The 60626-nt window shown below is 34.7% G+C and overlaps 1 protein-coding gene across 1 annotated transcript; it reads right to left on the reverse strand.

Annotated features, from left to right (window-relative positions):
- Positions 1 to 8104: 8104 nt before the first annotated feature.
- LOC118183407 (general transcription factor 3C polypeptide 1) lies at positions 8105 to 42207 on the reverse strand. The gene is made up of 2 exons (XM_085824931.1): positions 42041 to 42207; positions 8105 to 14553 (listed from the first exon to the last, which is right to left on the reverse strand). The coding sequence occupies exon 2, from the start codon at positions 14497 to 14499 to the stop codon at positions 8851 to 8853; it is 5649 nt and encodes a 1882-aa protein (XP_085681057.1). The 5' UTR covers positions 14500 to 14553; positions 42041 to 42207; the 3' UTR covers positions 8105 to 8850.
- Between the last annotated feature and the right edge of the window lie 18419 nt (positions 42208 to 60626).

Genomic DNA, 60626 nt, shown 5'->3' on the forward strand with positions numbered 1-60626 from the left:
TACTACACATTTACTATCTAAATTATACTCCACATTTTTAGGCGATACTTTTTCATTTATATATTCTCTATTAAATGACATGTGTGCATATGTACACATGTAAAAGAAAAAAAAAAAAAAAAAAAAAAACTACGCACCAAGAAGATATAAAGCAAATTGGACACAAACTGATATGCATGTAATGATTTTAAAATGTATAGATGAAGGCACTGGAACTTTAACAGCTTACGATACTGCATAGATGACTGCAGTGGCAGAGTGTAAAAGCTTGATAATGCAACTTAGCACAACGTATCTTGAAAAATCACAATCTTTATTTTTTCCACGCATATCAAATCATCCTTTTTCAGACAAGATGTTTCCTAATTATATTTGAATACGTACATGTTTTGAATTTGAACGTCATCTTAAGTAAGCAGTAGCAGCATGGTTTAAAAGCGTCTTGCCAGCAGGAGAGCTATGCGGAAAAAGGGGGAAAGTTACAGTACTTTCAGAGGAAGAAGGTTGGGAGTGGGAAAGTTTCACTTCAGAGTTGGTTTACAATGAATTTGATTCGACAAGAGGCATCTGCATTAAAACGTTACGTAACATAGAAAAATCTGGAACCTGAGACAAGAGATAAATTTAGGGACAGATCACCAAATTTAGAATGTTACTTTTGAGGTCGCCAATCATTTTTTGAAACAGCTATCATATTTTGTTATATATCTTACATGCATACAAGTTTCGACGAAAAATGCAAAATTTTACATTTTGGCTGCCAATGAACGAACGGTTGTCGCTACAATGCATACAACTGGCAGAATATTTAAGAGAAATTACGATTCCAGGTCATAAATTCTTAACGAATTTCATTCCGTGTACTCTGGTAGACAGTAACTATGCCTCGCATACAGGTACACGAACGATATGCGCAGATGTCAGAATTTGAGAGAGGTCGTGTAGTTGCGCTCAAAGAAGCCGGTTGGTCTTATCAGCGAATAGCTCAACATTTGAGTAGGAGCGATGCCACTATTAAACGATGTTGGAAGGAATGAGTGAACCATGGCCGCAAACAGTGTCAAGAAGGAAGTGGTAGGCCTAGAGAAACGACAGAACGTGAAGACCGAGCAATCGTTAGAGCGGCACTCACAGTCCCAGATTTTGCATCTAATGGTTCTGTGAAACTAAAGGTGCATCCAAGAGATAATAAGAGGTTTTGTTAACAATAACAACATTTATTTACAAGAAAATATACGAAAATTTCAATCAATTAGAGATATATTATTAGGCATCTCTGCCTTCCACGTCTTACATCTTTAGTATCCTGCCTGCCACTGACTATTAGGACGAACGCAGCGCCCTCTAGTCAGAATGACTCCGGAAATACGTAATACCAGATGCATCATTATCATCGATTGCATGTGCAACTAGTGTTTCAGTGACAGCAAGGACCATTCATAGATGGCTCACAGAAAGGGGGCTGAGGTCATGGCGCCCTTTGAGTCAACTATCATTGACCTCTGTACAATGTCAAGTCCGTTTGCAGTGGTGTCGGGCTCATTCACACTGGAATGTCACTGACTGGAGTGGAATAGTCGTCAGTGATGAGTCCCGCTTTAAACTGAGCTCCACTGACCAGCGATGGCGAGTCTGGAGATGCCTCGGACAGCAGTGATACCAATCTGATTGTCTTCCGGCAGACAGGCCGACAACCAGGAGTGATAATCTGGGGTTCTATTTCATTTCATAGTATGACCCCTTTGGTTGTCATCCGTCGCAACCTTAGAGCACAGTGGTACGTCAACGAAGTTCTAAGGCCCGTTGTGTTGCTTTTCATGTCACACCACCCTGGGCTTACATTTCAGCAAGATAATGCCCGCCCCCACACTGCACACATTTCTACTGCTTGCCGAACATTACCCTGGCCAGCAAGGTCACTGGATCTCTGTACTATTGAGCATGTTTGGAGCATTATGGGCAGGGCATGCCAACCAGCTCAGGATGTTTACGATCTAACACGCCAGTTGGACAGAATTTGGCACGATATCCCTCAGAGGACATCCGCAACCTCTATCAATCGATGCCAAGCCAAATAACTGCCTGCATAAGGACCAGAGGTGGACAAACGTGTTACTGACTTTTTCACTTTGTGAAGCTCTATCACTCCAATAAATCATTCATTTTTTCTCAAACTGTAATCATTTGTTTTTCTGTACATGTACATTACTTCTACCAATTTTCGTCCCATTTGGATAACTCCTTCTTGGTGTTTTTTTTTTTTTTTTTTTTAGTCTAAGAGTGTATATATGTTATAAAAGACTGGTTAATTTTTATTAGAGGCATAATAATTTTTGAACAAAAAATTTTCAGCCAAAGTAATTTCATACATATAAATGTTTGTAAAAGAAAATAATAATTGTGAGGAGTATAAAAGAAATCTATTTGGAATATTCTCTTTCCAGGTGATGCACATGATCATGAAAATGGTACCAATTCTGCCGAAAATAATGAGCAGGATGTGGATAAATTCATACATCCAAATAAAGTGAGCAATAAAGCTCCCCCGATTATTATACAAGATGGTAAATACTCCTGGTTAAAATATAAGGAAATGTTTAAAGATGCAGGAATTAAGCTAAAATCAGGTATAATGAAAGCTCAAGACCACTATGAGCTAAAAGTTGACAGTATAGAAACTCATAAGAGTTTAACTGCATTACTTAATACCAAAGGAGTGAAATATCACTCATTTATTTTACCCGAAAACAAGAAGGTTAAAGTTGTTATACGCAGCTTACCGATCGACACGCCAACCTCAGAGATATCTGATGAACTGATAGATAGAGGTTTCCCAGTTGAACGAGTCTCGCTGGAGAAAAATTTAATCTGCCCCTGTTTCTAGTTATTTTGAAGAGGAATGAAAAAGCGAGAGGGATACATAATATAACTAAATTATGTTTGCTGAATGTTAAAGTAGAAGCTTACAAAGGAAGGAAAGGGCCGGTACAATGCTTTCGGTGTCAGGCATTTCATCATGCCCAGGCAGGATGTATGCATGACCCGAAATGTATGAAATGCGCTAGCGATCATTATTCAAGACTGCCCCAAGCCAAGAGAAGATAAACCTAAGTGTATAAATTGCCAATTAGATCATACAAGCAACTACAGGGGTTGCCCGAATTTTCCCAAAATAAATACTCAAAATCCGCCTTTGAAGAATTTCAGTGATAGAGTAATTATCAATAAATCTTATGCTGCCGCTGTTGGCGGGCAAACAACGAATACTCTAGATGAAGCTAGAAGTATTTTTGAAGGGCTTAAAAACCTTGTTGAGGCTATTAAGGCTTCCGGCATTCTACAAGTAAATTTAGCTCCTAGCGCAAATGCTAGTAGTTTCAACGCGGTCAATAATGAACCCAATCATGGATAGGAAAGATAATAATTTTAGGCCAATCAAGATGTTAGTGTGGAATGCTAACAACATGAGAGGAAAGAAAGATGAGTTGGAGGACTTTATGTATGAGAACGACATTGATATTTGCCTGATCTCCGAGACGCACATCACCCCAGGAGACAGAGTTAGCATCAAAAATTATAGAACCTACCGATGTGATAGGTTACATCACAGAGGAGGTGGAGCACTCATCTACGTTCATTGTAAATATTCATCTTGTTTAATTTCGACTGAAAGAGACAAGGGCTATGAAATTGTGATTGCCTCTATTAGTTTGCCTAAGATTGGAGATACCTTATTTGCGTCAATCTACAACCCCCCTACTAATAGGCTAACTGAGGAAATGTTACAAAATATTATTCCGGATTCCTCAATAATGATTGTTGGTGGCGACCTCAATAGTAAGCATAAAGATTGGGGCTGCCGCAGCACCAATCACAATGATAAAGTACTGAGAGAGTATATCAGTGACCACCCAGTTGATATACTTGCGCCTGACGTGCCGACGTTCAGGCCCAGCAACATCAGGTACACTCCTGATATTCTAGATATCATCTTGACTAATACAGGAATTAATATGGTGCTGGAGGTTCGAGACGACTTAAGCTCTGTTCATACTCCTGTGATTGCTACACTAGGGGTCACCAGTATTAATTATACGAATGTTAAGACCCATACCGACTGGAGAATGTACCACAACGTTGTGAAAGTGAGGCTCCCTAAATTAGGTGCTATGAAAAGCCCTTCTGATATTGACAAGGAGACTGATAAGTTTACTACATGTCTTAATGACTCTTACTATGAGGCCACCAAGGTTACTCAAAGGTCTTGTAAAATCGCTAAGATTCCAAGGTACATCAAATCTCTCATAGCCGAAAGAAACAGGCTGCGAAGGAGGTATAATATCACCTGGGACCCAATTATTAAAACGGAGTTAAATAGGATCAGTAAGCATATTAAGCTTGAAATGCATAAATTAAAGTGTGAGGCTTGGAATGATAAAATGGAGGAGTTAAACTTAGACAGTGATGCCTTCTGGCAGTTTACAAAAATGCTAAAGAGGACGCATCAGTGTGATAGGCCAATTATTGCCAACGGCGTGACTGCTTATTCAGATATTGACAAATGTCAGATTTTCGCTTTACATCTTGAAAAGCAGTTTTCTCCCAATCAGACACCTCGTAATATTCACTTTGAGACCCAAGTCAGAATGAAAGTAGAAGAATGGCTAGGTGCTCCCACGGTTCTAAATGCCGATGGTGTAACTGATGCAAGAGAAGTTACGGATATTATCTCCAAATTGAACCCCAAGAAAGCCCCAGGTATTGATGGAGTTACAAATTTAATGATCAGGAACCTCCCGCGCGGTGGAATCACAAGACTTTCCAGCATTTTTAATATATGTATCACGTTATGCTACTTCCCGGACTGCTGGAAGTACGCAAAAGTTTTCCTACTACCGAAGCCTGCAAAAGACATCACTAAGCCGGAGAATCACAGGCCCATAAGCTTGCTCTCTAATATAGGCAAGATCTTTGAACGAATAATTTTAAGGAAATTCCAGCCTTATTTACAGGTACTTCCGGAAGATCAGTACGGATTTAGGAGCGAACTTTGCACATCTAAACAACTGATTAGGCTTGTGGAATTTATCGGCTCTGCTCTGCATCATAAGAGTTGTACTGCAGTGCTCATGCTGGACGTGGCCAAAGCATTTGACCGTGTCTGGCATGAGGGCTTAATATATAAGAATTTGCCTAGAGAACTGATCTTACTCACCAGATCTTATATTGCAAATCGTTATTTTACTGTTAGCTACAAGCAAAGTCATTCTGGATACAAAACTATCGCTGCAGGCGTCCCTCATGGGTCCTGTCTTGGCCCAGTACTCTATCTTTTCTATGCGGCTGATTTCTCGCGGGATAAACTCAACAGAAATACATTGCTGGCCTGCTATGCGGATGACACCGCTGTAGTGGTCAGATCTATTCAGCCTAACAGGGCAATTTCTGTTATGCAGGATATAATTATGGACATTGAGGAGTGGTGCTCCAAGTGGAAGATTTCCATCAATGCGACTAAATCACAGCTACTTCTTGTTAGAAGGAAGAAAATATTGGTCTCAGTTCAGCCACTTTACCTATTCGGCCAACGTGTCCCGATGGTAAACAAGGCCAAGTATTTAGGTGTTTACTTGAATCGAAGACTCACGTGGAGCACGCATGTCAATTACATCAATCAGACACCTCGTAATATTCACTTTGAGACCCAAGTCAGAATGAAAGTAGAAGAATGGCTAGGTGCTCCCACGGTTCTAAATGCCGATGGTGTAACTGATGCAAGAGAAGTTACGGATATTATCTCCAAATTGAACCCCAAGAAAGCCCCAGGTATTGATGGAGTTACAAATTTAATGATCATTGCCAACGGCGTGACTGCTTATTCAAACAAGACCAGAGGAATTGCTCAACAATTACAAGTACTGCTAGGGCGCAGCTCGCAGTTAGATCTGAGAAGGAAAAGACAGATTTATATTTCCATTTTAAGACCAATTATGTGTTATGCGTCCCCTGTCTGGGCGACTGCTACGAGCTCAGATATCAACAAATTGCAGGTGACTCAAAACACAATCTTACGCACCATGACAGGAGCGCATTTTTACATCCGTAACAAACGCCTGCACGATGATTTACAAGTTGAATATATTGACAAATATCTGCTAAATCTTAACAGCAAGTTCTTTGACAAGGGCTTGAATTGCAGTAAAGGAAACTTTAATGCTGTACTGAACTATGTCTGCATTCCTGAGGACTACAATATCAGGCCTTTCACGGCTCACAGAATGAGGGATCACAATTTTGTCACTTAGCCCACTCGTTTTCAAATATGTAAATAACACATTTTTATGCGTACATTACTTCACTTTCATTTGTTTATTACATGTTCAACACTGTATCCTATGCACATTTCATGTATTTTCATTTCTTTTGCATCTTCATAGCTCCATACACGTGATTATTACTCTTGTCTCAGGGGTAAGAGTTAAGTTACTTTGATGATTGGACTTTGTCACTATGGCCGATGGGCCCTCTTTTCCTTACCCGCTCCGATTTCCCGGCTGGGAACTAGCTGATAGTTGACATTCTGATTGTCCTTAGGGGATTAGATCAATATAGCTTATTAAAGCCCAACTGGGCTAATATAAGCATAAGCAATTAGCATTTAAGTGTTATCTTTCCCCATTTGAAATAATTTCATATAATATTTTTTTCCTATAACATATTTTTCTTCTCAATATAACATCTCATTGCTAATAATTAAGACAATGAAATATGACAAAGACCAATTTATTAATGTATAAGGTATATTTGTCGCCTTCTTAGCATGCCTTCATGATGTAATGGTCAGCATGCTCGGAGCGTATTCGCGAGGTCTGAGGTTCGAGTTCCAACGAAGGCATTGCTAATTTTTCCTGTCTCCGCTTCCAAATAACCTAATGTCTCTACAATGGCGCCTAAACTAAAAAAGGTGGTGAATGATTACTCTTCATCACCAGAATTTGGTGATTGGGTCCCTTAATCCTCAGTCGCCCTTTGAAAGGGGGAACATATAAGGTATTTCTCCTGCCTTCTTAGCATGCCTTCATGGTGTAATGGTCAGCACGCTCGCCACCTATTCGAGAGGTCTGAGGTTCGAGTCCTAGCAAAGGCACTGCTAATTTTTCACATCTCCTACTTCTATATAACCTAATGTCTCTACAAATGAAATAATACACATAAAAGAATAAAAGTGACAGATTTTGAAGCTACATTGCTCGCGTGCAAAGTTAAAGTCCTAATGAACATTCATTGTGTCACATGAACCTGTAAAAAGGAAAAAACAAAATTTATATTTGAACGAATCTTATCTCATGTGAGGTACAGTAGGTACTCTGTTTGAAGAATGACTCACGCCATCTGTTACACCACGTATTTTTCTTTTTAGGAATTTTCTATACAATAGTATATTTTATGAAAGAGCAAAATTTTTAGGTAAGAGGGAGGGGGAGAAGCATTAAAAATTATAAAAATGACATACCTCTTTCTTCTCATTTAAAGATTCTGGCGCCAAGTTTGCACAATTCTTTGGTTCTTTTACATAAAAAAAAAAAAAAAAAAAAAAATGCTGCGTACATGGAAAGAATAACAGCACACACACGCACAAAGAGTAGAAATGAAGATACATTATTAGATATGAATATGAAGATTCCTTATTAGATATGAAGTAGAAATGAAGACTTTTTTTTTTTTTTAGATATTGTAGTGTTAATGTCCCTATGTACTTATAGGAAAAGAGGTTTCTTTTTAAAAATTAATATTCTGATAACTACCTATAGTCTATCCCATGAATACTTTTCATTTGTTACATCCTTACTGTAACTGCATTTTCCGGAATTAATTATTTGTGTAAACTTTCTCTTGAATTTTGGACGATAAAATTAGTATAAAAAAATAAATAAATAAAAAAAAGCAGGAAAATATATGAGGAAATATAATATAATACAAAGTATAAATGCATAATATTAAAAAATTATGTTCCCAATTTTTCCTAAATAAATATCTTATAGATTAAAAATAAATGTAATTTTACCAAACAAAATAATAATTTAAAATATATTATGGTCACCAATAAATATTAAACACTGTACGTGTTTAAAAAAATATTTAACCTTTCTTGGAACATGCACTCCTGGAAGCTAAAAACTGAATACTTAATCATTTAAGAATCGAAGCACAGATCTATTTGTTCCTAGAATCTGAACAAGAAAATATGATCACATGACCATGCATAACAATTAACAGGGAAGCACAGAAACCAAAAAACAGCTAATTCAAATTATGTATTAAACAGTTAAAACTAGAAAATCTGAAGAAATACATGTTTACAAAATGACAGAAATAGCAAAGTTTTGCAGAATTAGTAATGGCAGATAACATGAATTATTATAAAAAATAAAAAACATAACAGAATGGAAATGTTTACATGATTTTTAAAAAATTCCCACTTCTTAAGAATCTATTTACATCTAAATACAAATCAATATTCAGAAATTCTAGAAGGCACAAAAGTTTTGTGCTAGTGTTTACAATTTACATAATATATAAAATTTCAATGCATGAATTTATATACATTGCAATAACAACATAATAAAATTGCTACATTTTATTTTATTACCTTAATAATATTTTTGATAAATATTTCGCTCTACATGTAAAGTCAACTTCAAAATGTACAACAGATAAGAAATAACAAAAATAAGTTTGATATATTTATAATGTTACTTCTTAAATATACTTGCTAGTACATTTATGAAAATTTTTTCAAGTAAGAATTTTCATTAGTTTGTACTTAGAAGAAGAATCCATGAAGATTAGTTACTGATTTAGAAAATGTTCTTGTAACCTTGCCATTTTACAAACAGCATCAGGAAGTGGTTCTAAATGGTCTTTATCATCTGGTTCTGGATTTTGAGTTACATAGATTTCACTAACTTTTGAAAACAAACCAGGTTTCTTAACAACCCTGCAATAATATTTATATATACAATATGATTTCTCTAATATTTCAATTAGTTCCAGAGTATGGACTGGTTGCAGAGCTTGAGAAAATTTGTCACAGACACGAGATGTGGGAATCCCTGGTAAGCTGATGATATAACCCAATATTGCTGATAACAGTTCTATCAGTGCAGGTTTATTCAGAGAACCGTCTGGATATCGCCATGTTCTTGGTAAGAAATACACTCTCTTAGTTAAATTTTCATTTTCTAAAAATATTTCATTTTGATTATTTGAATTGGAATGTTCTTCTAATACAAAGTCAGAATCTGATGCACACTGATATTGACTTTTGTCAATTTCAGGATAATTTTCCACACTTTCAGATAAATTAGCAGCATTATTTTTGGCAACCATCTTTAAGCCTTCACTCTCATTAATGGAGTTATCTGGTAATTTGTAAGATGCTACTACCCAGCACTCAGCAAAACTTACGCATACGTAAGTAAATGTGACAGTACCAACACGGAGTATGAGAACTGCCTCTCTAAATAAATGGAGATGTTCAAATAATGAAAGTTCTCCTGAAAGATGCCTGAATTTATACCAAAGTTCTTTTTCTAAAATTCCTGTAACACCAGATTCAAATATAGTGTTAAAAATGCATTTTGCTTCTTCTAATGATTCAACACTATACTTAGAGTACACATTTTCAAGAGACTTTACATAACTCTGATTTTTCACAAAAGCTTCAGGAGGTATATAACTTATCAAAGAGGAAACTATTTCTGAAGCCCTCTCCGCAGATAACATCATGTTATCAGTAGTCATAAACTGTGAAGAGGTTACATTTTCCAGAATAGAATGGTTTTGAGCAATTTCAGGAGGATTCAAGAGAACAACAGATGGTTTAGATGGCTGCAAAGTGCAAAATAAACGGCATGAGTTTAGAACTATATAATCTTGAGAATGTTGAACTCTTTCAATTGGAGGCTGTGATAATTCTTGTCTCAATAAATATAAGGCAAACCTTGATACATTAGTAGAACGCTGTCCCTCATTAATATGGAAGCTGTTGCTTGATTTTTGTTCAAATGACACACCTTCACTTAAATGACATGAATTTCCTAGGTCTTCAGGATTCTTCACTATCTTAGAATTATTCATTGAAATTTCTTCACTATTATGGTCATCATTTTTGCTGTTTAGTAGTCTTGATAATTCAACTGATTCTTTATCACTCAGTGACTGAATCATACGTTCTACAATGTTGGTACGAGCTTCTTTACTCAGAGACATATCAAACAGAATTATTTGGTCTGGTATCTCAGTATAAAGTGACAACTGTTGCATGAAATTGAGAGAAAGGATTGCAGCAGTATATCCAGGAGCTATATCTCCTTTCAATTCAAAACTTGACCCTATACTCATATCTTCTAAATGATTTAACAATTCTTTTGATTCACCAAAAAGTCTTCCAGGAAATTTCGTTATTAAAGTATTTTCATATGTAACAGAAAATCGGTATGGGAAAGTAGATCTTAGGGAACGTTGTAAATCTTTTCTGAAAGATTTTTTCTTGATAGCTATTACTTTTTCACCCCGAAGACGAGCTACTACAGATCTCAAAACATTTTCTGGATATGCACCATATAATCTGCGCAGTAAATAAGACCACCTATCATCCTCTCTTATAGCCATAGCTGAAACAATAAGTGAGTAAAGAGTAAAATACTTTATTTCTTCTGCATTAGTTGGCACTTTATGATGGTTTTTTCTCATAAAAACATGTCGAGATGAAGTAATCTCAAATCTTTCATTGAATTTATCCATGCTATTTGGAAGAATTATATTTTTACATCTATCTGATGCAGGTAAAATGAATTTTTTCTGTAATTTATTTAAAACAGCAGTAAACAATTCAGCCCATGCCTTTTCTTGTGTTTTCAGTGGTTTGGGTTTGTCAAATTCTTTCACCAACTCTATATCTTGCCTAGCTTCTCCCAAGAATACAGACACATTATTGGTGGTAGTAGGATTTAAAAGCATGTATCTTAACCTTCTTTGACAAGCACGAGAGCTTTTGTTAGCAGACAATTCTGGTAAATGTTTATGAAGCAAATCACGCACCACAGTATAAGGAACAACTAAGGCTCTAGATGTTGAATCCAGAAAAGTTGATGCAACTTTACACAGCAAAAGAAAACTATCTTCTTGTGCAGACCATTCACAACGAGCTTTCGACATTTTTTGAAGAGCTGCTTTATCCTTTTCATCATAATATGGTGTGCGTTCCTTCGGCTTTCGCAACCTAACAGTTCTGTATTTAATTCTTTTGCGTTTCTTTGAATCTACAAGAGGTACATCGGCTTTACTTTTCTTAACAGTACTTTGCTTTTCTTTCTTTGCTTTAGAATCTTTTGGTAATGTGAATTTATTTTTTGTAAACCTCTGTAATCTACCACGATTTTCAGGAGCAAGAGTTTCTTTATTTTTCAGCAAAAGCTGAATAGAATAGGAAGAAATGGGACTATTCTCAGAATTTTTCTGCTGCTTTTCAGCCACTTTTGAATGGTTAGTTGACTGCCAATTACGCCTTGCATGTAAAAATAAAGCACTGTCATAACCAGCAGCTCCTAATCCATCACCAGGAATATCCCCTACATCACAAATATCATCAAAATTTTTATTTTTTAATGTTTCTAATAATTCAGGTTTGTGAGTTGCATCAGAAATGGCAATAGTTTTTCCAGCAACAGCACTGTATTTTCCTAAAGGTGTATGAAAGCTGATACTCTCTAAATCAAACCAGAAATTTTCAACATCACTCAGAGAATTTAAAGTGTAAGATTTAATTTCATAATTTAAATCTTTATTTATATGAATATAGCCTGGTGTAGATACAGTAGTATCTTTTAAACTAGCATTTTTATGTATGTAGAGGTACACCTGATCCTTTTCCTTTGCTACTTGAGGACCTATAGATACTAAGCCCATGTTAGTTAAACCTCTTATAACATCATTAGTAGAAAATAAATATTTGCGATTGTTAAGCAAATCATTACGCATGTCTTGTGATAAATGTTTAAGAAGATAGTGTGCTTTTTCTTCATGTTCTAAATATTCATTCAAATTGGATATTTTATGTCTTATATTGACAATTTTCACAAAAACAGAGAGTGGCATACGAGAATAGATGTCAGCTAAGAAGCACCAACCCTCTTTTGCATTATTTGGGAGAGGTGGAATAAATCTTTTCCAACTCAAGCTTTCATGGTACACAATGGGTTCTTCTTTGCTATCAGATGAATTTCCTTCATACTCTCGAACAAGATAAAAAAGAAACTGGTGTAGTGTTCTGATGCGCACAAATTTTGGTTGTATGTTATAAAAATACTTATCAGTTGATGGCTGATGACTAGTTTTCTTTACTGGTTTTTCAGAAACATTATTTTCAGTTAGCAAAGATGGTTCAGATAGCTCTTGCTTGTGTTCAATTTTTCTAGCTTTATCTTTTGATACACTAAAATACTTAAACTTTGCTTGCTCAATAGCACCTTGTATACAAGGATCATTTGGTTCTACAGAAATGTCGCAGATTAATTCTATTTCTGTTTTTTTATTCCCTAATTTTAGGACAGCTTTAAAAATTTTAAGTTTCTGCAGGTTATTTAAGTTGTATACAAGTCGTGCAGTTGATTTTTTATCGACTCTAAAATCATACTTTTCTTCTTTTTCCTTTTCCATTACAAATTTTTGTAAATCTGATATGGTGGATAAACGAACAGATTTTATGTAATCCAGAATTATGTTTGTTCTTTTAAGTTTACGATAGGTCATTTGTGTCGATGTATTAAATGGTGATTTTAGAGGCTGTTTCTCTGAGAAGCTCATCAGTTTAGGACTTTTACCAGTAAAAACCGCATTATGAATTTCATGTATTTCAGCTTCAATATTTGAAAAATTTGATTGTTCAGAGACTTCTGTAATAAAATCAGTCTTTTCTTTATCTCCCTCATAATTAACTTCCTGAATATTATCATTAAATCTCACTTTTTTATGCTGAAAATGTTCATCTGCACTTTCATTTTGTTTTCGTTTAGCAGAGTTTAGATTTCTTTTAGGCATATTATATAAAGATTCTTTAGTAAATTGTTCTTCTTGTTCTTTAACTTTAGAATAAGCTTCATTCTGCATTTCAAAGATCTTTGAAATATATTTTCTCTCTTTTTGTCTCCCTCTGTCTTGAAGAATATCTACAACATAATTTTTCTTCTTTAATACCTTTAATAGTGAACGAATATCCAGTCTTGGTAGAGTCAAAGCTCTGCCCAAATCTCCTGCACTGATACCTTCTGGACCAGCTCTTTTTATCAAAAAATACATTTGAGAAACTAATGGTATATTATGGTACAGTTTTGAACAGTCAAAATAAACATTCTGTTTCAAAACAGGTTCTCTGCCATTCAGATCTTCTTCTTCATCATCATCCTTTTCCTCGTCATCACAATGTCTTAAAAGCTGAACAACCTTTACTATCCGTTCCTGCCCTGCAACTGTAAAGCTTTCTTTCTGAGTTGCATTTGGATAAAATTCTCTGTATGGAAGATGAACAATTTTGACACATTTCTGAAAGGCTCGATAAAATAATTTTTTAAATGTACCCTCCTTCACCCCAAGTTCTTGTCTTAATATTTTACATACTTCTCGATTTCCAGGTTTGCTTTTTAAAAGATCACACATACATTTCATTAAGAACTCCATTTTTGTTTTACGTTGAACATAAAATCTTGTTAAATGAAACAAACTGCCAGTGATTGCTATGCCTTTTCTATTCCTCATATAATGCAGCTGCTTTGTAACTAAGCCTTTCATTGTGAGTTTCTTTCGATGATAATGCAACTGCTTACAAAAACGAGCATTCAGCGCCAAAAGCCCTCCTACACCTTGAGTAACTTCACCAAGATAACGAGATCTTCCTATTCGCTCCAGAAAGCAGTATTCTTCCAGCGACAAATCAACAAGAGGATTTGTTTCTGTTCCAATAAGTGACAATAGTCGAGCTTTAGCAGAAGCAACTAAGACTAATGAATCTTCCCATTTTTCAACAGCTTCATTCAAAGAAATTAACAAGACATCATCATATCTTATATCAGATGTAATACATTTTCTAGATTCATAAGTGGAACAAGATCCTCTAATTTCACCATCACTTATAAATTCTATTGGATACAAATCTTTAATATCTTCTTCTGGCTCCAGGACAATTCCAAGTTCTGGGTCTAAGTGATCATATCTATTGTACACAGGTAAAAATTCTCGTGGCTCTGGAAGCTCATATATTTCAATATCTTTATGAACTGCAATACATTCCCACATAAATATCTTGGAATCATCATCAAGTGCAATTGGAAAATGAGGGCGATTTTCAAGCCTCATCCATAACATAGGCAAAGTAATTCCATCTAATCCTTCAAGAGCTATTTCATCTAAAATACTTGATAAGAAATCCAGAGATGTTTCCATCCTTCATATGTGCACCACTGCCTTAATTTCATTAGATAAAGGTGATACTATTACCTAGGGCGGGGAAAAAAGTATATGAGTAAACAGTTATCATTAAAAGTTTCCACTGTTAGAGACAGACTCGCTAAATTGCCAATACATATTAAAATAAAATATTTAATTGTACACATAAATAACAATTATTTTTACTTAATTTTTTACACATTTTTTTTTAAGCCAAATACACATACACAAACATAAGTACAGTACAAAGTCTAAAATCTAGATGTCCAAATATTCGGAATGAACTAATATCTAGAAAACCAACTAAAAAAATCTGATGTGTATACACCACATGATTTCTTGTACGGAATATTAAATTATACACAATATTCCTGCATTTCATTTAAACATATTGAATTAACATTTAACGAATTTTGAATTAAATCTCCTTCGTCGATAACACATAAACCACAACAGAGTAGTGTATAGTATTGCTGTGGTAAATAAATGCTGTAAAAGAATTTATTTTCTCATTGACCAAAATTACTGCAAGTGGAGAATATCCTCCAAGCCAATGCTCAGTATAAACACAAGATGGGTTTATTTTGGGAAAAAATGCTTAATTGCACATTCTTCTTGAAGGAAGAATCACTTGCTCTTGAACATAAACCTTCGTAAAACTGACTGACATTGCTTCTTGATGGAAACTTAGCTAGTGATTTAAAATTGAAGCAAATGTTAGTTGATCAAGCAGAGAATTCCAGAGTATTGAAAGGAAAAGAAAAGAACTGCTTCCAGTCATTTGGAAATCGCATCAAGATATACCTGAATCACAGAAATCACCTTATATGCGGTCAGATTGTAAATTTAGAACCCCTTTTTTCACGGGGAGGGGGGGACTGAAAAGGAGGGGATAATCTTGCTCGCGGTCAGAAAATGTGGGGGTCGTTTAAACATCTAACTTCTCTACATTTAGTTTTTATACAGAGGAAAATACAAATTGAATTCTTCGAATGAATGCAATTTTGTACAATGAAAATGTATTATTGAACTATAAACTGTAAGGCAAATAACATCTTTTTTTAAAGTAGGAGTAAAAAGACAAATATTTGTTACATCAATGAATTTTTAATAAATATTGAGTTTTTCATTTTGAATGCTATGTTACATGTATGCGAAGTAGCTGAGTATCTGAGAAAGTAGACATAACCCAAATGGCTTTCAACCTTTTCATGTCTAAGGACTGTTTTTCAATTACATTGTGGTCGCTGCTTTTTAGTTAATTTTCTAATGATATATAAACAATAATTGTTTTTATTTGAGACTTATGAATAAAATAACGCAAACTAGACTACAGAAAATTCTTCAGAATGAAGTTAATTAATGCTGAAAAACACATTATTGATGCTCTTTTGTGTTTTATATGTAGTAGTTAATATGGAATCCTTAAATTATATATATCTACATATAGATATATATAAATGGAATCAAATATAGAACAAGGTATAAAATATCAAAGAAAAATATCTTTATTATACAATGCTCATTATCATACATATATTAACGTAATATCAGTATGAATGGTTAGTTAGGTTTCGTACATATATAATTTATTTTTATATTTTGTGTTATATTCACTATTGTATACGTATCTGAAGTTTAATTTTACTTGTTCTCCTTTGGGTTATGACTTTTATGTGCATACCCTAGGGAATTACTTCACTTTGTAGACTTTTTGTAAGCTTCACCATATTTCTTAAAGAGAATCTCTCAGTGCTAGTTCCATTTCCAAGCTGCTTATGTACCTTATTTTTTATGCTTTGAATTATATTTAGAGAATTATTTCACCTGGTTATAGCTGAAAATGCAGTTTTTTTATTGAAGAATTTAAGGGTAAGAAGAGAATTATGTCCTTTTCTAATTATTCTTGAAGCATTTAAATTTTTTTAAAAAAGGGCACATTAATACGGATCACTGAACTAAGGTACTCAATAAAGGACAGATTAATCAGCTACTAAATTTTGATTTTTGTTGAGTAAAAATGAATTCATCTGCATTCTATAAGAAAACAGATATTAAAAAAATGTTTTTTCCATTCTCGCAGTCATAATATTTTTCTTAAATATTTAGCTAATTCATATTCAAATATTCCAATCCATTACAATTAGTAATAAATCGATACAGTAAATAAATAATTAAAATCAATTAAATGGAATTTTAATTGATTTTAATTTCCATTTTCCCTCTGATAAACCCCTCTTTAGAGTTCAATAGCAGTCCATCAGCTTTTGTTGGGGTTCATTTTTCTTTATGGTATGCTTACGTTATATATATGTATGTATTATGCATTGCTCATACTCGTCAATTACAACTTTTAATATCTCTTGGAAAAAAATTAGGATGGGAATCTAGAAAATGATTCTTAGTGATGCTAAAACTATTTTACTAGGCATTGTCATGCCACAGTGTTTAAAAAAATCCCATTGTTTAAAGGTAGAGCCTATGCTCATATCTTGGTCTAAAATTAAAAGCTGCGAGTCAAAATTAAGGAGGTCACTCTTGGGAAGCCTTAATTAGAAGTAGTTATAGGAAATGTTAATCAATACTTATTATCTTATGGATTAAACACTTACTCCCTATTTGATCACGTGTATGGCAAACAGATATTCGTCATTCATAAAGAAAAGAAAGGTGAATCAAAATGAGTTATATTCTTGTTTTTCCAACTGCAAAGCCATCTTAAGCTACTATCAGATTTAATCTTTAAATTATTCCAATAATAATCAGAACAATGAGGGCCATTATTTTTAACTATAATTTACTAATGCAAATCCTATTTTGGTTTCAAATGCCTTTCATTAATTACATTAATGATATGGATATTTACTAATTATTACTATTACTAGAATAGTTGTAAATACTTTATTACTGATATGTTTATGTACTATTTTATTAAAAAAGGGTATTTATTAATTTATTAATATTAATTATTTATTTATTAATAAACCAAAAAAGTGCATACTAATATAATTAAGCTGTTTAATAAATACATAAAAGAGCACTTCAAAACTTTTCGTATCCTATGTAATTTGTCTCCATTCCGGTACCGTGTGCATCCTTGTACGCGTTACTGACTTACAGTGAAGAACAGAGGAGAGCTCCATTCAAGATTTTATTCCTGATCTACTGATATTGAATGAGACTTAAAAACACTTTTCTTTTAAAATATATGTTGCCTTAGGATCCCCGACACAGCCGTTTACTTTCCCCTTCCGTAATTAACGTCAGTCTCTTGCTCTTGACCGCATTTGCAAAGCCATCGTATCACAGCGTTAATATTTAAAGATAGGTTCACTTTTGATTCCGTACCAATGGTAAAGCAATAGTTTAAAACAATAATTTACAATTGAAAGCATTATTAATCTCAGACAATGCTCCACAACACCCAAAATCTCTGCAAAATATATACCTGGAAATCAATGTTTTGTTTCTTCCTCCCAATACTAGCTACCTCATACAACTAGTAGATCAAACAGTGATAGCTATGCTTAAGCGAAAACACATCACTGTGTACTCGAGAATAACACAAAAAATTACAGAATGATTTGGAGACAAAAGTAATTGCTTTATTTTTTAATATATCACATAATCCTAATTTTAAAATTAAAACTTTTATTTAAATTCTTAAAATATAGTATAACCCAACTGCATGAATGAAGGGATCCCCTTATGCCTGCGTGGGCAATTTAATGACCTTATTTATGCAAAAGAAGTTTTTCTCTTCCCTAAGACACTACAGGGAGTCTTCACTCTTTCTGAACAGGAAGGTGTTCAATCATTAGGACAGTTTAGCTTTAAAATTACATAATTTTTTCTTTTCTTGGTGCATTCTATGGTGTAGATGGTCTTTACAGCAACCCTGTAACACTCACTCAGTTTTTGTTGTCAGATAAGTAAGTTATCGCTTGAAAAGATGGCACGCATGCGATTAAGGGTTGTAAAATAAAATATTAATTAGTGCAGTCCACATTTCATTAACTTTGAATTGTTTGTATAACAATACATGCATCGCATGAACGTTTATGGCTCACTGAGCCATAGGTAAAAGATATAATCGCTAAAGTTAACTTTTTAGAAAATTTGGAATACTTTTGTTTTATTTGTATTAAGCATAACTTTATACAGAATGTTTGGAATGCTTTTGTTTTTGTTTGGGTTACGAAATTAAGGTTGGATACTGCGTCACTGTTTGCTTTTCGGCGTTGCTGTCGAGAAGTCTGCAATCACGGTAACTGAAAAATTATTTATTTTTTCATGATGAGTGAACTGAAATTAATTAAAGCTAACAAAAGAAGCTTAAAAGGTAGTATCACAAAGTTTGAAAATAAAGTAAACTTAACAGTGGATGAAGCAGATATTTCCTTATTGGAGTTATACGAATCAAAAATATTAGAATTAAAAAAGGAATTAAGTAGCATTTTCGATTCTTTATTTGCACATTGTGAGGAAAAGGAAACTGATGAGTTCATTAAGGAAAAGGAAAATATAGTAGATAGTTTCGATGAAATTTACTTGAAAATTAAAAGAAAAATTTTTGAGATCAGTTCTCAAAGGAATAGTTGTTCAAATGAAAACGGTTTAAGGAGAGACATAATTGTTTCACATATAAAATTGCCTCGTCCTATATTTAGTGGAAAAATCAAAAAATGGATTGAATTTGAGGATTTATTTTCTGGAGCTGTGCATAAAAAAATAGCATATTAACTAATGCGCAAAAATTGCAATATTTACAGAGTTTGTGTAAAGTAGATGCATTAAATATTATTCATTCCATTCCAATTTCGTATTCAAATTATGACATAGCATGGAATCTATTGGTTGAGCGCTATTGCAACAAAAAAGATTTGATCACTTCTATCATAAAAAAGTTAATTTTTATACCTCAAATGAGTGATTCTACTTTGTCGCTTTTAAAATTTATTGATAAGGTGCATGAATGTTTACGATCCTTGGAAGCATTAGAGCAAAAGTTGGAAGACTTGTCTGACATGTTAATTGTTTATTTATTAGTTGAAGTGTTGGATAGAAATACTTGGTGTTCGTGGGAAAGATCACTTAAAAAAGACTAAATAGGAACAGTTAAACAACTAACATGTTTTTTGAAAGAACATGCTCACACTCTACCACATTACAAATCTTTGCAAGGGGAACCGAAACGTTCAGTTAATACCAAAGCTCTTACATCACTTTCAGAAAATTCAAAAAATTGTCTTTATTGTAAAGGTGATCATTTGTTGTTGAAAAGTGTGCAATTCTTACATTTACCAGTCAAGAAACGATTTGAATTTGTAAAGACAAAAAAAACTGTGTTCAATTGTTTGTCTTCGGTTCACACAATCAAGGACTGTAAAAGTTCTAATACATGCAGAAAAATGTCAGAAATTCAACAATTTGCTCTTGCATTTTGATTGGAGCGAAGAAAATTTCGATAGAGCAAATGGCACATCGAAACAAAACACAAACAAGACTAATAAATTTAGCAGTAATCTTTCTCCAAATGCTGATACATTTACTTCATTGGCAAGCAGCCAAATGGTTAGTGGCACTAGTGAAACCAACCAAGCAAATTCTATTAAGAGTACTGCACTGAATATTTCCAGTTCTTTTAATAAGTTCTACTTTCAACTGAAATTATTTTCGTTAAAGGTGATGATGGAAAATTTACTTTGCTGAGAGCCTTGCTTCTCAAAATAATTTCATTACTAAGGAATGTGCTGAATTATTGAATCTGAAGGAAAGAAAAATAAACGCTTCTATTTCAGGTATCAATGGTACAGTTATGGATGTTAAGGAAAACACTATAGCAACCATCACTAATGCTACTAGATTTTATTTGTATCTTACAAACTTCTGTTGTTCCCAAAATAACTCGCGTAATGCCTGCTGGATATCTAAACATTCCTGATCTTAAGCAGTTGCAACTCATTGTTTTAGCTGATCCAGAGTTTTATAAACCTGGTCAAATGCATGTTTTATTAGCTATTTAATTAATGTTTATAAATTGTTATTTAATCAATAATTATTATATAATTAATTAATTATAACTTAATTGATAATCATTAGACAGTTAATTATCATTTATTGAAGTAATTAAATTATTAAAATTATATAAAATGAAAAGAGAAATTGAAATTTAATAAATGATTTTTAATATAATTTTATTATTAAAATAAAATTTCAGATGAAATTATTATTCAGTTACATAAAAGAAGTGCCGCAGACTTCTTATTCAGGGCTCCAGTGCATTCCGGCTAGAATTATGAACTATTACAAAAAGTAAGAAGCACCAGAGCCGAAATCCGGAGAGCTGCAGCCCAATTTAAGCTCTGATTGTAGGGGAGGGGGAGTTCTTTTATTATCACAAAAATCAAATATATTTAAAATATATAGCTGATGAAAATTCCGGGGCAAAACAGAATGAGGGTATGAGCAGGTGGAAACAAAAAATGAGGGGAATCTTGGTAAGAGAGAACGTTGTCTTTGACTGCATCTCTCTGCTGATATAATTATAGCCATCAAGCAGATCTGTGTCAGGATAAAATTAGTCCTGAGTCTGATTCCTAAGGATGAATGTAAAGTTGCAGGTTACGCTTCCCCCCCATTAGTGGATACTGTGGGAATATGATGTATAGGATGTGCTTGAGCAGTTTATCTCAGTATTTCACTCTTATTGTACTTGCTGTCACTTAACGCACATTTAAGAATCCAAATTTTCCTTCCTGCGAGGATAACCAACTGTAAGCATCGATAACAATACACTAGATATGATGGCATGGCAAGAAATTTACGCGTTCCTAAACAAACTCCTCCAAATTTATTGTCCTTCTTAAAGTGAAAGGTTTTCACATGTGAGTAAGGGGACTTTACTTGAACGTCTCATGCACGTATTTCTAGGGAAATAGAATATCGCAAAGTCTGCTTATTGTTAAACTAAAATGTCAGGAATTCTAAATTTTCTTCCCTTTAAATTATGGTTCAGTTTTATAAAAAGAAGTATTGGAGCTCATCTAATTTAGGGCTCCGGTGCGCTCCGCCTAAAATTGTAATTTAACTTACAAATTGAGAAGTACAGGAGCGGGGCTCCGGCGCAATTTAAGCATTGATGCCACAGCAAGGCAGTGTTGATAATTATTATGGGGTTGTTGAAACTGCGGATCATTTATCTGACAATACGAGAAGGTTTTGGGAGATTGAAGGACTTGATGAAGCAAAAAAGTGAAGAGTCAGGAAAAGGAATTTTGTGAACAGCATGTAGTGGAAATGCAATTAAGGAGGAAGGGCTTAGCCTTTTAGGCAAATCAAGAGAAAATGCTAGTAAAAGACTGAATTCTTTACTTAAATGCTTCACTTGCAATCCTACAATGAAACCCTTATACAAAGATTTCATTAAGTAATATAATAAATTAGGCTATTCTGAAGAAATTGCTGAAGGGAATAGCTCTAGTTTTTCATATTACCTTCCTCATCATGGGGTTTTCAGGCCCGATAAACCTAGCACTAAACTTAGGGTAGTGTTCGATGCCACTGCTCCTACGACTACTGGAATTTCGTTAAACGATATTCTACTGAATGGAGGGTTAGTTCAAGATGAACTTATTGATATTATTTGCAGATTTCATATGCAAAAAATTGCCTTCACAGCAGACATCGTAAAAATGTATCGTCAGATTTTGATTGAAGAGCATAAAAGAGATTTATTACCCATCTTATGGAAGAGTAGTGAAGAAGAACCAATTAAAGTTTATAGACTGAAGACTATAACTTACAGTACTTCCAATGCACTATATCTGGCAACACGCACACTTAACCAATTAGCAGAGGATGACAGAAACAGTTTTTCATTAGCAGCACAAATAGTACAAAGGGATTTTTATATCAATGACATACTTACAGGAGCCCATACTCTAATAGAGGCTAAATAATAACAGTCGCATTTGACTGACCTATTATCACATGGAGGAATGCGTCTGCACAGATGATGTGCTAATCACTCTGATCTTCTGCAGTTTCCGGATGGACAAGAGGAATATTCTTTCAGTAATTTCGATGACAATCACAGCATCAAAACTTTAGGATTATTATGGAATCCAAAGGTAGATTGTTTTTTTGTATAAATCAACAATCAAGAAACCAGCTACTTACACAATAAGAATAGTTTTGTTTGACATTGCCCGCATTTATGATCCATTAGGACTAAACAAACAGAACAGGGACCAGGGATAACAAAAGCAAAAATCTTCATCCAAAGACTTTGGTTATTGAAGCTTGATTAGAACGATCCACTACCCGAGAAGATAATTAAGGAGTGGCAACTTTTTATTGATTCCATGCAATCTATCAACAATTTACAAGTGAGCAGATATGTTTTACAGGACAGTTTTTCTGAAATATAAATTCATGGATTTTCAGATGCATCAGAACACGCATATGGAGCAGCCATCTACTTACGCTGTAGAATAGACTATAATTTATCTTCACATTTGCTTAGCAGCAAGTCCAGAGTAGCTCCACTAAAGCCGTTGACAGTACGGCGACTGGAACTCTGTGCAGCTATACTGCTATCACAGCTTGTTACAAAGGCGGTGCCTTTATTGAAATTGGACATCAGTAAAATATGTCTGTGGTGTGACTAAACCATAGTGTTAGCGTGACTTCAGAATCCTCCAAATGTACTAAAAACTTTTGTTGCTAACCGAGTGTTGAAGATCCTATAGCTAACACAGATGTGCTAGTGGAATTATGTATATTCAGTGGAGAACCCAGCAGACCTTTTTTCTCGAGGACTGAATTCTGACAAGTTGCACGTTGCTGATCTCTGGTGGAAAAGTTCTCCATTCTTGAGGGAAGGTGTCATACCTAGCAAGAACATTAAACAATTGTGAAAAACAGAGACATTCTAGTGAACTGAGAAAAAGATCTGACGTTGCTTGTTTATGCACTTCGCCTTCAAAATTTACTGATAGCGTCCTAAATATCACTAATAATTACTTAAAATTATTATGTATTGCACAGACAGGAACAGAAGGGGTAAGTACAAAGGAGTTAAATGAGGCAGAATCCTTTTTAGTAAGGGCCCACCAGCGGCCGAGCGGTAAAAACGCCGAACACTGGTAGTTCGGTCTAAGGTTCAAATCCCGTGAACGGGCTGGCTGCATGGGCGTTTTCGTGGTTTTTCCCATGTGTATACAAGCCAGTTTCCCTTAGAAAGTCCTCCACGAAGGCATCCCTCCCTTTAGGCAGATAGCCCTCACGTGCTTTGCCATAATTGAATAATCCAATCCTTTTTAGTAAGAGAGGTTCAAAAATGTAGTTTTTATTTAGATTACATCTCCCTTGCACAAGGTCAACCCATTAATCATAAAAGTCATTTAATTATTTGAAACCTTTTTTGGATGCAAATAATGTAATGAGAGTCGAAGGCCGATTACAAGGGTATATATAAGGTTTTCACAAAAACATCAAATAATTTTGCGTGCTAAATGCAAACTAACTAAACTGATTGCTGAGCATTATCATTGGAAATATTTGCACGCAGGATCACATTGTATTTTATGAGACAGAAATTTTGGGCATTACAAGGTAGGAATTTAACTAGGAAGATTACCTATGAATGTATAATGTATAATTGTTAAGTTTAACAAAACAACTTTGCTCATAGTATATAAAGAGAATTACTTAATCTTTCAAAAGAGGGGTTTTCAAAGAGGGAGGAAGGTCTTTTTTATGTGAAATAACTTTGATATTTTATACAATTATAAATTACTTAAAATACTGAGTTTTTTTTTTTTTTTTTTTTTTTTTTTTTTACAGTTAGGGCATTTAGCAATCCTTACATTTTCATTTGTGAGTTATGTTTTAAAATCGCTCGTATCTATTCCACGTCAATCATTTTCGTAATCGGCCACAAAATGAATTTTCTTTTAACTTAATTCGTGTAGTCTTTCAAAAGCACTCTGCATTAGTTTCCTTTTCTCTTGTCTCCAATTTATTGTATTTATTTCTTTTACTGCACACGGTATATTTACTTTTGGCGTAGCATTGCATTTCAACAGTTTCTGTTGTGGCAATCAAAGCAAGTAATTTTCCATGGCATCTTCCAAATCATTGCTTAGAAAATGTTCACTGCAAATTCTTGCACTCCTCACATTAATAGAAACCTGTCTTCAACATTTATGTACCCATTCTTTCTTCAAAAGTAAATTGCCCTTTGGGAAAGCAATAAATACAATATCTCTTCCTTTCGTATTTCTATAGGTTTTACGGCACATTGCTACACCGCAAAAGCCATTTTACATAAGCAATACTTTACAATATAAAATTTAAAAGGAAAACTGCTAAAACTATATATATAAATATAAATTATCTTATGCAGTACAAAATCCCAAATCCGGGTGTCCATTATTTGGAATGATCTAAAATCACCAACAATGGCTTTTTTCAAAGGCTTTACGCATGCGCATTTGATCCCCCCCTCTGCACATAATAAAATATCTGGAGAGTCCCGATTCTTAATTTCACTTCAATACTAAATAAAATAAATTGTTTTGAAGAAATAATCATTTTAGCATACTTTTATATGATCAGTAGTTTGGCTCCATTGCTGCATATCTGCTTTGGGCACACATCTCAAGCCCCAAAACATTCCACATAGATACATCGTTGATCTGACGCCATCTTGGCGAATCGTTATTTATTATACTTTCCTTTCATCACCGCATGTTTCTCAAAACATTACAACTTGAGTAATGACTCATGTAGGGATGCCTAAAGAATTTTTGGTACTATTCCGTTTTGAGGACAGTAAAAAAATTGCAGCGAAAATGTATGCGCAAAAGCACCAAATCTAGCAAACGCGTCCATTTAACAGCGCCGATTTCAGATTGCATAAGTTTATATAATTCTATATTTCTTAAGACGCCATTGAAATACTACTTTAATTTTTAAATCCTTATTTTGATATCCTATGGATTTAATAATTTGGGAATTGTGCGTAATGAAAAGTCTGCAATAGAATTTTGAGGTAAGTGCAGAATCACCCACTGCTTGACGTATTTTTAAGAATTGCACATACTCGGTATCCATGTACACATCGACCTATTTTCACTTTAAAAAAAAATCCCAGAATTGCACAAAAATGGCACTGCGCACACCCTTGACTTTATGTACACATCGACCTATTTTCACTTAAAAAGTAAAAGAATAACAAAATCCCAATTCTTTTTACCCTTGTAAAACGCGGCAAACAGATAAGTAGGCGATTCTGCACTTTACCGAGAAATTTTCATAGAAAAGGCATCATTCATTACAGAAAATTATGTTTAAACAACCAACGAGATGAAATTATGCTTTAGTGATAACTCGGTAGCAAAATAGCGATGCAGGCATCCATTCAGTTATGTTTAGCAATTTTTATATAAATTATAAAAATGATCTGAAATAGTTATTTACTCTTCTGCTTCCATTCAGTCATGTTTAGCCTTTTTTTATATAAATTATAATAATAAAAAAGTATCATACGAAATTAACATTTCATCTAAATTAAAACATCAATTTTAGATAGCTATTTACTATTATACTTCCTTTCTTGCCGCAATTATTAGGGTTGCAGCAATTATTTTTGGCAGCACTGGCATCAACAATAGTTTGGCAATTTTTTTGCGGCCCTCAAAACAGAATAGTACTGAATTTTTTTATGTTAGTATTTGAATAATAAATGAGTATGGTAACCTTTTAGATTGACATTACGCTTGACGATGATTACAAACTTAAGTTAAATGCACTAAAAAATGTTGACAAGGAAAAATTTACCAAAAATTTCTTTCCACATGCTAAAAATTGATTCTGTTGATGATACTCATAAACCCAAATATTAAACTTAGTATATGTGGGTTTAATTTATTCAGAAATCTGATAAACCTTAAGCACGTGCAAGAAATAGACATAAGAATAATAAATAAATAAACTAATACAATTCATGCTTAATTGTCTAAGTGTGTGATTGAAGCAAGATAAAATTTAACGGAACATCTTGTCGTTAGTCGCCACACTCGTGATGCATAGCCAAATATGTATACTGAAGGATAGCTAAATTTGATGCTGACAGCCACTAATTTTAAAAGTTTTCGGATATCCCAAAACAAAGGTAAAATTTTCCAATTAATGTATTTTGTGGTTGGATCCTAGCACAGTCCTCACCCCTGGTGCGCATAATTATATGGCATATATCGATGTGTACATGGAAAAAGTCAAGGGAGTGTGCAATGTGCAATTCTCTGATATTTTCAAAGTGAAAATATGTCGATATGTACATGGATAGTGAGTTTTTGCAATTCTTTGTCTTGTTATTTTCAAGTTGGCGATTTTGAGAAACGCGCAAAGCAGTGGGTGATTCTGCACTTTCTTGGTTTGTTGCCAAGGGTTGTAGGCTCTCCTAGGATTTTACGTATTTTGCAAAGAAATGTGGAGAAGCGGTAATGAATGAAGATAATATAAAAGGAAGTTTTTCATTGTGATGACAATGCTTCTCAATCATAAATCATTAATGAAAGTCATGTTTGAGAGCAAGCCCACATATTTCACTGTGACAGTGACATCAGAAATCTGAGATAGCCAATTCGTAACATTGACCTTCAGGCATCATTTGCCTGCAGAACTGCGATGGAGAGCCATTGGGAGACTAGAGGCAAGACAAAGTCAAACAGAAGTGGCCAGTTGGCTAAATGTGAGTCCTTCTGTGGTTCATAGACATGTGAACGCAGGAATAGAACCGCTACTCCAACTCTTCTTAGATCCTCCCTTGCTGCAGCCACCGGAAGGTTGGTATCAACGTCAACTGTGCGTAGAAGGCTTCAATAAAGTGGTCTGTATGCAAGACGACCAACCATTTGCATGCCGCTCACATCACGCCATAGGAGGGACCATTTGTAGTAGGCACGACAACATGTCCACTGGACGCCTGATCAGTGGAGAGCTATTCTCTTTACGGATGAGTCCAGGTTTAGTCTAGAAAGCGATAGTAGTCGTTATTTGATATGGAACCCGTTATCATCTGTCAAACATCCGTTAAAGAGATGAATACGGAAGAGGCAGTGTCTGTGTTTCGGGTGGCATCTCTTTGGGTGGACGCACAGACCTCCATGTCTTTCCAACAGAAACCGTGAATGCTCCGATTTATAGATGGCATCCTTGATGCTTATGTGTGCCCATGTGCCAGGGCAATAGGTGATGCTTTCCTGTTACAGGACGATAACGCAAGACCACACAGGGTTTGCATCATAGATAATTATCTTCAACAGGAAACAATTATGTGCATGGAGTGGCCAGCTCGATCCCCGGACTTGCATCCTATCGAGCACGTTTGGGATCCTTTAGAGAGATGTCTAGCTGCTCTCAATCCGCCCCCTCAGACCCTTGCAACTGCTTTGCAAGAGCAATGACTCTCGCTTCCTACGGAACTGATAGACTGCATAATTGAAAGCATCACGCATCGCTGTATTGCTTCTAGAGGCGACCATATTCCATATTGAAGGTACTTTTCCTATAGCAAACTGACACCTTTGATTTGTTCATTTTATACACGTGCTAATTTCTATACTACCATAATTGTCTGGTAATTTATTTTTATGTTATTTGATACCTTACTATATGTTGTATATTGTGCGTAAGTTTCATAAAAATCTACATGTAATTTTTTCAGTAATCGTGAATTTTCCTTAATTTATGATAACCAGTGTATAATAGGTGTTATAAGAACATTTTATTTTTGCTTATAGCAGTTTGATACACTGAATTAAGTTCTAAAATTCATTACAATGAAATTAAATTTCAAAAGAATATCAGCATAACTCTTTTAGAAGATAACACTTAAAATTTTTTTAAGAAAGCTGAAAGTACAAGTTCAGAATGAATAGTTTGATGAAATATTGATTTGGCAATAATTATAAAAGCAATATACAATAAAATACACAGTCAAAAGTCGTTAATTCGGACACCCATAATCTGGACCTCAAAGCTACAAACTTTCTACAAACTCTTCTTGACGCATGCGCGTAAGACCTTTACGGCTGCGAATATGCGTGCGCATGCGCATAATACGTTTACGCATGTGCGTTTAATGTATAACGGATGGTATAAGCTAAAATTATCTAATTTAGTTAATGTTGCAGATTGTGTTGTTCCTTAATCTTTGAATTGGATCCGGCTTATTATTTTTTGCAGACTGTTAGAGCAATTTTATAAAAGTAAGCTTGAACTTTCGATTAGGTCAAATAGAATTTCCGATATATATTTACTAATATGTAAAGGATCTACAAAGCGAAAGTATGTTTCGAAGTCCATTAAACAAAAAGTGGAATTGCTGCAAAAAATGAATAAAGGCATATCCTTCGTTTCTCTAGCCATTCTGAAATCTGTTTATCAATTTCACACTGCTCTGCGGTGGTGGTGGGAAATGCTGCGGCGCGCAATGAATTGGAAGTTGTTCTGTCAGCACTATCCTTATCTTCAGGGCAGATGTTTTTATTTTATTCGGCTTATAATTCCATACTAAATGTAGTATTTCATCTCGATGTACTCCGTCTTTGATATGATTTAAATCAAATTTACAAAGAATCGTCATTATAGTTCGCTTCTGATAGTGAAGAAAGTGACACAGAGGTTATTGAAAACGAAAAAATTTTGATTGACAAAACAGTCGGTATTCTCGACACAGCAATTATAGGACTTGAACAGCGGAACTTTGTAACTGAAGAAGAAATTATGTCTGTTTATAGAATTAAAGAGAAAGTATTATCACATAAAACGAAGCAACTTAAACAACTTACATTGAAAGAAATGTTTAATAAAGTAAACAAATAAATATTAAGCCTTTTTCTTTGTAAATTTTGATACCCTTTAGATCATAATTTTTCTTTATTTCATAAATTACGGTTTCATATTTTTAATTTTATAATTTCTGCATACCATCTTACCAGATTTAAACTGATGATCTATAATCCGGAATCGCTGAAGTCCCCACGAGTCCGGATTAACGACTTTTGACTGTAGTAAGCTGTTTAAAAAAGTTGAAAATCAAAATTGTTGCATATAATGCCACCTAGGACTGTATTACAAACTTACTGAAAAATTGCAGATTTTACCAACTAAATACAGTCCATATATTTTTAGCACATCTGAATAAGCCCATGGTATGCATAAGCTAAAAACTAGTAATAAGTCTACTCGAAAACTATATGCTAATAATTCTATGCGGTTTATGTGCAATGTTGCAGATGAAACAAACTGAGAAGAATGCTGAATAGAAGCTGAAAAAAAGGTTTGTGAAATTTCCAACAAGACACCATTGTACTACCTTCATAGTCTTTAAATTTTGCAGGTTCTCAGTGAAAATGAAACTTCACCTGATTTTTAATGTACAATTTCTTATTACAACATGCACAACTGATAAATTTCAAGAAATAATATTCTATTTCTCATAAATGACAAGTCTTCTGCATACATTCAAATTTCACAAAACTTCTAGCCAAAAAAGGAAAAAAGATGCCTCAAATCGTGGCCTTCGAGAAACAAGGCCCTACAGCTTAGTGACGTTGAGCATGTGACGTCATTCCAGAGAGTGCATCCCTTCTTGGGGTGAAGAGTGCACCCCTTCTTGGGGTGAGGGGAACACTGGGTCAAAGGTTGTCAGTCGCCATTGCTTCGAAAGAAGAGGTTGAACTGAAATTCTTGACCTAAAATCTTGAGATATTATCTGCATTCCGGATTTTTCTGCAGCTGGATATATTAAATTTGAGGTTTTTGGCAATTTGTGAGTGGTTCCAGAAACAATATAATGCCTTACATGTGCTCAGTGCCGCAATGTAACGGCAATTACAAATCTGGACCTAAAGTGCACATTTTCGCTTTTCCTAATGATGCCGATCTGAAAGAAAAGTGGATACATGCAATAAAGCAAAAGGACTTAATTCCAACTAAAAATAGCAGGGTGAGCTTCTATTCTTATGATTTCATTGATATTCAAAGAAAAATTAAATAAATTAAACATTCAATATGTTTAATATGTCTGTTTTTAAAGCCAAAATCATTTCCAATGAAAAACTAGTGTATAATATAATAGTAAACAATAACTAGTGTAAAATGTAAAAGTATACAATAAATCATTGCTAATGTAAATAAGCAATACAATAAGCTTTTGTTTCCTGCAATTTGTCTTAAAGTGAATTCTATAATTTTGTTAATAAATGCATGTTGCTTCATAAATTGCATGTGAATATTTTAATTGTTAATTAAGTTTGTAATACTATAGTATTATTTAATGTATAATAAATTTTACTTCATATACTGCAGATTAAATATTCAGTAGAAAATTCAGTGCTTAATATAAAGCAATAATCAGGAAAATATACAAAATCTGGAACTTAAAATACCATTTTTAATATCTAATTTATCTCGACTTTTATTTTAAAACCACTTGTCATTGTAAGTTTTACAGATATGAAAGTAATAATGATTTTTATTTAAAAATTCAAATTCGTGTGCTTATAATATTTTAAGGGAACACATTACCCTTTCAACTCTTTTTTGTCACATTTTCAAGTTTATTCTGAAAATTGTAATTAACATTATATCTAAAAAAAATTATAAAAAAAACTTGGAAAAAAATATTGTTAAACCAGTTGCTAATAAAACATAGAACTATTTTTTAAAAAAATTCATTTTTATAAATTTGTTATTATGTTTTTTATATTAATATTTTTGCTTTAAATAGCGTTTTTTTTTTTGTGTATTCCTTGTAAATCTAAACAAAACTGTGCTTGGAATAATGTATGCTTCTGTTACAAGATTTAATGAAACATTTTGTTGTCATGATTAGAAAAAAAATAGGAAAAAAGGGGTACTATTCGGTTTCGAGGGCCGTAAAAAATCGCCAAACTGTTTTTTATGCAAATGCTGCCAAAAATAATTGCGGCAAGAAAGGAAGTATAATAGTAAATAACTATTTAAGATTGATCTTTTAATTTAGATGAAAAGTTAATTTCATATAATATTTTTTTATTATTATAATTTATATGAAAAAGGCTAAACATGACTGAATGGAAGCATAAGAGTCAATAACTATTTCAGATCATTATTATAATTTATATAAAAATTGTCAAACATAACTGAATGGATGCCTGCACCGCTATTTCGCTAAAGCATAATTTCATCTCGTTGGTTGTTCAAACGTAATTTTCTATAATGAATGATGCCTTTTCTTTGAAACTATTCTCCATAAAGTGCAGAATCGCTCACTTATTTGTTTGCCGCTTTTTACAAGGGTAAAAACAATTGGATTTTTGTGAATTTTCTTTTACTTTTAAAGTGAAAATAGGTCGATGTGTACACAGATAAAGTCAAGGGTGTGCGCAGTGCCAATTTTGTGCAATTCTAGGATTTTTTTTTAAAGTGAAAATAGGTCGATGTGCACATGGATACCGAGTATGTGCAATTCTTAAAAACGCGTCAAGCAGTGGGTGATTCTGCACTTTACCCAAAATTCTATTGCCTACTTTTCATCATGGGCAATTCCCAAATTGTTAAATCCATAGGATATCAAAAAAGAATTTAAAATCAAAAAAAGGATTAAAAAATTAAACTAGTATTTCAATGGCGTCTTAAGAAATACAGAACTATATAAACTTACGCAATCTGAAATCAGCGGGTACGCTAGATTTGGCGCACTGTTTAAATGGGCGTGTTTGCTAGATTTGGCACTTTTGCGCATACATTTTCGCTGCAATTTTTTACGCCGCTCGAAACCGAATAGTACCAAAAAAGGAAATCTTATTAATTTACATAATTTTTCAAAAATAACTACTGAAGGTGCAGTTTTGAGATTTTCCATATGTATTTTAAAAAGTTGCAGTTTAACCTATAAAAAAATTCGACAGTTTGACGATATTGTTCAGTACTGTGTCCCCTTAAAGAGCTGTTTGAATGAAATGATATTAGAATTCACTGTATAATGACGTGTTTAAAAAGAATTCTTCTTAAATGCGTTTCAATTGTTTCATTTTCAGGATATGTAGGTATGCAAGAGCCAGCTGACATCATACGTGAGGCAAGGGCTTTCGATGAAAAAACTGGGAAAGATATATCAGTATGCTTGAAGGTTCCGAGATTAGTAAAAGGTGCAGTGCCATCGATTATGATTAATTGCCCATCATATTTGACTACTTCGAAAGCAATCCGTAAACATCCTGTGACAAAAAAGATAGAGCTAGAAAATAAAAATCTTGCTGCCGCTATTCAAAGAAGCATGAAGGAAAAGCAAAAATTTGATGAAGACAGAGAACTGCTAAGTTTGAACGATTTACGCAATAAGAAAAATATGCTACAGCTTTCGGATTTCTGGAAATTTTTGAAAATTGAAGATTGTCTTGATTTTTAATATTCAAGATGAACCTGTACCTCAAATACAGTATTCCATAAAGATTAATCATGAAATGTTGGTACAAGCATTTTCTAATAATGCTTCTTTGAAAAGTATTGGTAAATTAAAATTTCCCATGAGAATTACTAACATAAATATGCTAAATGAAGTCTTAAATGAAATTAAACATGCTAGCAGTAATGAAGATGAAGTCATAAGATTATAACTCCTTGCTGCATTAAATACACTCTCTGATATTAACTGCATTGATAATGAAAAAGAAAATGTTATTAAATTTATAATTGAACAAATCTCAATTCTTCTCCAAACTTCGAAAAGGTATAATCCAGATATACTAATTTTTGCCTCTATATGTTTCTACATATCACCTCATTTGTACAAATTTTTGAGACAGAGGATACATTTTACTTCCACATCCAAATACCATTCGTAATATTAATTTAAAGCACAATGTTGATCCTAAACAAGAACAAATGGATTGTAATTTCTTATTGTACATAAAACAGAAATTCAGATTTTTAAATGAAAGTGATAAAAAGGTAGTTTTACTAATAGATGGAAATTCATGTAAAATCTTATTTTGATTATAAAGGGGGTAATTTATCGGGAATGGCTTATAATAATTCAGGAGCTGCTTCAAGTGTATATGCATTCATGATTTCAAGTATATTATCATCATATAAAGATATTGTTCACATGCTTCCAGTGCTCTGCATTCATTTATTGAACAGGTTATCATAGGACTCGAGAGGATAGGGTTTTTTGGTTGATCTTTACATTACGGTAACTGGTAGTTTGGCGACATTTTGGAGGCGATAAAGGTTACTACCTGGGACTTTGGTAATAATGTGAGCAGTACTGAGTTCCAATTACGCATTATTTTGTGTGGGGGAAATGAGAGATCATGGGATATGTCATGTGATATTAATGGACGAATTACGGTTCTTTAATCGGGAAAAAATCTGGAAATTTTGTATTTGGCTTTATTCTGTGTTGTGTGAAATAGTGTTTGTGAATTTTTGGATCCCATGGCCGTAAGTAAAGTGAATTCGAAATGGGTATTTAGTGGTATTGACAAGGATAGTAAGAAATGTTGTTTAAGATTGTGTGAGAGAGAAATAAACATGTTTTATTATGTTATTTATTTTACCTGGTATCTTGCTTTGAAAGATAAGTATGATTTTAAAGATTCTGAAAGAGAATGAAGAAAAGTGTATCCGCCACGTAATGAAGATTCTGAAGGAGATTAGGTAAGTTAGTATTTTTAATTATTTTTATGCATTGTTGGAAATGTAAGGTGGAAAGGAATTTGGTATTATTGGGAAAATTGTTATTAGCAATGATTTAGTTTAAAGAAATTAGGATTGTAAGGTAATTTTTATTAATTGAATGTATGTGCTCATGTATATTTTAAGTGGTGTTTTTGAATTTAATTATATTTTAATGAAATGATAGTTATTTTGTGAATTTTATACTTGTAGGAATTTGGTGTATGTTTAAGTTGAAATAAATGTGCATGGAAATAATTTAAATATTTGATAATAAATATTTGTAATGCTTCATGTATGAATTCGTTGGTGACGTGTATAATGTAATAGATGATTTAGAGGTAAAAGTTTTTGGATATTTTATTTATTTTATATGTGGAAATGTTCATATTTGTAAAGGATAAATACTTTTTCGCGATCATGTAATTTCATATATGTTCTTTTTACCGGGTTTAAAGATTGAGAAAATTGTCATGTATTTTCGTGAAATTTTTTTAATTTATGAGATAAAAGCAGTGTACATGGATATAGTGAAGAGTGTGCGCAATGCCATTTTTGTGCAATTCTGGGATGTTTTTTTAAGTAAAAATAAGTCGACGTGTACATGGTTCAGTGATATTTTAATGAAATGATAGTTATTTTGTGAATTTTATGCTTTTAGGAATTTGGTTTACGTTTAAGTTGAAATAAACGTGCATGGAAATAATTTAAATATTTGTAATGCTTCATGTATGAATTCGTTGGTGATGTGTATAATGTAATAGATGATTTAGAGGTAAAAGTTTTTGGATATTTTATTTATTTTATATGTGGAAATGTTCATATTTGTAAAGGGTAAATACTTTTTCGCGATCAGGTAATTTCATATATGTTCTTTTTACCGGGTTTAAAGATTGAGAAAATTGTCGTGTATTTTCGTGAAATTTTTCGAATTTATGAGAAAAAAAGCAGTGTACATGGATATAGTGAAGAGTGTGCGCAATGCCATTTTTGTGCAATTCTGGGATGTTTTCTTAAGTAAAAATAAGTCGGCGTGTACATGGTTTATGTGTATGTGTTATTTTGAAAAACGCGTAAGGTGTATGGTATTGTGCACTTTTTCCGAATTTTGCAGTGAATATTTGTCATGATTAAGCAGTTTTGTTTGATAAAATTTCTAGCATAAGTGTAATTCGGCTAGTAGATTGTTGGAAGAAGTGTTCAGTAGATAAGAAGAAAAGAAACATGTCTTTACTTCGTGAAGACAAAATGGCGGCGGGGAAAAAAAAAATAGAGGGTTGCTGTAGGGGAGTTGGTCGCCAAATTTTCGCCAAGTTACCGTAATGTAAAGATCAACCGGTTTTTTTTTTTTGTCATAGGAATCCTTACAGATAATAATGCAATAAACAGCAAAGCTGTATCTTTATTTTCCAGTTCTAAAAAAATACAAATAGTTTATCCTCATCCTGTTGATAAAAAAGACCATTATTTTTCTTGATAGATTCAGTGCATATCATTAACTGTGTTCGAAACAATTAGATTGCACAAAAAATGCTGAAAAGTGTATGTACTGTCCAAAATTTAAGCATGATGATAAATCATCTAAAATCTTGTCCGCTTCGTTTTATGCTCTAAATGAATGATCTGCATTCTCTTGAAATGCACAGTCTTCTCAAGTATGGCCATAATTTATCTCTAAAAGCATTAACGCCAACTACTTTTGAAAAACAAAATGTAAAGCTAGTTCTTCAGGTTTTCAGTAACTTTGTTGTCAAAGCGTTATTAGAAACCCATAATAAAGAAAAAATAAAACACGCAGAAGATACAGCGGAGTATATCGAAATATTTTCCACATGGTTTAGCATCATGAACGTCAAATGTCCATACGAAGGTCAGCACTTGAACGACAAATTTAAAACACCCCTCACGAACAGTGAGAGTGATGACAAATACATATTCTTAAATAAATTTTTGAATTCGCTAGATAATTGGAAGCTAATGAAGAATGATACAGGGACATTAACCAAGGAAACTCATCAAGCAGTAGCTTTGACAATGCATGCAATGACCGAAATCACTTCATATTGCATTTCCGAACTCGGACTGAAATATATTCTTCCTGGGAAGTTCCAAACAGACAATCTTGAAGCTAGATTTAGTTAGTATAGACAATATGCTGGTGGACAATATCACGTATCTACTCACTAAATATTTCAGATTGAAAATAAAATTCAACTTATGTCTTTGATGAAAATAAAGTTAAGTAAAAAACTTGGAAATGTAGAAAATGATGATTTAAGTCTTGCAGAAACCTTTATAGAACACGAAAAAAATGATAATGAAATGTCTTTAAATATATTTATAACTGATGAAGACATAGCAGCAGCTGAAAGTTATTTGCCTGTGTCCGTATATTTAGGAGGATACTGTGTTAGGAGTTTTCTTAAAAAATTACAATGCTCATTTTGTGAAGACTACCTTTCTTTAAAAAAAGAATTAGCATTTGATGAAAGTTTCAGTTTTTGCAAAATGTTAGATCATGGTAAACTCTTTTATCCATCAAAGTATGTAATAAATGTTGTTTTCTATAATTATATCATAATTCAAAAACTGTGTTCAGATTTCGAAAAAGAATTTTGGAAAGTTCAAGATCAACGGAAAGCAGCATTTAATGTAACATCAGAATATCTAATGAAGGAACAGTTTTTAGAAAAACAAGATTTTTGTGAAAATGGGCATATGTTTGAAAAAGCTCTAAAAATGATAATTTGGTCATCAACAAATGCAATGCTCAATAACTATTGTAAGAAAAGAAATGATTTATTGCAACAACAGTCAGTTAAAAAAAAGATGACAAAAATTCTGAAGATAGCAAGCCACTAACAAAAAAAAAAAAAAAAAAAAAAAAAAAAAAAAAAAAAAAGAAAAGAAAAGAAAAAGAAAACTTCACACATTAGCGCAATGATTAAATTTTGAAGAGCTATAAAGTATATGGTGTTTCAAATAGATGCAACAGAATAAATAATTAAAAAGATAAAATATACTGGAAGGGGGATGAAGTGCTTGTGCAAGGGACGTCCGGTATCCTATACTGTCATTGCACTTCCCCTGATATGATATAGGCTCTACCATGTGCATTTCGGTAACGAGATGTGGGTACCTCGGCTAACTACCTTGCAAATTTAAAATTTAATTTATAATTTTGTAGTGTGTCCGTTTCAAAAAAGTTATATCAAAACTCGCACATAGTTACAGGCACAACTTTCAATCTAGAGAGCTCGAAAATTAATTATTATTTTTATAAATTTTAATGTGGATATATCAAGATTTTGCTAAAGAGTAATTCAGATAATAGTAAGAACTCATATCTTAATCAAAATATTTTTTAATAAAGACAGCCGACAAAACTAAAGCAAAATGATTTTCTGTGAAAGTTTAAAATAGATTTTTGGTTTTGATTCTATAAGAATTCTATTTGATTCTATTCTATAAGAATATTGCTCACTGTAAGTTTAATAATTATTTTTATGAACAGGATTTTTTCAGTAACACCATTTTAAAATAAAGCTGACATTAAAAATTATCATAAAAAAATTACATTTTAAATTATTTATACCAATAAATAAATGATGAACTATGGCTTTTTTAATATTTAGTTTATTGTAAAAGAACTTTTCTACACTAGATTTTGTTTTTAAAAAAATAAATGTAATAACCGAAAATGCTCGTTCTTTTATCTTATCGCCATACTGAAAATTATGTACTACTTAGAAAAGGCTGTAAAGAAAAATCGGGTTCGGCTGATCTTTGGAATATGGTAACTGGTAGTTTGGTGACATTTTGGAGGCGATAAAGGTTACTACCTAGGACTTTGGTAATAATGTGAGAAGTACAGTTCCGATTACACATTATTTTGTGTGAGGGAAATGAGAGATCATGAGATATGTCATGCGACATTAATGGACGAATTACAGTTCTTTAATCAGAAAAGGGAGGAAATCAGGAAAAAATCTGGAAATTTTGTATTTAGCTTTATCCTGTGTTGTGTGAAACAGTGTTGTTTAATTTTTGGATCCCATGGCTCTAACTAAAGTGAATTCGAAATGGGTATTTAGTGAGATTGAAAGGGGTAGTAATAAGTGTTTTTTTAAGGTTGTGCGAGATAGAAGTAAAGATGTTTTATTAAGTTTTACCTGGTACCTTGCTGTGAACTATAAGTATGATTTTAAAGATCCTGAAACAGGTGCACATACGCTTGCTTTTGATTCAGCGGAGGAAATAAGAAAAGTTTATCGGCCACGTAATCAAGATTCTGAAGAAGATTAGGTAAGTTAGTATTTTTAATTATTTGAGGATATTATTTTTATGCATTGTTCTAAATGTAAGGAGTAAATAAAATAATATGGTATTATTGGAAAATTGTTATTAGCAATGATTTTTATATTTTAAGCACAGTCAAAAGTCGTTAACTCGGACACCCATAATTCGGAATGATCTATAATCCGGACATCAAAACTAAAAACTTTCTGCGCATGCGCCGCGTTGACACATGCGCAGAGGCGTTCACGCGTGCGCGTAAGACCTTTTACGACTGCGCATATGAGTGTGCGCAAGTGCAGAATACGTTTTAGCGTGCGCATTTTATGTATAATGGACGTATAAGCTAAAATTATCTAATTATCTATTTCAGTTAATGTTGATGATTGCGTTGTTCCTTAATTTTCGAATTGCATCCGGCTTATTATTTTTTGCAGACTGTAAGAGCAATTTTATAAAGGTAAGCTTAAACTTTCGATTATATCAAATAGAATTTCCGATATATATTTGTTAATATGTAAAGGATCTAAAGTGAAAGTATGTTTTGAAATCCGAAATCTGTTTATCAATTTCACGCTGCTCGGCAGCGGGCGCGTAATGAATTGGAAGTTGATTTGTCAGCACTATCTTTATCTTCAGCGCAGATGTTTTTATTTTATTTGGCTTATAATTCTTTACCAAATGTAGTATTTCATCTCGATATGCTCCGTCTTTGATATGATTTAAAACAAGTTCCTCGTCATTATAATTCGCTTCCGATAGCGAAGAAACGTGACAGAGGTTATTGAAAACAAAAAAATTTCGATTGACAAATTAGTCGGTGTTCTTGACACAGCAATTATAGGTCTTGAACGGCGGAACTTTGTAACTGAACAAGGAATTATGTCTGTTTAATAGAATTAAAGAGAAAGTATTATCACATGAAACGAAGCAAAAACAACTTACATTGAAAGAAATGTTTAATAAAGTAAACAAATAAATATTAAGCTTTTTCTTTTTGCAAATTTTGATACCCTTTAGATCATAATTGTTCTTTATTTCATAAATTACGGTTTCATATTTTTAATTTTAGAATTTCTGCATGCCATCTTACGAGATTTAAACTGATGATCTATAATCCGGAAAAATCGATAATCCGGAATCGCCGAAGTCCCGACGAGTCCGGATTAACGACTTTTGACTGTAGTGTTTTTGAATTTAATTATATTTTAATTAAATGATAGTTATTTTGTGAATTATATGTTTGTAGGAATTTGGTATACGTTTCAGTGGAAGTAAACGTGCATGGAAATAATTTAAATATTTGACACTAAGTATTTGTAACCATTTGCAATGTTTGAGGTACGAATTCGTTGGTGACGTTTATAATATAATAGATAATTTAGAGGTAAAAGTTTTTGGATATTTTATTTATTTTATACATGGAAATGTTAATCTTTGGAAAGGGTATATACTTTTTCGCGATCAGGTAATTTCGTATATGTTCTTTTTACCGGATTTAAAGATTCACAAAATTTTCATGCATTTTCGTGAAATTTTTCTAATTTATGAGAAAAAAGCAGTGTACATGGATATAGTGAAGAGGTTGCGAAATGCCATTTTTGTGCAATTCTGGGATGTTTTTTTAAGTAAAAACAAGTCGACGTGTACATGGTTTAGTGATATTTTAATTAAATGATAGTTATTTTGTGAATTTTATGTTTGTAAGAATTTGGTATACGTTTCAGTTGAAGTAAACGTGCATGGAAATAATTTAACTTTTTGACACTAAGTATTTGTAACCATTTGTAATGTTTGCGGTATGAATTCGTTGGTGACGTTTATAATATAATAGATAATTTAGAGGTGAAAGTTTTTGGATATTTTATTTATTTTATATGTGGAAATGTTCATCTTTGGAAAGGGTATATACTTTTTCGCAATCAGGTAATTTCATATATGTGCTATTTACCGAGTTTAAAGATTCACAGAATTTTTTTGCATTTTCGTGCAAATTTTTGTAATTTATGAGAAAATAGCAGTGTAGATGGATAAAGTTAAAAGTGTGTGCAAAGTCATTTTTGTGCAATTCTGGGATGTTTTTTTAAGTAAAAATAAGTCGACGTGTAAATGGTTTATGTGTATGTGCTATTCTGAAAAACGCGCAAGGAGTTTGCGATTGTGCACTTTTTCCCAATTTTGGAGTTAATATTTGTCATGATTAAGCAGTTTTGTTACATAAAATTTCTAGCATAAGTGTAATTTGGCTAGTAGATTGTTGGAAAAAGTGTTCAGTAAATAAAAAGAAAAGAAACATGTCTTTACTTTGTGAAGACAAAATGGCGGCGAAAAAAAAAAGAGGGTTGCTGTAGCAGAGTTGGTCGCCAAAAAATCGCCAAGTTACCATAATCCAAAGATCAACCTCGGGTTTCTTGTAAAATGCTCTTTTTATTCAGTTTTCATTTTTATCTATAAATGAAAAATAATGTGCAGTATTTTCAGTTCAAAAGCATAACATTTTTGCATTATAGCGTTTATCCAAACAATCATATAGAAAGTACAATGGGATTGAAATAAATAATTATTGATCACCCAGGTGAAAATTTTTATCAAGCGTTAAGAAAAATAAGCTCAGATACCTGAAGTCTTAAAGCATGATATTTAATTAAATGTTAAGATAGTATCACTTATTTAATAATTTCCTGTTTACTTTACAACGGAATAACATAAAATTAGCTTTTACTGATAAATAAGCGCGCTGTGGGTTCGCTCGCTTTCAGTGGAGGAGAAATGTTTCTTCACACTCCATACGGTGACGTCACGAGAGAGCTGGACAGCCTTGTTTCTTGAAAGCGACGCTCAAATACTTACCATACTCTACAATTATAAGAATTAATACATACATTTCCATTCACAAACTTTCATTAATCAGCACATTACCTTAATTTCTGAATAAAATCATCAGAACATGCAGACTTTAAAAAAAGGGGGGGCACAGAATTACATTCAATGCTCACTTTCTTGATTTCATGAAAAAAAATATGGTTGTGAAAATGGAGCACCCCAATATCTGCTACCCTAAGCGGTAAACCAGCTTTGAAAGGGTCAAAAACCACGCAATGTTGTTGCACCATAATTGAAAGTTATCAAAAATTTATAATTTACGATTACGATGTTAATCTGCATTACCAGGACTACTTCCCGAAAGCCGTATTACATTTTGAAGAAAGTTTGTTGAGAACATTAAGAACAGACAGCATGTATAGTACATCTTAGTCGTTATCTAATTGAAAATGATATATATATATTTAACGAAATTACTAAAAGAGTAGGTTATAATCTTTAGAAAATATTTTTTTTATGGGAACATTTTAATGGTACAGCAAAATATATAAGTAACAACAATTTTAACATTTTTAAACAGAACACGAATATCTCTTGACAAGCATCTTTGTTCTCTATTACATTATTACAAGATAAAAAAAAAAAAAAAAAAAAAAAAAAAAAAAACTATGTGCGCACGTACTTCATGATAGCAGAGACAATTACTTTCGGCCAATGCAACACTTTTGAAGCAATACACATCGTCTACATTCTATTCCAAACTTAACTTAGCGTCAATAAGAACGACACGTGACGTTAAATACAGACTTGATCCGTGCTTTTTTCCCACGATAAAGCACGCGACGTTAAATACAGACTTATTCCGTGCTTTTTCCCATGATAATAGTGCGCAAAAATATGAGGTTATGTGTCATATTTAGCGCTTTATCTCAAAGCAAATTGCCCCTGTACGAAATTTCGCCATATCTTGGGCCAAAAGAGTCTCATTTTCCCGCCAGTTTCGTATTACGTCGTGATGTTAAACGTGATTAATATGAGAAATTAGGTGCAAGTAAACCGTATTTTTGCGTTTGCAAAGCTAGAAATTACAATGAATCGGCTATTATTCATCTAAATGAAATGAATATGGAATTTGAAAACAGATTGTCTGAGAAATCTTCCAGTAGTATTTCAAGACTATCTGAAAACGTTTCATTTAAAATGACAGTGCTTTCACGTGTGAACCTTCTTCATTATTCATAAATAAAGTCTTGATAAATGAACTTCCTCATTGTATTTAAGATTTTAAAAGTGTTTACTGCTGCTTTTTGATAAATTTATGCTTTTCCTTTCAATTTCTTTTTATTGATACCGGTTCGACCCGTGGTTCTCTCTGAAAATTTCCGTCCGAGAAAAGATAATAAAAAATAGACAGAGGATTTTCGTTTAGAAAATTTAGAGGATAAGGTTCGGAGAACAGCCTTGGTTGCGCCAACTTGGCTCCTTTAAGGATATGGGCGACATTTCATTATGCCAACGGAAGTAAATATCATGTGGGGAATAGGTACTAGGGAGAAAAGGAAAATACATGGGGAAAAACGGGATGTGTTTCTATTTGTTTGGTATCTCATTGCTAATTTTGTACAGTTATGTTGCTAAATTAGCATTAAAAGTCGAGTAATGTGTGTCTATTGCGAAAACGCAGGGCAATTATTTTTTGATCCGATTTTATATGTGTATTAATATATCACATTCCTGCTCATATGATCTACAGTCGGTCACAAAAGTATTCGAACACCGGTACCCTATCAGAAAATGACAAAATGGCGTTTTTTCTCTCTTTCCTTCGTGTCATTCCATCCTAGGTGTTTCTTCTTTCCCCATCTTGGAAGAACGGGACATGACCGCTTACCCCGCTTCTCTCACTCTGTTTGAAACGGGAAACCATTTTTGGGGGACTTTGAAAGTCTGTATCCCGCTGTTTTTTCTGAATTCGGAAAACCATTTTGGGGTGGGAAAAAAACGGACTCTCTGATCTTGGAGGATTGGGGGGAAATGAACGCTCTACGCGATCTCTCTCTCTTTGAATTTAAAAGGTATTTCGGGACCTTCTAACCTTGGAGAATGGAAATGAACACTCTATATACCCTCTCTCTCTTTGAATTGGATTACCATTTTGGAGGATTCCCTAACCTTGGAAAACTGGAAATGAATGCTCTACACGATCTCTCTCTCTCATTGAAATGGATCACCATTTTTTTAGACTCCCTAACATTGGAAAAAAAATTAAAATGAACGCTCTACACCGATTTCTCTCTCTCTTTGAAATGGGTCGCCATTTTGCGACTCCTTCTTCCCCAAACATGGAACAAAAAACTGAAATGAACGCTCTACACAATCTCTCTTTTGAAATGGGTAAGTCATATTTTTAGGATTCTTCCTCCCTCCTTCTAACATTGGAGAATGGAAATGAACGCTCTACACCCTCTTTCTTTGAATTAGGTAACCATTTTGAGACTCTCCCATCTTGGAAAAAACTGAAAAATGAACGCTCTACACGCTCTCTCTTTGAATTGGGTAGTCATTTTTTGGGATCCTTCCCATTTTGGAAAATGGAAAAGGAACGCTTTACACCTTCTCTCTCTCTCTCTGAATTGGGAAACCACCAAGATTGGTATGTATAATTTTTTTAATTGTTATCATGACCCTCTTACAAAAAAAAATTTTTTTTTGGTTACAACATTTCCGATGTGATTTCAGAAATGCAACCCCATAACAGTTCAATTTCATCCGAAGATAATTGATCTAAACAATTTTTGACCCACCCATCCGCAATATTATTTCCTTCTTCTTCTTGTTCTTCTTCAGGATTCATCCAACTTTGTGAGTCCATATAATCTTTCCATACGGAAAAAGCTGGTTCCTCCCCAGATTGTCTTGAAACTCTTGAAGTCTCTTTTGGATGAGTGGGAGGAACCACGATGTCTGAACCCGGCTGAGTTTCTATTTCCATGACCTCTGGACACGTTGGAACTTCTAGACCCGACTGAGAATTTATCTCCATGACTTTTCGACACGTTGGAGCTTCTGGAGCCGGCTGAGATTCTATTTCCATGACCTTTGGACACGTTGGAACTTCTGGAGCCGGCTGAAGTTGGACGACCTCCATGATCTGTGGACACGTTGGAGAAGAAGAAGAAGAAGAAGATGCTGGAAAAGGTTCTGGACACGTCTGAGAGAAGTCCGAAAGAGGCTGCTTGTCTGAACCCGTCTGCGAAGAAGAAGAAGAAGAAGATTCCAGGTTCTTGGATGAATCTTCCCCGTCAGGCATGTTACGATAAGTCGACCGTTTTTTAATCGGTAATTTTTTCTCTTCTTCTTCTTCCACTTCCTCCTCCTCCTCTTTCTCCTCCTCATCTTCAATGGTGATGATTTCGATTACTTTTCGTTGACTCGTTCCGGGCCAGGACGGTTTGATCCATCTGCACTTATCATCTAAAGGAGGGATGGGAGAAAGTGGCCGTGGGTCCTCTCGAAACATCATCGGCGTTTGAAAAGGAATCTGTTTTTTTATTTGTTTCCAAAGCGTCCACGGGCATTGATCCACGAGAAAGAGGCTCTTCTGGATCGTGAGGATGAGGTAGCACGTTTTCGGAGGAATGACATAGTTTTGGAAAGGCCTTAAAACATCTTTCTTAAATTTCGTCCTGTCGGCGAGGTTAAAACTTCTTTCCTGGAGATGGAGCGACGAGGATTCGTAATAGACGAGGGGGAAAGCTGTGGTCTGAACAATATGCACTTCGTCCTCGGCCGTCGTTCTGACTCCAAACGTAAAATATCCTTTCGTGAGAAAAATATTCCTCCATCGAAAACTCATGCGGGGATCCGTATACCTCAGATCTGTTTGAATAGGCCGTCTCAAAGCTCGATTCACCCGGTTTTTTAGAGATGGAAGATTCCTCTTTCCTTTGTTGAGATTCGAATAAATTCATATATAGGTTTTGAACGAGCAGGTCAGAGGAGCCGACATCCTGCTTGAAAGAGACGATGGCTCGATAAGTGGGTAGATGTGGAATAAATTTCGCAGAATGACATGCCAGAAAGATTTTCAGGTTTGTGATTTGCTTGAGCGTTTTCAAATCCTCTTCACCCGAAATGGGTTGAGTCGGAACAGCGACATGGCTCCTAATGGGAAAAAAATTCATCTCGCTCAGTGCTCTCCGCCTTCTTATACACACACACACACACACACACACACACGTAGAATCTCTATGACGTCATAGTTTCATTCATTTCTTTTTGGTTTGAGTGGGTCGGAATGCGGAAGTGAAAGTCATCATGAACCAACCATGAAATTTCCCAATTTTATTTTTTTCAGTTACCCTTTCTCTATCCCAAGGACGTCCAGAGATATATATAGAGAGAGACGAAGAAGGGGGGAGAGAACTCTCTCTTTCTCTCTCTATATATCTATCTCTATATATATAAAATAGAAAAAGGAGAGTCAAACAGTTGTTATGTTTTTTTCTTTGGAGGAGAAGTCGATCATCATGAAGAATCCCCAGCTCACCACATGTATCCCTTTCAAATATAAAAATTTTGAACTTTCTTTTTATATCATCCAAGGAGTTCTTTACTTGAAAGCCTCCGATTTTTAAAAATGTGCGGAGTATCATATCGTGGGGAGCTACCACAAGATGCGGCATTACTTTCTGGCCGACGAAAACATTTTCACGGCTCGTGAAATTTCAACTTTGGATTCACAAATTTTGTCGATGAGAGGAGCCAAATATCATTACACGTCTACCTTTCTAACCCTCCCGCAAATAAACCATATCATGAATTGTCTTCAGAAGTAAAAGGGCATTCTCGTTCATTTTAGCGATTGGTTGCACAAATTTCTGCACGAAACTCTCTCGATCGTGAGGACTGGGAAGAATCCATATTATATTCTCGAGAACAATCATCTGAACGAGACCACGACTTTTCAAAAAATTATCGAGCAAGAAAATATAGAATGGCTGAAAAGCTACCCCATCTCTTTCACTGATGATGAGGATGAGAAAGCGGGGGAGCCTGTTCAGAAGAAGAAAAAGTCTATCCTCATCCATGAAGACGAGGACACGAAGGAGTCTGTTCGGATTCATCTCCTTCCTTTGTCAAACACCATCGAGAACGAAAAATCAATCCCTTTGTCAAGACCCCTCAAGAATGAGGAAGGACCTGCCCTCCCTTTGTCAAGATCTCTCCAAGAGGAAAAAGCCTCTCGATTTGTCAAAACTCTCCGAGGATAAGGGAACCGAAACTTTTCTTCCTTTGTCAAGACCCCTCGAGGAGGAGGAGGGACCGCTCAATATCTCAAAAAAAGATTCTCCTATATCTCTTGAGGATCCGAGAGAAATCATTCCTACTGAAAAACAATGTAGTGACGATCCTCAGAAAAGACCCTCTGATGAAACTAGGCTTCTCTTCCAAAAACGACTCTGCAATAATAATAATATGACATCTTCTTCTTCTCAACAGGATCCTAGAGAATTTTCAGATAAATGCATTCAAACCAATCCCTTTATAGTAACCCTTTTGATTGGAGAAACTCTGTATTGGCTTTGAGAGGGAAAAAAATGAGATTCTACAATGTTTCTATGACAGTTTAGGAAAAAGGGAGGAGATGGGAAGTAAAAAGAAAAAAACTTGTGAAAATCAATGGGTATGTCTGGCTCAGAATGAAAAAAAAAGTAATAAATAGATCAGGAAGGGCTCATTATTAAAAAAATAGCGCTGTCTTGCCAATCGAAAAATCGACTCGGCTGGCAAAATTTTCTGACAGCCAGAAAAAAAATTTCTCTGGCTCAGATTTAAAAAATAATAATAAAAAAAAACTTTTTGTTAATTTTTATGATGTCTTTAGATATCATAAAAATTAACTTGACCTCCCCTATTTTGGATCGAATCAGGTCTCAACATGTTTCAACATGCTTCTAAAGCAGATTTCCAAGAAAAAAGATGACTCAATCTTTTCTTAGAAATCTATTTTTAGAAAGGAGGAGACATCATTCCCAGACAAAAAGGATATGTAGTCAATTTTATGATGTCTAAAGACATCATAATCATATAACAAAAAAAAATTTTTTTTGTTTTTAAATCTGAGTCAGAGAAATTTTTTCCCAGCTCTCAGAAATTTTTTCCCAGCCGACTCGATTTTCGATTTTCAAGACAGCGCCATTTTTTTAAGAATGAGCTCTTCCTGATCTATTTTTTTTAAAAAGAGTTCCAAATTTCGCTTCCAAACCATCCATGCTGTTAAAGAGATCATGTTTTATATATATATATATATTTTTAGGAGTTCTGTCAAAATTGAATTGTGCCGGATCCATCTTGCGAATTTCTTCTCTGTGTCTTTAAATAATAATGATACCGAACCACTTTTTGTAGAGCGCAATGGAAAAAAAACTTTTGTGTGGTTAGGACAATTCATGCGTTCGATCCCATTGTATTTGAGAATCTCTTGCGTCGATCCCGAAATGCGACTTAGAGATCTTTGCAAAAATTTCTCTAAAAGCCGCCGTTTCGTTTCCCCTCGCACCCAAATCACGGAAAAGGGTTCCGTCAACATCGTTAACACCCATGGAAAATAACTGTACGGAATTTCTCCTTCGTACCACAGCAAGCCGTGATAATAATCACTCGCCTACACAGCGGTTCGTTTTTCTTTTTCGGTGAGCATTTTCCATGGAAACGAGGGTTTAAAAACTAATACTCCTCGAGAAGTGCCGTCTAACGTGACGTAAGCCAATTCTTTTACAATAAAGGATCCTTGAGAATCGTAGAAACCTTCAAAGTCGAGCACGAGTTCCATATTGTCTTTTTTCTTTCCAAGGTGACCTTTATTATTTATATATTTATTTATTAAGATTCGCACGATAATATATTGGGGGGACCTTTTCAAAGAATTCATAGGACCTGTCACGTGCTCCCTTGCCTATCTCTCTCTATACATAAAAGAGGAGATCGCAGAGAGAACGCTATCCTTTTTCCTTCAGGACACATACAGAGAAAGAGAGAGAGAATTTTTTTTGTTTCATTGAATATGGAAAACCTGAGTGCCAAACCTCTTAAAGGTTCCTACGTTGTTTTGGATATGGAGTCCTTTCTCTGCCATGATCAAAAGACTGGAGATATATGTTTCATCTTGAAAGAGCTGGGCTACCTCACTTATGATTTAACTTTATGCGGATCTATGATTTTTCTCCCTCCTGTTCCTTACGATGACTTATCGTACCGCAATCGAGCTGTCGTCAACCAAACCAAGGGGACCCGACACAGCCTGGAATGGAACGAGGGTCGTCTTTCCTACGAGCATCTTCCTACGATCCTAAAAATGCTGACGGAAAATGGGGAGGCGATTTACGTCAATGGATATGATAAAGCCGAATTCTTCAGCAAGCTGTGTCAGGCCCGTTTACGAGTTTTACGTCCCGGGGAAAACCGAGTGGCGATACAAGACGAAATGCACGCGACACCAATTTTTCCCCAAGCAGCAGTTGATTCATTGTGCCGAGAACAAGGTAAAGAATTTTCGAATTCATTTGAAGGAGGGCAGTTACGTTCTCCGAAAACTACACTCTTACACCCTGAGAACAAAACCGTCGAAAAAAAGAAGAGGAGGAGCCAGCGGTGGAGGAAGAAGAAGTGTACGAAGTCGAGGCTCCCCAGGAGAAAAATCCATGTGATGATGATGAGGACGAGGAGGAGAAGGAGCAGGAGAAGGATGAACTTTTTATGAAACGTTTAAATTGGGACGTTTTAGAAACCCAAGAATATTGGTCTCAACCTCTATCCCACTTAGATGTGAAAGAGAATCCTCAAGAGTACTCTTTGTGGTCTTCTAAAATTTGGTCTTGGAAAGATCCCCTGAATGTTCATTAATGGAAGAGTAGGGGGCATTTTTTTAAAAATTTTATCTCTAGAAAAAATAATAATAAAAAAGAGTTCCTTTTACATGATGTGTTGATTTCGTTTCTTTTTTTTTTTCAATAACTCCACCAAAGTCTATATACGAGAAGAAGAAGAGGAATCTTCCAAGTTACACAAAACATATATATATAGAAAGAGAGAGAGAAGATTTCATAACCATTCATGAATCCCAATCTCTCACACACACTCTGTTCTCTCTAGCTAATCCCTTTTTTCCTTAAACTAAGAGAGACGATGAGTACCGAGGAAACCTTAGCAGAACAAGTGGAAAGGCTTTCAAAGAGATTAGAAGAATTAAGACAGGACTGGTTGACAATTCCACCGGCTAAAGAGGAAACGGTTATCGATTTAAACAAACCGCTGTTCTTTCACCCTCTACCCCAAAGAACGAGACAAGTGGACTCGCCATGGAAAAGTTCCAATGAAGAAACAGAATGCAACTCATTTGAGTAGTTCATTTCAACACATGAATATTTCCTAAGTATTATTTATCCTTAAAGTGTAGGGAAATGGGATCAGTCTTTTTGTTTTTTTCTCCCTTTCCATCGTCGGGGAAGAATGGAAAGCAATCTTCCCTGGGAGGAGATAGAAAGAAAACCTATCTCAGAGGTCGACACAATTTGTAGATTCCTAAAAACATTTCTATCCCAAGTGACAGGATGTTTGTTCTAGAACGGCATATATTCATCTAAAGCCAAACTGACAATGTTTAAATAGTTAAGGGAAAAACTTTTTTTAAAAAAAATGGTGCTGTCTAGCCAATCGAAAATCGAGTTGGCTGGGAAAAAATTTCTGAGAGCTGGGAAAAACATTTCTCTGGCTCAGATTTAGAAAAAAAAAACTTTTTGTTAATTTTATGATGTCTTTAGACATCATAAAATTAACTGCATATCCTTTTTGTCTGGGAATGATGTCTCCCCCTTTCTAAAAATTGATCATGACTCATTCTTTCTAAGAAATTGAATTCCAAAAAAATGGGGTTTAAATCTATTTTTTAGAAAGAGGGAAACTTTATTCCCAGAAAAAAAGGAGAAAGATCATTCATTAAGTTCTTGGAATTATATTCTTAGAGAAATTGGAATGATTCCAATGAGTCATGGAATGATTCCAAGAATGGATCATAGTCTATTTTTAGAAAGAGGGAGACTTCTTTCCCAGAGAAAAGAAGAGAACAGAGTTAAAAAGTTCTTGGAATTTTATTCTTAGAAATTGCAATGATTCCAAGAATGGATGATATCAGTATTTTTCATCTCTTTCCATCGTCGGAAATGAATGGAAATCTGTTTTTAGAAACATGTTGAGACCTGATTTGGAACAAATAAGGAGATGTAGAGTTAATTTTTATGATGTCTAAAAACATCATAAAAATTGACAAAATTTTTTTTTCTTTCTTTCTTTTTTTCTTTTTCTTTTTTTTATCTGAGCTAGAGAAATTTTTTTTCTCGGCTCTCAGAAATTTTTCCCAGCCGACTCGAGACCAACAAGACCTCACCATTTTTTTAAGAAATGAGCTCTCCCTGATTTCTTTCAGTATTTAAAGTTTCGCTTCAGTTCAGTCTGTGCTAAATACAAATTACTACATTGTGTATGGAAACGAATTCTATCCATCGATCCCCATTTTGTGAAAAGTGGATTTTATGTTCTGCTAACGTATTTTTCGCTGTGTAGAACCCATTTCTCTCTATTGCTCTTCATGAAAAATATGTATCCATTGACTTTCCATGATCATCTTTTCATAGCCAAGATTGGATTCAAAATGTTATCGAAAAAAACTGGGCTGAGTAAAGGAAAAAGTAGATTGGATAAGACCATTTTTTTTTCTTTTCCAATGTACCATTTCCTTCATTCAACGCTGTTTTTTTCGCCTCCTCCTTGACAGAACGGAAAAAAAAAGAATAGGAGGAGATCCCGTATATCATCTAAAAAATATCATCCCTTTTATATAGATCGCGTGATGCCACCTCTCTTCATCATGATTTCTTTTTTAGGTAGGGAGGGAAAAGAGTTTGATGATGAAACTCCAATACAGAGGAGAGTTCATGATGAGCTTTAAAAAAAAAAGGTTTTTTCTCTTGGTGTAAAAAATATCTCTGCTCCGAAAAATTTCAAATAAAAATATAAAATAAAGTGAAAAAAGGTTAACGAATGAGTCCTTTTTCAATATTTCTCTCGTTTTGGGAAAACGTTCCAAGCCAACCCGTTTTTTTTTCTTTCGAAACGTCCAACCAGATTAGGATTTTTTTTTTTTTTGCACCTCCGAGGTGATCTTTAGAGGACAATTCAAACGGTGATAACGTTCTTACGACCCTTCCATATCATATCATCTTCATAAACATATTTTTTAATATCAAAGTGTTTCTATCATCACGTTCCTTTTTTAAGAAAAAAAAAAGGTTGGAATGACCCTGACATTTGGATCGGGTAGCGATGACGATTAGATGTCGCACGAGTATAAAAGTGTGTGTCCTCCGCGAGATTTCTTCAGAACAGAAGAAGACGTGAACTGAGCTGGTAAGTCTATTTTTTTTTGTCCCATGCATATATAAAACCGATTTTATTCTTTTTTTAAAATCATCATCAAAATTCATTTAAAAAAGAACGATATGAATTAATAAAAGTTTTATTTTGTTTTCTTTTTTCTAGATCTTCCCTGCTATATATATATATATTTTTGGGGATTGTATTTTTTTCCTCATTGTGGGAGAAATAAAACCGTATTCATTTTTTTTGTTGTTCATCGTCATGGAGTGTTCAGATAACTTTATCGTGCTCGATCTCGAGGGTTTCCAGTCCTACAACCACAAGACGGGCAAATATACCTACATTTTAAAAGAATTGGGTTATGCGACAAAATATCTTTTGACCGTGGGATCGTTGACGTTCGGACCTCCTCAACCCTTCAACCAATTCAGTGTCCAAAACCAAAAGACGAATGACTGGCTGACCCGAAACCGACACGGACTTCTTTGGAAAAAGGGCCATATTCCCTACAACCATTTAGCGCCGATTCTTGAATCGCTCACTCACACCTTCTCTACGATTTATGTGGTAGGATGCCAGAAAGCTAAATTTTTTGCTAAAGTTTTGGACTACCAGAAACCCGTGACAGAAATTTATGTTCCAGGTGGAATCATTTGGAGGTACCGAGGAAAATGTGCCCGACCTCATTGAATGCGGAGATCGTTGCATTGTGCCGAAAACAAAGTACGCAATTATCGGTGGCACATTCTAGAAGGGGATTTCTATACCAATCACATCCATCCAGAAAGAATGGAGGAGGAGGAGGAGGAAGAAAAAGAGAAGAAGAAGCCGGAAGAGGAGGAAGATCCTCTGCAAGTTTTTGACAAGGCCTACGATGAGTTGGAGAAGAATCCACCTCTGGAAACGTACAACAATCTCCTCCAGAAATGGGAAAATCTGACAGGTTCTCATGAGCCTCCGGAGACGAACGTTCCTCCTTCCTCCTCTTCTTCTTCTCCACCTATTTCTACCGAGACGGGGGCATGGGGAGACTTACCTGAAAATATTCCTCATTACGATCCAGCAGCCTGTTGGGACGACGAACCTCCCAAAGGATCATTTTTATTAGAGGATCCAAAAGCTACGCAAGTCAAGACCACTAAGACTTTATCAGAGTGTTGGGAGGACGACCGAACGATCCAGCAAAATGTTCCGAAATCCGCTGCGACTTTGTCAGAATGCTGGGATGACAAAATAGAAGAAACGACTCAACCCAATGGCCCGATATCCACTGTGACTCTGTCAGTGTGTTGGGATGACGAAATAGAAGAGACGACAGAGAATTGGGATGACCGTTGTCCAAAATATTTAAATTCGTAAAACTCAGGACGGGAAAAAAATAAAAACAAAACTAGTAAGGTGGGGAAAGGTTCTCTGCTTTCGCTAATTTTTTTATGGAATGGACTAAGAGAGACGAATCAGGAGACCAAAAAAATGGGTCTTGGAAGGAATGAGTGCTAATGCATTCTATTCCTTCCAAGACCCATTTTTTGGGGGTCCCTCTCTCATCCAATCTTGGAAAAAAAGAACTTTGTCATATATTTTTGGTCCCCCTATATAAATCCATTCATTTCAAAATTGGGAGGGAAATCTTGAAAATGTCCTCCACGTTTTAGACAAATTCAAATCGCTCTCCAGAAAAAAATCTTGTATGCGGATCTGCATTCTTGAACAGCTCGCAGTCATCTGATGAGAAAAACTGGGAATGTTGAAAAATGTAAAGAGTCCATTCTTAAAAAATGGTGCTGTCTTGCCAATTGAAAAATCGAGTCGGCTGGGAAAAAATTTCTGACAGCCGGAAAAAAAATTTCTCTGGCTCAGATTTAAAAAAAAAAAAAAACTTTTTGTTAATTTTATGATGTCTTTAGACATTAATAAATTAACGACATATCCTTTTTGCCTCGGAATGATGTCTCCCCCTTTCTAATAATAGATATCTAAGAAAAGAATGAGTCATCTCTTTCTTGGAAATCTGCTTTAGAAGCATGTTGAGACTTGATTCAAACCAAAATAGGGAAGGTCAAGTTAGTTTTTATGATGTCTAAAGACATCATAAAAATTAACAAAAAGGTTTTTTTTTTTCAGCCAGAGAAATTTTTTTCCCGGCTCTCATAAATTTTCCCAGCCGACTCGGATTCATCAGACGCGACATGATTCGACTCTTTCTAGAATAAGCTCTCATTTACCTATTTAATCCATTCAAGTTTCTCTTCAAATCACTCTGTGTTGTGGAAACAGTTGGTAAGTTATCTATTTCGCAAGTCATTCCAAACATGATTGTTTTTAATAAAAAAAAATCCAATCTTGGGAGAGAGAAATGGACTTTACGCAAAATATATTGTGTTCACCTTCCAAGATTGGCTTAAAGAAGTGATAAAAAAATGGGTATGGAAGGAAAAGAGTGCATTAAGAAAAAAAAAAGACCATCTTTTTTTTTCTCAATGCACCCGTTTCCTTCCAGACCCATTTTTTTGCCTCCTCAGAACACTCTTTCTTTTTCTCCTCCTTCTCTTGAGAGGGATTGAAGAAAGAGGCTAGATGTTAAAATGTTCTTTTCTTTTTTTTTTCTGGGAAAATATAAAAAAAAATTTGGAGGAAGAACAATTTTTTTTGTTGTTGTTGTTGTTGCGGATGCTTTTTTTTAGAAAGTAATGACTTTCGAGATATTCAATGACACCACCAAAGGATCCGTTTGAGTCTCGGCGACCTTTTCTTCACGAGGGTGAGTTTGCGATTAAGCCGTTGCATATTGTTTCGGATAAGTAGAAGGTTCCGTCATGCGTGGATGCGGCGGTATATAGCGAACTCCCAGTTTCAACAGCGTGACGAAGGGAAAATTCTCCCCGGGATAGAACAGTCGATTAGACGGGCATGTTCATAACGACTCGAACCAGCGGCTGAGTCAACACACTGTACACTCAGGCCAGAAGTTGATTGTTCTTAGTATTCTTTTCGGCCAGGTAAAGTATCTCTTCGCTGGAGAGGACATATCCTTCTTGAGAACTGCCAAGACTTTCGAGATCTTTGATTTTTCGGAAGACGTGGTGCTCATCGAAGAATACAGAGAGAATGTCCCAGGTTCTTTTACTAGAAGTATGAATGAGCGGCAAAATATCTGTTGCGTTCCAAAACAATCTTCCATCATCCACATAACAGCGAACACACACAAATTCATTATATAAGACACGGATCATCATCTTGAATAGAGAGAAAAATACGAATAATAGCTACGCACAGCAGTCTCTCTCGGGAAAAATAGAGTATGAAGCGCTGTCTTCCACTCGCCTCTATATATACGAGAAGACCACGTGATGTGGAACGTGACTGTTGACTAGAAAAAAATTGATCAACTTTGTCTACCTCTCTCTCTATGACCTTCTAAATTTTTGCTTGTTTAAAATGACTCCCCTTTTCAAAGGTCATGAGATATAACGATTGAGAGGAACGAAAAAAAAACAACCATCCTTTGTATACATATGACCTTCTCCTAGGGACCCCTGTCATCTTCTCGAAAGCTACGTGATAACTTTTTTTGTTGCTGTTGTTGTTCTAGAGTTTATAAACTTTGTAAACACTTGAAAATTATATATTCACCTCCCTATGACCTTCACAAATACTCATGTTTTTTTTTTTTTTTCAATTCTATTTTTTTAGGATTCATCAACCTTGTTATTCTTCCTCCTGTTCTACGCTCCGCCCACTCTCTCTCTGAGGAGTCTATATAAAAGGATCGCCAGCGAGCTCTTGTTCATATTAGACAAGTTTTATTTCTTTGTCTTGAGAACGAGAGAAAAAAAAAGAAAAAAGCCATGCTGATTAAACTGGAATATAATGATGACTATTACGTGCATGTGCATGTGGATCTGGGATTCCTGTACTGGAGTGCCAAAGATATTTTGACTCTCTTGCCTACGAATGGTGAACATACGACGAATATTCTCCGAGTCTTTTTTCCCTATCGAGAACATTTTCTTCGACTAGGCGAATTGGACAATTAATCCAAAGAATGGGGCCCTTCGAACCAGATTGTCCTGACTTCGGATGAAGCGGCCTACGTCGCCTCTAGATCCCTGCATAACAAGTTTCTCTTCCCTTGGATGTGTAAGATTTTCATGAGACCTCTGACGAAAATCGAGGAGGACGGGGAAACTTACATCACCCTCCGAGACAAGGTGCAAGACGAAGAAGAAAGAAAAAAGTGCCCTCTCTTCTTCCTTACTGAATTCGGGGTCCATCACCTCCCCAAAATTATCCAGAGGCAACAAGCCTTAGTGGAAAAGTATGATGATGATGATGATGATGATGATGATGCGCTCTGGTCTCCAGTGTGTGGGTGAAAGGGAAAGGTTCTCCGCTTTCCAAATTGAATAGACCGGAGAGTTGAATAAGGAGACCAAAAAAATGGGTCTTGGAAGGAATGAGTGCATGTCAAGATGCATTCGATTCCTTCCAAGACCCATTTTTTGGGCCCTTCTGTCATCCAATCTTGGGAGAGAGAAAGAGAGAGAGAGAGAACTTTATCCTATATTTGTTCCATCCAATAAAAAAAGACATTTTTTTTATATATATATTTTTTTTTGTTTCTAAATGCGGCTGAATTTGTATAGAAATATAGTTTAGAAATCAACCCTCAAGATCATTTTCAGTTTATTTTCTGTATATATACAAATTCGGTTGTCAAGATTGTCCGGGGACAACTCTGTCCGGGGACGACTCTGCTTGAACGCAACGATGACGTCATTTTATACGGTGGAATTTGTATAGAAATATTATAGAAACTGATTCAAACGTCTGTTTTTCAGTATATTCCAATACTCATTGACTGTCCAGAAAATAAAACCCGGTTTTTTTTTTTTTTTTTTTTTTTTTCCAGTGAGTTCACAGCATAGATTTAATAGAAATAAAAATTCGAGATGCGATCCGGGAACAACTTTGTCCGGGGTCGACTCTGTTTGAACGCAACGATGACGTCATTTTATACGGTGGAATTTGTATATAGAAATAGTTTAGAAACTAACTCAAACGCCTGTTTTTTTCAGTATATTTCAATACGCATGAGTGTCAATGCATTCTATTCCTTCCGAAACCCATTTTTTGGGGGGGGTCACTCTCTCATGAAATCTTGGAAAACCTAAACTTACCTGGTAATGAGTCCAAAGTTGGGGGGGGGGGAGAAGAAATCTTGAAAAATATCCTTCACTTTGAACAAATTCAAGTCACTCCAGAAAATCTTGTATGCGGATCTACATTCTTGAACAGCTAACAGTCATCTGATGCGAAAAAAACTGGGAATGTTGAAAAATGTAAAGAATAGTCCATTCTTAAAACAAAATAGTGCTGTCTTGCCAATTGAACATTCGAGTCGACTGGAAAATATTCTCTGGCTCAGATTTAAAAGAAAAAAAAAAACTTTTTGTTAATTTTAATCATCATAAAATTAACTACATATCCTTTTTGTCTGGGAATCATAAGACATCATAAAATTAACTACATATCCTTTTTGTCTGGGAATGATGTCTCCCCTTTTCTAAAAATAGATTATGACTCATTCTTTCTAAGAAATAGAATTCCAAAATATGGGTCAAAATCTATTTGTAGAAAGAGGGAAGCTTTATTCCCAGAAGAAAAAAAAAAAAGGTAGGAAGATCGTTTATTAAGTTCTTGGAATTATATTCTTAGAGAAATTGGAATGATTCCAATGCGTCATGGAATGATTCCAAGAATGGATCACAGTCTATTTTTAGAAAGAGGGAGACTTCTTTCCCAGAGAGAAAAAAGGGGAAGAAAGTTAATAAAGTTCTTGGAAATTCTATTCTTAGAAATTGGAATGATTCCAAGAATGGGTCATATCAGTATTTTTTCCCTTTCCATCATCGGAAATGAATGGAAATCTGTTTTAGAAACATGTTAAGACCTCATTTAAAGAAAATAAGGGGGGGGGGTAGAGTTGATTTTTATAATGTCTGAAGACATTATAAAAATTAACAAAAAGGTGTTTTTTTTTTTTTTTTTTTTTTTTTTTTTTTTTTACTCTGAGCCAGAAAAAATTTTTCCAAGCTCTCAGAATTTCTCCCAGCCCACTCGATTTCCAAGGCAAGACATTTCAAATTATTTCTAGAAGGAACTCACCGTTATCTATTTAAACATTCCAAGTTTCACTTTAAATGCGTACACAACTTTGATGGAGGCAACACGCCTTTTTCTCTAGATCATGGAGAAAACCTTTCTTTTTTTTTCTTCGTGCAACTACAAAACCTGAATGAGGAAAATGGACCCTATTTGAAAAACGGGTCGATAAGTTGAATTTTCATTCTGTGACGTTCGCAACTATTTTCCCAGGAAAAAAAAAAAAAAAAAAAAAAAGAAAAGAAAAGAACATTTTAACATAGAGCCTCTTTCTTTAATCCCTCTCAAGAGAGGGAGGAGAAAAAGAAAGAGTGTTCTGAGGAGGCAAAAAAATGGGTCTGGAAGGAAACGGGTGCATTGAGAAAAAAAAAAGATGGTCCTCTTTTTCTTAATGCACTCTCTTCCTTCCAGACCCATTTTTTCATCACTTCTTTAAGCCAATCTTGGAAGGTGAACACAATATATTTTGCGTAAAGTCCATTTCTCTCTCCCGAGACTGGATTTTTTTTTATTAAAAAATATCATGTTTGGAATGACTTGCGAAATAGATAACTTACCAACTGTTTCCACAACACAGAGTGATTTGAAGCGAAACTTGAATGGTTTAAATAGGTAAATGAGAGCTTATTCTAGAAAGAGTCGAATCATGTCGCGTCTGATGAATCCGAGTCGGCTGGGAAAATTTATTAGAGCCGGGAAAAAAATTTCTCTTTCTGAAAAAAAAAATAACCTGACCTCCCCTATTTTGGTTTGAATCAAGTTTCAACATGCTTCTAAAGCAGATTTCCAAGAAAGAGATGACTCATTATTTTCTTAGAAATCTATTTTTAGAAAGGGGGACATCATTCCGAGACAAAAAGGATATGTCGTTTATTTATTGATGTCTAAAGACATCATAAAATTAACAAAAAGTTTTTTTTTTTTTTTTTTTTTTTTTTTTTTTTAAATTTGAGACAGAGAAATTTTTTTCCGGCTGTCAGAAATTTTTTCCCAGCCGACTCGATTTTTCAATTGGCAAGACAGCACCATTTTTTAAGAATGGACTCTTTACATTTTTCAACATTCCCAGTTTTTCGCATCAGATGACTGCGAGCTGTTCAAGAATGCAGATCCGCATACAAGATTTTTTTCTGGAGAGCGATTTGAATTTGTCTAAAAAGTGGAGGACATTTTCAAAATTTCCCTCCCAATTTTGAAATGAATGGATTTATATAGGGGGAACCAAAAAATATGACAAAGTTGTTTTTTTTTTCAAGATTGGATGAGAAAGGGACCTCAAAAAATGGGTCTCGGAAGGAATAGAATGCATTAGCACTCACTCTTTCCAAGACCCATTTTTTTGGTCTCTGATTCGTCTCTCTTAGTCCATTCCATAAAAAAATTAGGGAAAGCAGAGAACCTTTCCCCACCTTACTTGTTTTGTTTTTATTTTTTCCCCTCCTGAGTTTTACGAATTCAAATATTTTTGACAACGGTCATCCCAATTCTCTGTCATCTCTTTTATTTCATCATCCCAACACACTGACAGAGTCACAGTGGATATCGGGCCATTGGGTTGAGTCGTTTCTTCTATTTTGTTGTCATCCCAACACTCTGACAGAGTCGCAGTGTATATCGGGCTATTGGGTTGGGTCGTTTCTTCTTCTATTTCATCATTCCAACACTCTGACAGAGTCGCAGTGGATATCAGGCCATTGGGTTGAGTCGTTTCTTCTATTTTGTCATCCCAGCACTCTGACGAAGTCGCAGTGGATTTTGGAACATATTTACTGGATCGTTCGGTCGTCCTTCCAACACTCTGATAAAGTTTTAGTGGTCTTGACTTGCGTAGCTTCTGGATCCTCTAATAAAAATGATCCTTTGGGAGGTTCGTCGTCCCAACAGGCTGCTGGATCGTAATGAGGAATATTTTCAGGTAAGTCTCCCCAAGCCCCCGTCTCGGTAGAAATAGGTGGAGAAGAAGAAGAAGAGGAAGGAGGAACGTTCGTCTCCGGAGGCTCATGAGAACCTGTCAGATTTTCCCATTTCTGGAGGAGATTGTTGTACGTTTCCGGAGGCGGATTCTTCTCCAACTCATCGTAGGCCTTGTCAAAAACTTGCAGAGGATCTTCCTCCTCTTCGGGCTTCTTCTTCTCATTTTCTTCTTCCTCCTCCTCCTCCATTCCGTCTGGATGGATGTGATTGGTATAGAAATCCCCTTCTAGAATGTGCCACCGATAATTGCGTACTTTGTTTTCGGCACAATGCAACGATCTCCGCATTCGATGATGTCGGGCACATTTTCCTCGGTACCTCCAAATGATTCCACCTGGAACATAAATTTCTGTCACGGGTTTCTGGTAGTCCAAAACTTTAGCAAAAAATTTAGCTTTCTGACATCCTACCACATAAATCGTAGAGAAGGTGTGAGTGAGCAATTCGAGAATCGGCGCTAAATGGTTGTAGGGAATATGGCCCTCTTTCCAAAGAAATCCGTGTCAGTTTCGGGTCAGCCAGTCATTCGTCTTTTGGTTTTGGACACTCAATTGGTTGAAGGGTTGAGGAGATCCGAACGTCAACGATCCCACGGTCAAAAGATCGTTTGTCGCATAACCCAATTCTTTTAAAATGTAGGTATATTTGTCCGTCTTGTGGTTGTAGGACTGGAAACCCTCTAGATCGAGCACGAT

Source organism: Stegodyphus dumicola, chromosome 10 (assembly GCF_044657685.1).
Source record: "Stegodyphus dumicola isolate Sdum_Otavi_A_Nest chromosome 10, ASM4465768v1".
In the NCBI taxonomy this organism is placed as follows: domain Eukaryota; kingdom Metazoa; phylum Arthropoda; class Arachnida; order Araneae; family Eresidae; genus Stegodyphus; species Stegodyphus dumicola.

Coding starts and splice junctions, on each gene's coding strand:
- LOC118183407 (XM_085824931.1), bottom strand. CDS start 14,499: ATGGAAACATCTCTGGATTTCTTATCAAGTATTTTAGATGAAATAGCT.